This window comes from Lemur catta, chromosome 20, assembly GCF_020740605.2.
Source record: "Lemur catta isolate mLemCat1 chromosome 20, mLemCat1.pri, whole genome shotgun sequence".
NCBI lineage: Eukaryota > Metazoa > Chordata > Mammalia > Primates > Lemuridae > Lemur > Lemur catta.
Window position 1 is genome coordinate 32,566,717 of NC_059147.1, and position 71,772 is coordinate 32,638,488.

A 71,772-nucleotide genomic window follows, 5' to 3' on the forward strand; every position below is an offset into this window, starting at 1 on the left:
GGCTTCTCCCCTCTCAGCAAGGCCAACTGGCAAACCAGCTCCACCCAGGACGGGGAGGCCACCGTCCGTTCTCTGCCGTGCCCAAACTCGTGGTTCCTCCCCGGGGCTTGGGAAGAGTCCACAGCCATCACCCTGACGACACGGTGGCCGCGAGGTCGGCATTTTGTCTCCTGTTCCCAGATGCTGCCCCGGGCAGTTTGGCAGGGAGCTCGGCCACTGAGACCAGGCCTAGACCCCCGTCTCCTGACCCACAAATGAGAATTTTTCCACAACCCACTCTTGCCTCCTGGCAGGATGAATCTCCACATGTGATCTTTTAATTTAAAAAATGTGACGTGCCATAATCCAACATGTGTACGTTCTTCCTACATTTTCCCTTATAGACATTTCAGTTCACAATGCGCAGATTTCAAAACAAATGTGTTTATTTCGATTGCAAAATAAGTATCATGTTTATTATGAAACAAAACGTTCATGGAAAGTTTATTACAAACCGGATATGTTTAAGAAATAATTTATTAATCAACTATAACCCTGGCATCCCTGGATTAACTGTTTTATGTATTTTGCTCTAATGTATTTGTCTCTTTCTCTCTTTTACGTGTTTTAAACACAGTTTGAATTATTATATATATAATTTTAGATTCTGTTTTTCCCATAACTATTTTATCACAAAATGTTTCCATTTCTTTAAACATTATTTGAGAAAAATACATATTTTAAAATTCAGATCCTGTTGTGGAGAACAAGGGAGGCAAAGTCTAGAGAAGATTTTCTGCCAGCGAGCAGAAAACCCAGGACAGAGAGCCGTTCACTTCATGTTTATTGAAGCCATCCCCTATCACTGGGCACGTAGGTTGTTCCTGAATATTCACCTTTGTAAACAATTATGCAAATGTAAATCCTTACATATAAATCAGTGTGAACCTGCTTGTTTATTTCCTTTGATACATCCCAAATCGAGGAGTTACACATGGAAAGGGGGTGAAGGCTTCCAAGCTCCTGGCATGTACTTCCAGATCACCCTGTGGAAAGGTTGTAAATTCATTTACCCATCGATACGAAATGTAAGCATCCACTCACCTCTCTATGCATTTGCCATCATGGAGAATTATGAGTTTTAACTATTTTTTCCAACTTAGGAGCAAGGATTTCTAGTCACCGATTTGCTTTTGAAACATCTTACTTCACTAACACCTTCCTCTTGAGCCTGGCCCCCAAAGGGAGCTCTAGATTCATTAACAATACAGCGGGGGGGCAACTACTAGGTTTTATAAAAATGAGGAAACTGGTCCGTTTCTGGAAAAGCATCTAATTCCCTTTAGAGAGTTCCGGCATGGGGGCCGGCACCACCTCTCTGGGCGGTTATCAATCTTTGCTGTCCACTGGGAATTTGCTGGAGAGGCCCAATGAGGGAACTTGGAGACTTGCGAGTGGGGAAAGTGGCTTGCAAGCTCTCCGGCTGCGGTTGCAGGAAACTCGAGATAAGGAGACCTCCTTTCTGCGGCAGTGAAGACCCTTCGGGACCTGGGGAATTGCCTCAGTGCTGAGCTAGTCCGAGGCGGGCCGAGGAGCCCTGGGCTTCAGCAGTTGGGCGCTTGTGAGGCTGTGGTGTTTTGCCCCACAGCAGGGCCTCCGTGTGTGACCACCCTGCCTGTAGTCAAGAGTGTCCTCTGCCCCATCGGGAGGAAGAGACGGGCCCTGCCCTGCAGAAAACAAAAGGCAGCGCAAGTGTCCGGCAAGCGGAGCTGAGCCCTCCTGCCCCATGTCACTTTGCAAACCTGCAGCCTCAGGCTCACTTAACCCACAGCACCGGGAGCCTGGCTTTCTGCGGCCCCAGGCTTATTTCTGATTTTTTTCAATTAACGTGAAATTAACGTACCATAAAATTAACCATTTTAAAGTGACGATTCAGTGGCATTTAGTACCTTCACACTGTTGTGCAGCCAGCACACGAGGCGTTTTTGTCACTCCTAGAGGAAACGCTAGACCCATTCGTTGCCGTTCCTTATCCTCCCATGTCCCCCCAGCGCCTGGCAACCACTAATCTACCTTCTGTCTCTATGGATTTGCCTTTTCGAGACATTTCATATGAATGGAATCATACAATTTGTAATCTTTTTGTGTCTGGCTTCTTTCACTTCCCATAATCTTTTAACAGTTCATTCATGTTGCATCAGGGATCAGAATTCCCTTCCTTTCACTGCTGAGTGATACTCCGTTGTATGGATAGACCACGTTTTGTTTATTCATCATCCACTGATGGATACTTGCATTGTTTCCACTTTGTGGCTACTGTGGTGAGGCTGCTGTTAATATGCATGGACACCTTTTTGCTTGAGTACCTGTTTTCAATTCTTTGGGGCACAAGGTAGAATTGCTGAGCCATGGGGCCACCCCAGGTTTAACTGAGGAACAGCCGGACTGTTTTCTGCAGTGGTTGCACCATGCAGCATGCAAGGGTTCCAATCCCTCCAGCCTAGACTTACTGTGACAGCACCTCTCAGGAGGCCAGCCCTGCCTTCCTGATTGACGTGACAACCGGTGTGCTGGACAGTGGACCACACCGGGGCCTCCTATATGGTTATGTAACCCGCGCTCTACAGAGGACTCGCTGGACCACAGCCCCTATCAAGCTCTGATGCCACCGTGCCTGGATGTCACCCCATCTCCCCTCCTCTCAGTCTCCTTGTGTGGGAAACGGGGCTACCAAATCCCAGTCAAGGGGCTATCCTGAGCACAGCGCCAGGCTCATGGGGGGCACTCTGTAAAAAATGGCTGTTAGCGCCCACCCCGCAAGCGTGTGGGGGCTGTGCGAGGCATCTGACTTGGGGGCCTTCTAGACTTGCACTGTCTTTAGCACACGATGTTGTCATAGCCCAGTTCAAATGTACTGTTGAAGCCATGTCTAACTAAGACTGAAAAGAATAACAAAATATGCTTTTAATGCTTAAGGAGATGCCAAACGATAGGAGATTTGGACCCGGTTGGCTCTGGTGCTGCCTCTGGTAGACAGCAGTGCCTCTGGGGACAGCCCTACCCAAACGGACAGCCATCCAGGAGGGGGTTCCTCCCTCCAAAGCCAGGCGGATTCTGTATACAACCCTTCAAGGGCTAAATAAATTCAGTAATTTACTGAGCAAAGGTCTTTCAGGGCTACCTCGGGTACCAAGGTCTTAGGACTTATAGGACAAAACCAGCATCCATCTTCTGATGTGACATGTTCCTGTCAACAGTTGCCCTAATGGAAACAGAGCTGTACAGGAGCAGTGTGGCAGCCTCCTCCTTCCCACGGGGTCCTGCTCTCCTGGGGCAGTGAAGGGCTCAGGGCAGGAGGGCCACAGGGCAGAGAGGGCAGCTGCCTTCCTTCCCAATCCCTCCTCCCCCCGTTGCTTTGCAGCTCCCTCAGGCTTATAGGATCAGAGTCAGACGTCCCCCTGGAAGCACAGATCCATAAGGACCCTAAAGCTGGGTGCCATTTAAAGCCTTGGAAGGCCCAGGTTTGCAATGCAAGGAGCCCTCGACAGGGAGACACATCCTGACTGCAGCCAGAGGTCTGGTCCTACACTCACCGGTTCCCAGTGAGCTGTGGTCTGGGGCCAGTCTCCCATCCCTCCAAGAGGCCCATTTTTATCCATAAAATGGAGACGAGAAAATTCTAACCATACGAGTTGTTGTGAGATCAAAGGAAGCAAGGCAGGCAAACGCTCCCTGGAAAGTGTAAATCATTATGCATATGTAAAAAAGGGAGCTATTTAGGCCAGTTGCTCAACAGAAATATAATTCAAGACACATGTAATTTAAAATTTTCTAGCAACCATGTTAAAAAAGAAGTATAAAGGAATAGGTTGAATTAATTTTTTTAAATATTTTAACCCAATCTATCCAAAATACATCATCTCAACCTGAAATGACCATAAAAATTATTGATATACTTAAATTATTTTAAAAATTAGTATTCAATAGTTATTCAGATCTACTTATTCAAAACAGGTCAGATATTTTACACTTACAGCACATCTCAGTTCAAACCAGGCACATTTTCAGTGCTCAGTAGCCCCTCCTGGCTGGGAGCTGCCATGTTGGACAGCACAGGTCTCAACCTCAGGGGGCTGGACTTCCTGTGGGCGGGACTTCCCATGGGCGGGACTTCCTGTTTTGTTGTGCGGCCTTCACCAGCTTGTTTTGGTTGGGTTCTGTGCGGTGTGACTCCCTAGTGCACCCCAGGCAAAGGCTTCCTGGGGTGAGACAGCTTTCAAAGGTGGAGATCGCTTAGTCCTTGACTCAATCTCTGCTATTCCCATATCTTTAAAGTTTTATACATTTGGGGAGGGACTCATTTAAAAACCTATTTGTGCATAGATAAGATGTGTGACAAGTTTCTGCAATAAGGATGCTCCCTGCAGTGTTATTTAGAAAGCAGACGAATTTGAACCTACCTGAATGCCCTGTAGTAAGGTCCTGGACAGAGGCATGAGATGTCGGGTGGCTGAGAAACCAGCTTTGTGCCAGGCGGTTTTATAAGCACCGAACTAACATAGGAACTAGGCTCACACTCGTAGCAAATGATCAGGTTTTAAACCCAAATAGTGCAGCTTTAGATGAATTGCTCCTGCTTTTATACCACGTAGACCACCGATTCCTTTCTCTGTACCGTATAGACCACAGGCTCCTCCTCTACACCTGTGGACCTTCCTCTATACAGCATAGATCATGGGCTCCTTCCTCTCCACGGAGAACATGGCTCCTTCCTCTATGTCACGTGACTACCTCCTTGCAGGGTGAACACCATCCATACCTTTCACTTCCGTGCCCTTTGTGGATCCCAGCGTGGCGGACACTTAGGAAATATTTGCATGGGCGCTCCCTGTTGGACCGCCCTCCCTTCCACCCCCTGACCTACCGCAGGAAGACCAGGTGTGTGTCTTCAGTGCTGCTCTTTGAGCTCAGAACAAAATCAGACAAGCCTTTAGGATCAGAGTGGGAGGGACCATAAAAGGAGAAGTGTGAACGGCAAAGAAAATAAACACACATGTGCAGGGGCTGTGCGAGTGAGTGTGTATTTGCATGGGGATCGGGGTGGGAGATAGGCTGTTTAATTTAGGCAGAGGCTCAAGCTTATCGCTGCTCCCCAAATGGGGAGCCAGGAAGGAACCCAAGGATGCAGCCGGCCTCTGATGTCTACCCTTCATTCTTGAATCCATTCATTCATAAGCGCTTGCAGAACCCTACGGGGTGCAGGTGCCGTGTTAGCAGAGGAATGCCCAGTTAATACACATAATGTTTAGCACAGCTAACACAGGGCTCACCAGGCACCGGGCAGCCTTTGAAGAACTTTCACCTACGTTAACTCCCAACTGCCCTGTCAGCTCCCAACCCTTCTTCTCCCCAGTTTGCAGGTGAGGACGAGAGAAACAGTAGTGCTTGGGCTGAGCTCCATGGCCGGCTCACACAGGAGTGGCCTGTGAACATTTCCCCAACATGCCAGCTCAGTGACTCCTTGCTAAGGAGAGGCGGCTCTCTGTGGGAGCAAGTGCCTTCCACATGAAGGGAAAGACCTGGTGGTTGTCCCCAGGGTGCATGGCAGAGTCACCTGGACAGCTTTAGAACATGCCTACATCTGGTCGCCATCCAGACATTCTGATTTCATTGGTCTGGCTGGGTCCTGGGCATCGGAGTTGTTATTTCTTCTGTTTTTCTGTTTTTGTATCATCTCCGGTGATTCTAGTGAGCGATCTGGGTTGAAAAGCTCTGCCCTAACCTTTTTCCCCTGGAAGTGAGGTCCCCACACCAGAAGCACGTGTGTCCCTGGGAGCCTGTTGGACATGCAGAGTCTCAGGCCCTGCCCAGACCTGCTGAGCCAAAATCTGCGCTGTGATAAGCACCCCGGGTAATCCTGTGTGTCTGGCCACTAGAGGATCCAGCTCAAGGCTTCCGACTGTAATCTTGGGCAAGTTTCTTAGCCAATCTGTGTGTAACCTCAGTTTCCTCATCTGCAAAATGGGATGATGATGGTACCTATCATCTAGTGCTGTCAGGGAACCAGTGAGGCAGTTCATGTAAAGTTCCTAGAGTTGTGCTGGCCTGGAGCAGGTGCCTGGTAGGTATGACCTGTTCTTCTTATGTTATTCCTGGCATTAATATACCCCTTCTAGCCTGTCCTGGTTGTTCACTGCAAGGGCTGAGGAGAAGAGCCGACTGTAGTCTTCCTAAGACTCTGCCTGCCCTGGGGCTGGTCCAGCGCCCTGACCCCACTGGGGACAGAGAGCCTGGTCCTAATTACTCTCTGCCGTGTAGAGATCTCATCCGAACTTCCTTGCTTCTAATTTGGGAGCAGAATTTGGACCTTTCCAAGTTTCAGTTCTGTCCAGAGCTGGCAGGATCAGCTTCCTGGTTCAAAGGAAAAATAGCTCATTAGGCTTTTTGGGTTTCAAATGACTCCAACTGAAGAACGTTTTGATGAATTACGTGTAAATGAGTCAGGAACAGATGGACTGGATTTCCTTTCCATGTGGATTTGAGAGGGAAGGGAGGCCGCGCTTGGCACAGTGTGTGGGGGCATTTTGCTTAGTGAGCCACCTCTGGCTCCACGGATCTGAAGGAGACGGGAAATCTTGGTCAAGTGCGAATAGCGCTGGCTTGGGAGACAAGTGGTCCTGGGTTCGAATTTCTCCCTTGTCCCTCACGGCCTGGGCTGCCTCAGGCAGCTGCTCGGCCTCTCCAAGGCTGTGTCCTCAGCTGCAAAGCTGCAGTGTGGCCCCTGTGTCCTGGAAGGTTGGATAATGGAAGGAGATGACATCTAAGGCCTGGCCCAGCCTGGCCCTGCTAGGTGATCAGTAGTCCAATAACCAAGAGCTAATTCGGGTTAAGTGAAATTAAGAAGCCTTCTTCTGGGAGGGTGTATTAGTTTTCTATGGCTGCCGTAACAAATGACCACATATTTAATAGCTTGAAACAATACAAATTTATTCTCTTACAGTTCTGACATGGGTCTTGCTGGGCCCAAATCAAGGTGTCGGCAGGGCTGTGCGCACTCAGGGTGCTCTTGGGCGGGTCCATTTCCTTGCCCTTTCCAGCTTCTAGAGGCTGCCCGCATGCCTGGGCTCACGGCCCCTCCCCCGCCTCCAAGGCCAGGGGCACAGCATCCCTCTGAACGGCTGCTGTTGCCGCAGCTCTGCCTCTGCTTCCCGGACCCACCTGGGTCACTCATGATCCTCTCCCCATCCGAGATCCCTGACTGGCCCCACTTACACAGTCCCTTCCGACAAGGCAGGCAACGTGCACAGGTTCTGCGGGTCAGGACGTGGATGTCTTTGGCGGGTGGGAGGTTGCTGAGTGAACACAGCCTTTGAGTGAAGTCCCTGCGTCACCCCCTCGTGGTTCAACCTCTCCAGAGGGAGGACCAGTAGGTGACCCAGCCATGGTTGTAAATGCCCACAGTGCAGTGACATTTAGGCTTCACTGCAACCCTGGTGGTGGGCACATTCACATTTTGCAGCCAGAGAAACTGAGGCTCAGAGAGAGTCAATAACTCACCACAGATCGTCCAGCTCACACCATCATGCGCTTACCCGCCATGCTGGCATCCTCCCAAGGAGAGGCAAAGAGGCTGGGCAGAGGAGACTCAGCCGTCCCTCTGCCACACTCCCAAGCCGGCCACGGCCAGGCCCCTGCTTGTGCCTGCAGACCAGCACCAGCGTGGTCATGGGACTCGGCCCACGGCTGCGGCTCAGGTTTCCCTTGCAGAGACACCATCTTACTTCCGCCAACCCCACAACTCTCACCAAAACAGATGCCTTTTGACTGAGCCTGGCACACCCAGCAAGCACCTTCGGGGAGGGTGAGGCGGCCCATCCATGTGGCATGGATCTGCCTGCCTGTCCATGGCCTGAGTGCAGGACCAACTCTCAGACATGCGATCCTGCAGTCACTGAGGACCTGTGCCGGGTTCAGTGCCTGCTGCCACCCTCTTGAAATCAGTAATTGTGGACAAAGGGCCCCGTGTGTTCGGTTAGCCTGGGCCCCAGGTTAGGTAACGCGCCCTGCCTAGGAGTGCTCTCCCTCCTGCAGGCCCGGGCTGCTGACTGTGGTACCTGAAGCCCACGGGGGCTTTCTGGATGTTGCAAAATACAGATTGCTGCCTGGAGCCACTCCGGTTATACCACAGGAGATAATCCTCCCCGACGCGTAAACACTGGGCAAAGGATCAGACCAGTGCAGCGTGAAACCAAGCAGGCGGCGACACTGTCTCTTAGGAAATGAGCCCAGGGGCAAGGCTGGACTCTGGGGGTCTCAGGAGTTTCACCTCGGGGCTTAGTCATAATCCTTGTCATCATTGTTTTCTGAAGACTAACTGCACACCAGCTGCTGCCTTTGAGGCCCTCCCTGGTCACCTCTTCTCAGCCCCCCACACTCTTCTTCTCCGTCAGGCTCTGAACCATCTGGAACCCTCTGCAGGGGGTGGACAGTTCCCCCCCCCCAAGACATGTCCACGTCCCAACCTCTGGAACCTGTGACTGTGACTTTATTTGGAAAAACGCCTTTGTAGATGTAATTAGTTTAAGGATCTTGAGATGAGGTCATCCTGGATTAGGGTGACCCTAAATCCAATGACAAATGCCCTTATGAGAAACAGCAGAGGAGGAAACAGGCACAGAGAGACACAGAGAAGGCAGCCACGTGGAGACAGAGGCAGAGATCAGAGCGATGTGGCCACAAGCCTAGGACCGCCTGGAGCCCCCAGAAGCTGGAAGAGGCAGAGAGGATCCTCCCCAGGAGCCACCAGAGAGAGTGTGGCCCTGCTGACACCCTCATTTCATACTCCTGGCCTCCAGACCTGTGAGAGAATAAATTTCTATTGTTTTAAGCTGCTTGGTTTAGGGTACTTGTCACCTTTCTGTCCCTTTGTCCCTTCAGCGCCCCCAGTGCCTGTCCGTGGCATTGCGCCATCCTGGTTGGCCACCGCCCAGGTGCCAGATGCCTAAGGTGAAGCTGGGGGCTTCCCATGCGCCCCTCACTTCTTAGAGTCTGGTGCAAGTTCCTCTCCAGAAAAGGAGCTCCAGGAGGGCAGGGCTTGTGATGTGTTTATTTGCTTTGTTTTAACTAAGATTTGTACTGGGACCATTGTAGATTCCCAGGCAGTTCTAAGAAACAATACAGGAAGATACAATGTATCCTTCCTCCAGTTTGCAAATGATAACATTTTTGTAGAATAATATTATACAATGTTGCAACACGATACTGACATTGACTCAATCCACCTAGCTCATTTGATTGCCCCAGTTTTACCTGTAATCTTGTCTGTGCGCTCACATGTGTGTGGTGTGGGGGGTGTATGTGCCGTTACGTGCATGTGTGTGTGGTTCTTTGCAACTTACTACATGTGTGTATTCCTGCATCCACCACCAGTCATGGAATAGAACATGTTCATCACCATAAGGATTTTGTGAAGTCTGATTTCTTCAAGAATATTTTAAGCATCAATTTCTTCACCACTTTATTGCCACGTCCCTAACCACGCCATGGCACATAGCAGAAGCTCAGAGCGTGCTTGCTGGATGGCTGCTGGGTGCATTTCACCCTCCCCGCTACCACCCTGCCACACACGCACACACGCACACACACACACACACACAGACACACACACAGACACACACACACAGGTGAGGACGCCCAGCGTGAGTGCAGGTGCAGATTCCTTCCTGGCTCTGCTTGACTGCAGTCTGGGCTCTTTCTGCTCTTTTTATGGGCTGGAATTTTCGGAATCTAAATGCGGGAGATTCGTTCATCCTTGTGAAATTTCATCCCGAGCCCGTGCCTATCAGCTGCAGCCTGAACATCCTTTCCATGCGGACTTGGCGGCCCTGCGCCTCGGGTCCCCCACAGCTGTGTTCGGCCAGCGTCCTCTGGGCCCGTCCCCACGGCTGATAAAAGCTCTGGGCAGGACGCGCGGAGCCTGGACGGCCCGATAACTGGCTCTGCTTTGATGTTTTCCAAGTTCAGAACAGGCCAGGCCTCCTCGGCTGGCGTTACACGCTTGTTTATTTTTGTCGTGGTGCAGGCTTTTGTGATTTCCCCTTCCCAAGTGGGACAGCTGTCATTATTGCTGTCATTACCCTATTGGAAATGTTGCTAAACGTACTCTCCCGCTCCATCCGATCTCTCCCTCTCGAGGGCCTGGCTAAGACCACCCACGATGGGAAGACCTTCCTTCATTTAATTTTAGTCTCAGGATGTGAGTTTGCAATCTCACCACAATAAAAAAAAAAAAAAAAAAAGAAATCGAAAACAAGGCTGGCCCCTTCTCCCCAGACCCGTGTCCCGGCTCGTCCTGACGAAGTGGGTGAAGGAGTTGCTTAAATGTCCCCAAGAACTGTGCAGCTTCCAAGGGGCGGAGGACTTTGGGACCATTTCACAAGAATGCACACAGTACTGTCCTTAATTACGTTCCAAATGAGTTAGAGCAGAACAGGCCCAGCTAAGCTGTGTTCTTCTCGTAAATACCAGCAAATTACTTGGAGGGCACAGGCGGAACCACGGGAGCTCCCCTCGGAGAACACAGACGCAGACCAATGTGGGCGTTCTGCGCAGCCGCAGAGTCCCCACGTTATTGCAGAATCTTATGTGGCTTCCACGTACAGAATGTTCAAGACTTTTATTTCTTTTTCTTTCTTATTGTTTTTCCTCTGAAGTTTATAAGTCCAAGTCTAAAATCCACACGTAGCCATGCACACGTGTGCACACACACTCGGGCACATGCCCCAGGGATATTTTCCTTCCTTCACTCCAGCCTTTCCCTTTCTTTGTCTTTTGGGAAATGTTGCAACAGGGTTTGGCCGTAATGAGGTTCAAGTGGGCACCTGGCCCAGGAGTCCCTGCTGGTTCCTACAACCCAAACTCAGTTTTGCCTGCCTTCTTCTTGCTCCCACATGCTCCAGTTTCAGTAGTTTTTTTCTTTATCCTTTAGGGAAGTAAACTTTTCTTTTTAAGGAATGTAATTTCCTAATTTACCCTCAGTGAGAGCCTTACGTTCGAGGAATAAACCTGTGCATCTAACCCTTATGTCCATAATTTGGGGGGACAAATGGTCTAGTTGAAGGAACAGCAGTAGAAATGAATTTGAACGTCAAAAAAAAAAGATATTCTGTCCCATCTATATTGAAGAAAATATAAATACCAACCACAAGGTGACTTTACCGATATCTCAGGGCTGCTACGCGTAACCACGCACAGAGCTCACCACACCGCCCTGGGGTGCGTGTGCCCGCACTGGATGGACGGAGACCAGCGGGGCAGGCATCGGGATCGGCGCTCCCACACACAGGCACGGCTCCTTTGCAGAGATGCTTGGCAGTTACTAACAAAAGTAAAAATGCATTTGCTCTTGGACTCGGCAATTCCACTTTTGGGAATTCATCTCCTAGCTTCAGTGTGCAGACGCACGCCGAGGCTTACTCATTACAGCATTGTTTAGGGCAGTAAACCAGATGCTTGCTCATAGGAGATGCATCAGATAAATTAGGACCTATCCACTAAATGGAAAGCATTGTAGCCATTAAAAGTAAAAAGGCAGACCCAAAATATGCAAATGGCACAACCTGTGTGACATAGTGCTAAGTGGGGACTTTTGAGTTGTGGAAGAGCATGTGAGCCATTGACTCACCACAGATGAGTCGAGTGAAGTTGGGAAAGTTACTTAACTGCTCCCTCTGGGCCTCACTTTCCCCATCTGTAAAATGGGGAAATAACAACATCCACCCTGTAGGGCTATTGAAGAGATTTCATGAATCAATATATGCTAAATATTTAGGACAGTGGCTGGCATGTACCAAGTGCTGTATAATCATTAGTTTTCCTCGTTGTCACCGAAAACAAAGTACACGTGTTGAAATAAGCATATCCTTGGAAGGATAGCCCAGAACCATAGGCACCAGGGACGGCTTTCGCCTGAGAATCTGAAAGACCGAAGGCCAGGAGGAAGACTTACTTTTAGCTTGCGTCTTTTGAATTTCTGTTAAGTGTCTGCACTCTACATTTTTTAAACCTTTTTAATGAAAATTTGCAACCATGCAGAAATTTTGCAGAATCGTGCAGCGGACACCCACACATCCGGCATCCAGTTTCTGTGATCACTGTGGTGCTGAACTTGGTTTATCCATGTCTGTCCCTGCACCCACCCATCTTTCTGTCTGTCCATCAACACCTCGTACTTTTTTGGATACATTTCAAAGAATCAGTACACATCCTCGTAAACACTTCTGTGTGTGTATCCCGAGCTAAGGTTCAGTATTTGATTAGGAGTTTTCTTTTATAGATAAAATGTACATAGAGTCAAATGCACAGATCTCAAGAGTATCATTTGTTGGTTTTGATAATGCATTGTAAATTAACGACAAACAAAATGTGGACACCTTCATAGATGGGGAGGAGAGAGAGAGAGAAAGAAAGCATGTGAGACCAGGAGAGACAGAAACTGAGATCAAAATAGTGTTTTGAACCCACAAGGAAAAATCTTCATGATGTCAACGTGATAATCGATCAAGTGGAGAGGGATTGACGAAGGATAAGGATTTTTACAGATGGGTCTCAGTTATGGGCTGTTTCTACTCCCAGATAGGGTGACTCCCTTTGGAACCTTCACAGATTCTAGGACAGGAAGCACAGTGGTTAGAGTCAAAGCAGCTGGCCTTAGCTCGATGGAATTCAAATCCCTCCCTCTGCGCACAAGCTGCACCGTCTCGGACAAGTTACTCAGCCTTTCTCGACTCAGCTTCCTGGGTTTGTGGAGAGGATTCTGTGAGCAAAACTACACAGCAAGTTTAGAAGAACACCTGGCATCTAGAAGGTACTCCTTAAGTGTTGTTTTTTGCTATTAATCACATATCTTCCTATCTTTTTTTTTTAAAATTGAATTGGAAAGAACCAAGCATGCAAGGTTAAGAGCTTTTCAACCTTAAGGGAAAAACATCATCTGTCCTACAGCTTCTCTGCCCTCCCCACTCTGCAAAAATCCAGGGAAGTGAATCAGCCTGCAGCCTCTTGCTCTTTCTAATTCTTTGATTACTACATGATTGCAGCATCCACTCCGTCTGGGGCTAAAAAATCGAAAGAAAACAAAAATTCTTGAGTCATTTCCAGATACTGAATCTGACACCACTGTTCCTCTCTCAGCTTTGGCAAAACCTACAAAATGAGTGACCAAGAAGGGTAAACAAGTTTAGGTAAACACTCTATAGACTGATTCATGATTTAAGTACATCAGTTAACATTTAGCTTCATTTACCATCGTGTTTTAATGTCATTAAGAATGTAACTTCTTAGGAAAACTAAGAGAGTCTGTTTTTAGCCCAGACATGCAATTAAGGGAATTAGTAATGTGATACATCATCCTCAGGAACTCCGATATAGTAAGAAATCTCATGCAACCCTTTATAAAGACGTTCTTACAACCCACACCAGAGTTCACCAAGCTTCAATCTGAGGGCAGCAGGGAGGAAGGGGGGGGGAAAAAAAAAAAAAGAAAGAACGAAAAAGTAGGAAATCACTGCCCTGTGCTGAAGAGCAGTAAAAAAAGATTCACGACTGTGCACAGATATCACACAGTGTAAGATCAGGGCCCATGCTGGGGAACTGAGTCACTTTCCCATCTGGGACTCGATCACTTTCAAGCCTCCCTGACTCCAGCTTTGCAGGGGTCGTGCGCATAACACAGAGTATGTTCTCTGGGGCTGGAGTGTGAAAAATGAGGAAAGGATTTTTTTTCCTTTCCATTTAGGGTCTTGACGGAGAATTCCGTTTCTGACCAGCTTTGAGGGGTTAGTCTCAGTTTCCGGGAGCTTGGGACCTGCTAGTCAGGGCTTCTCCACCTCGGCACTGTTGCCATCTGGGGCTGGATCATTTTTTGCTGTGGGGCTGAGCTGGGCACCGTGGGGTGCTGAGAAGCAGCCTGGGCCTCACAAGGTGCCGGTGGCACCCGCCCAGTGGGGATGACTAAACACGTCTCTGGACACCGCTGAGTGTCCCTGGAGCACAGTCACCTCTGCGTGAGAACTGCAGCTCTCAGTGAATCCACTGGTTTTGCAGATGGGGAAACTGAGGCCCAGAGAAGGTAAGCTAGAGTCAGACCCAGGAGCACAGGCTACCAGGCGAGGAGGTGGCGTGTGGCCGTGGCATATCCAGCTGCAGGGACAGAAGCTCAGCCCTGCCACCTAGTTCCTGGGCCATCAGGGTGGGGCTTCTCTGGAGCGTCCCACAGGGACATCAGCTCCTGCCCTGGGTCAGTGAAAAGGATTCAGTGACTTGCTACCTGTCGACATTTCCAGCACTCTGCACATTGTGAGCACACCCGAGGGTGATCCATCCGAGAGAGAGCTCCAAACAGAAAACCACGGGAGGGGCAGGCCAGGGCCCTGGCTTCAGAGTCTGGCGTCTGCACTCGAGTCCTGGCTCGGGTCTTGCCAAGGGAGACTGGGTATACTTTCTCCTCCCCTCCCCTCCCCTCCCCTCCTCCTCTTCTTTCTTTTTGAGGCAGGGTCTCGCTCTGTTGCCCAGGCTGGCGGGCAGTGGTGTAACCACAGCTCACTGCAGCCTCCACCTCCTGGGGTCCAGTGATCCTCCTCCCTCAGCCTCCCCGTAGCTGGGACTGCAGGCGTGCGCCACCACACCCAGCGCTGGCTCTGGGCACACTTTTCAAGTGTTCTGCGCCTCAGTTCCTCACTTATAGAATGGGGGTGCCACAGCAGTGCCTCTCTCATGGTTCTCCCTCAGGAGAATCAAAGTAATGTACTTAAAACTCTCAGCTCAGTGCCCTGCACTTGGTCAGGGTCCAATCTATTCAGCAATTATTACCGTGGTTGGTGTTGGTGCTGCTGGGGTGGCGTTACCGGCGCTGTGGGTGTCAGTGGGGAGGGCAAGGGGGAGGGGAGAGAATGTGGCCCCGATCCCAGTGGCCAGTTGCGTCTGAGGGTGGCTTAGCCTCTGGCCTGACCAAAGGTCACTGCCTTCCACCCTCTCCGACCTGCAGAGCGCACAGGACCCCACCCCATTTCCACCGCCTGCCCGGCTCTGTCCCCCTCAAAGTCTTCCCTGGTTCTCGCAGCCCTCACTGCCCTCGTCCCTCCGAGCACCCGAGTGGTCAGGGCCTGCCGCACCGTTGCACGCCATGTTCTTTCCTTCCTTACCCGTTCCTGTTGGCAATGGCACCGCAGAGCCGGCCAGAGCAGACACGGGGCCTCAAGGCAGCTGACAGGGCCACCTTCATTAACTCTTAATTAACCGAGTCCCATAGCATTTCTGCATCTCAGCTTCCTCAGCTGTGTAGGGGAGTGATGAAGCGACCTTCTCCTTACTCCCGGAGCAGGGCCTGTCGCCTTGTGTCCTCGTAACCCCAACTCCCAGGACCCAGCGCAGGGCTGAGCGCGTGGCAGGTGCCCAGTGCACGCTGGACCTGCAGGCAGGTGGGGCCCTCTGGGGAGAGGGATCCGACCCAGACAGAAACCGTGTCCACCTGACGATATCGGGGACACTGACAGAGCCTTGCAGAGGTCCAGCCCCACGTTGGCTCACTCACTCCCTAAACCCCACGGTGCCGTAGCCCTGAGCACTTGGACAGCGCGCCCACAGCCGTGGGGCAGGGCAGAGCCCAGACCTTCCTGGGCACGGCGGGAAGCCCGGCGCACTCCACGAGGAGGAAGCTCAGCTCCTAACGTCATTGGGCATGAGGAGGGGTGGAAGGACTTGTTAGGTCCACTCCCATTCTCTGTCCTCTTTTTCTTTTGCTTTTTTATCCCTTTCATTTCCCCATTATCAACCCCAGCATGGAAGATCACTTCCAATCCCATTTTGCAGTATGGAATTTTTTTCTTGTTGTTTCTTAGCAAAGACCAATTTTGGATGAATAACTTGTGACCGCAGAAACACGACACCGAAGCAACAGAGCTGGGTGGCAAATTTCTCCGTTACCACAAATATCCTTTCTCCTGGAGGACCAGATTGGACGCATTTGGGACTGTTTGTCCCGTCCTCAGCCGGAGGGGGCCGGCAACATGCCCTTTCTGTTCCCCAGGGCTGTCCTCCTGCCACCAGATGCGCATTTTCCTCTTTGTAGGCTCTTGCCGAAGCCTGACAGATCCTTCAGTCCTGGGGTGTGAGATTCTCCCCCTCTGTGGTGGCAGAGGCATCTGCAAACATGCCCTGTCCCTCTGAGCACCACTGGCTGGAGCAGGGAGGAGAGCGATCCCACACAGCGTCCCTGTCCTCCAGCCTCCGTTGCCAGCGCCTGCAGAGACTTTGGTGCCACCTGTCAAGATTTGGATGCACTTTGGAAGAAAAAGAGACCCAGTGTCAGGGGCCACCCTGTACAACTCCAGGGGTGCCGTGTCCTGCCAGTTGCACCACAGGGATGAAGCTTTCAAGTGTAGTGATCAGCTGTCCCTCCACAGGAAGATGTGCTCACCTGAGGACAAACTTGGCTTTGGTGAGACTTGTGCTTGGGCCTCCCATCCTTTTTCTCCTCCTGACATTGTGTTATAAACAGTTTCAAACACGCAGAAAAGTTACATAGTGACTACACATATGTCCACCCCCAAGATTCTGCTCAGTCTTCCCTCCTTCCTTCTTTCCTTCCTCATTCTACCCATCTTATTCTTTTTAACAGACCACTTTTTAGAACACGTTTAGATTTACAGGAAAACCGAGAAAACAGCACGGAGTTCCCATATACCCTACACTCAGTCCCCTGTTACCACTAACATCTGACACTAGTGTTAATGAACCAACTGTACTTACTGTAATTAATAACCAATATTGACATGTTGTCATTACCTTCCTATGAAAGTCCATACTTGATTCAGATTTCCTCTGTTTTTACATAACATTCCCATCCTGGGCCAGGGTGCCCCCCAGAATCCCACGTGACACTTAGTTGTCACACGTCCTCCAGCCACCCCAGGCCGAGACAGTCTCTTGGACTCTCCGTGTTTCTTAGGCCCGCGGGAGGTTGGAGGAGGACTGCTCAGGTGTGTAGAGCGCCCCTCAGCCGGGCCTGGGCTGCTGTCTGCCCCCAGTTAGACAGGGGTCCCTGTCACTGTCTGATGAATTTCTCTGTCGGTCTATGCACCTCTTCTATCCAGGGGAAAATGGAGAAAATGGCCCCCACGTCCGTGTCTCGGGAATGTCGTGAGAGGATAGTGAGGGTGTGGGTTCAGGGTCACCTGCCCGGACTCACATCCCAGCTCCAGTGCTCACTGATGGCAGCTGTGGTCGAGACACTTGGTTTCCTTAGGCCTCAGTTTCCTCCTCTACAAAACGGGCATAAAACTGTCCCTCATTTAGAAGAGGCTGTGGGGGTTAACGCAACTCTGAGGATAGCGAGCCCTCAGCTATGACTGCCTGTTTTTCTTGGCGTCAGGAATGTCAAGCGTAGATAATAATCGCCATAAAACCTCTGGAGGTTTTTTGTGACCTTTGACAGCGGGGCACGGAGAGGATGTGACCCTTCTCCGACCCCGCCCACCCTGGCTTCCTAACAGGAGGCAGCTCCCCCTCAGGCCAACGTTTTCCTAATGACTAAGGGAGTGACATAGTCAATCCGTGGACCTATTTTATTATTGCTGCAAATATTTCTTTTTTATGGGCATGACAGGAGATAAGCCAGGACAGTGGAAGAGCCGCGGCTGCCACTAGCAAGCGCCCCCGGGAACCCCCGGCGTGCAGTACGGCGTCTCCCGAAGGCATGAAGCAGCCTCCAGCCAAGGCTCCGAGGAGTGTTCGGCCAAAGGTTGATTGCCATAAAACCAGAGTCACGTGGCCCAAGACCACGCAGGGCTGTCCAGCAGTTTCTGGCCTGGAGCAGATGTCCTTCTGGAAACTTCTCTGCACGCAGAAGGCCTGAGACGCCGTCGCCGGACACATGTGACATCTCATTTGCAAGCTGACTTTGGTTTCCAGAGAGCCCAAGAGCCAAAACCACGTCTCTCCGAAGGAAACCTGACCTTGACACGGAGGAGCAGGCCGGCTCGCGTCACTCAATCCGAAGTTCAGGGTGGAATTTTTCGTAGATAATAGATCCTGGAATGTCAGAGCTGGAAGGAGGCTTGGAGGCCACCTCCCCACAGCTGCTGGCATTTACGGCATTCTTTCTGCGGGGCAGGCTCTGAGCCGAGCGCCTTGTCGCCGGAGCTCCCACCCTCCCCCCGAGCTTCATCATCCTCACTTCGCAGACGAGGGGGCTGGGACCCAAACTCCGAGGCTCTCGCCAAGGCCCTGTGGCCAAGAAGTGCCGGGGCCAGGACTCAGCCCGGGGCTGTCAGGCTCTGAACCTGCCCCTTCACGCGGACACCCCACAGCCACCCTGCTCAGGGCTGCTTCCTGGGGTCGAGAGCGCATCCCTGGGTGAGCTTCAGGGAGGTCCATACACCCCCAGAATGTGTACCCCAAATTTTGTCCCTTTGTGCATTTTTCTGGATGAGGATACAGAGAGTTTCAAAGGGGTCCAAGGGGCACCTTCTGCACCCCTCATTTTTCAGAGGCCTATGGGTTGCCATGGTTACCCAGCAAGCTAGGTATAGGCCTGACTTTGGGCCCCCAGCGTCAATCCACCCCTTTCTCTACTGCCATCTGGCCTGTGAACGTATTTTTGGATCATTTTTATTAGATTTGTTATTCTATGTAAACCACAAGCAGAAAAGTGCTCAGATCTTATGAGCAGAGTGCAGTGCTTTATCAAAGTGAATACACCTGTGTCACCCCCTAACCCAGAAGTAAAATGGTAGGGGTCCTCAGAAGCCCCCGGGCCCTCCCTATCCCGACCCTCACTTCCCCAAAGCAGCTGCTCCCTGGCTCCTGACAGCCTGGTTTGGAGGGTTGGTGAGTGGGGTGCACAGGGCAGCCCTGCAGCTCCGCCGCACGTGAGCACCATCATGCTGTTGCACGGGTCCTTCTTCACTGCCGTATAGTATTCCGCCACGTAAATAAACCAATGCTCATGCGCCCATTCCCCTGCCGAGGCTTCCAGCTTGGGGCTGCGTGAACAGAGCATGTGTGCACATTCTGGGGTGCACACGTGTTGGTCTTCCTGTTGTGTGTGGATCTGGGAGCAGAACCCCCGTGCCGGCCAGCAGGCGCCGTGTCCAGCATTAGAAGATGCGGCCAAATCTTTTTCCAAAAGGGAAGTTCACACTCCCACGAGCAGCGGCTCACATCCTTGCCAATGTTTAATTTTAGCTGTGCTGGTGGGCGAAGCCATCGTACGTATTTAAAAATTTTAAACAACAACTTTCTAGCTCTTTCATTTTTCCCTTCCTTGAAGGCGTTTGTCTTAGTCACCCTCGACCCCCAGCCCATGACACACACTCACAAAGCCGGAGGCTGGACGTAGGCTGATGCAGCAGGCCCAGGCCACAGTGGGGATGGGGGGGTGGACTGAGAGCTGTGGTCCTACTGGGGGTGGCCAAGGAGGGGGCATCTGGACCAGCCCCGATGCCGTCAGCCCATGCCTGGCTGAGACGGAGCCCAGGGACCCGCCTCCCTCCCTCCCCTTCCTCCTGGGCTGTGTGGGGTGGGCCGTGGGGGCGACCCTGTGCTGATTTTGATCATAAAACTTGTGTGGGAGGCAGCCTGTTTAAATGAGCCTGCCCAGGCCTTCTTGGCAACTGGGTTTTGGTGAGGCCTTTGGTGGCAGTCCCCAGCAGTTCTAAGGCAACCCCCCGGGTGTAGCTTTCACACTCTGCACTCAGAGGTACGTACGTACGTGGATGAGCTCCACAATGCTGGGCACAGGCTGCCCTGGACCTGGAGCCCCTGGGAGCAAGTGCAAGCTTGGCCCTACCTGTCCCACCCGGGGAATGTGATCAGAACGCGACCTTACACACGATCCCTCCAGCCTCTCGTCCATTAAGAACAGAAGCATGTATGGAGGGGCAGCCCTCTCCTTGGGTGGGCCAGGAATCCTGGTGTGCAGACCCCCCAGGCCACCCACATCTGGGGGAGGTGTGGCCACAGGGATGCAGCAGGCTGAGCCCTGGAGTTTGGGGGTCCTGGCCACAGTCCTCAGAGACAGCAGGGAGGGGCCCCTCATCTCTAGCCCCTGGCCCCTGCGGGCCCCAGGCACTGGGCTGTCTCCATTCCCTGCCGGCCAGGTGACAGTAAAAATGTCCCTGGGCCAAACCAGAGGCTCTCTGTCATCCCCAACCCCTAAACAAGACCCTCATTCCACACGTGAGGCCCTAATCTACTAGTCCTCTATGTTTCCCCTACTCAGGGCTTAACTCAGAGAATGTGCTGTTCTTACTTGCTCAGAGATGCCCAGTCTCACGTGTAGAATCTAAAAAAGCTGAACGCAGAGAAGCAGAGAGCAGGAAGGTGGTTGCAGGGGGCCGAGGGGAGGGGGTCCTGCAGGGGTGTCTGTCAAAGAGTTTCAGTTCTTTAGGATGAATGAGTTCTGGAGTTCTAAGGCGCAGCCCTGTGACCAGAGCTAACAATTCTGTACTATGTGCCTGAAAAGCAAATAGTGACTAGGTGAGGTGATGGATACGCAGTTAGCTTGGTTGTGTAATTATTTCAGAATGTGTTAATACATGTATATCAAAACATCAAGTTGCAGACCTTAAATATAAATAATTTTTATTTGTCAATTATTCCTTAATAAAGCTAGGAGGAAAAAAAGATGTTTCTTAACTTCCTCCTTTACCCTCCCTTTGGGACTTGCCCAGAAGTGGGGTGAAGAGAGAGACTTTTTCCCGCTTTGCTGCAAATTAAGCACTTTCAGCTATTTAAAGCTCTAACGGTTTAGGCTTCTCTGGCATTGTGTCCCTTCCTGCTTTTCTTTCTCTCTGCACCACCCCCAGTTTGTGCTGCCCCAACTCGGTATCCCACCTCTCCTAAGGCCCCTGCATGCACACACACGCACACACACACGCACACGTCGTAGAGCCAATTGCAACATGTGCACAGGGCACCTGGGCTTGCAGAGGGGTTGCACTGCCTGTGTCCTGGTGTTGCTTGGAACTTCCTGCAAATAGATAGTGGCGCGCGTGTGTGTGTGTGTGTGTGTGTAGCGGGGCGGGCAGGGCTTCAGGGAGTCCCGGGGTTTGTTTCATGTGTCCAGGACTAGGAACGAATACACACATGGATAGAGCCCCTCGCACATACTGCTTGCCACGTGGTAACAAGGGAACGTGTATTCATGGCCATTTAATTTATCATCTATGTCTGCCCACTTTTGAGAGTGACAGGTGCCGTGAACGCTGGTGTCAGGGCCCAGGTGTGACCGGGCCTGTCCCACCCTGAGTGGGGAAGGCAGTAGGGTGTGGGGGGCACAGCCCAGCTCTGCTTCTCCTGTGCGGGGGCCTGGAGCAAGTGCCCCCCGTGCCTTTGAGGAAGGCTCAGGAATGGCTGCCCCACTTCTCACCGGCTCGTGGGAGGGAGAAATAATGCGATTAGGGATGAGGTCATTTAAAATTATAAATATTTCTTGACAAAATGCAGACATTTCGGATTGCATCTGTGATACCAGCTATCCAGATTAAAGGCATAAAAAGCAAGTCAGTCACAAGGCACATTTTCTGCCTAATGTGGATTTTTAAAATTCTGATGCGGAGACATTGGAAGAGCCCGCTGAATTTCCCCTTCTTGCCAAAGGTGCTGGCTTTACCCCACGGAGGGACAAGGCGCTTCCCGGGTGCAAACTGCAGGGCGCTGGGCCGCCTGCCTCCTGCTGGCGGGAAGGCTGCTGGAGGCGCTTTCTTCCTTGGCGGGACGTTACTCCATCCCTGGCTGCTGGGGCAGCGGCAGCCGCCATGGGAAGGCAGCCTGCAGGCCGCCGTTCGCTCTGGGGTTGTGGACGCGGCTGCTGGTCTGTGGGGGAGTGAAAGTGCTTCCTGTGATCTGTTCGTGCCCCCCTCCCCATTTGTCATCCCTTTCCAGTGACATGAAGAGCTGCATATTTTGTGTGTTTTTCTTGAATGAACCCGTTCCCCCACTGCCAAGATTAAGGATATTTTATTCATAAGACCCTGAATGAAGACATATTAACTCTATTAAAATTAGTTGTGAAGTTTGAGCTATTATAACAATTCTTTTAGTTTGTATTGATATTATGTCTCAGTCTGAGCTACTAAGAAAACACTTCCAGCAGTTGGATTTGTGCTGCGTCTGTATTCACAGTGAATCTAATAACGTGTGTCAGTATCAGCATGATCTACTGCAAAGACGGGGTGTCTAAGATGACAGCACATTGCATATACGTAAATATATAGAGGAAATGCTTTTTGAGTGACATGGACATTAAAATCATTGAAATCATGGAAAGCGAAGTTCCTGCAGGAGAGATGTTTAGAAGAGGGTGGAAGGAGACAGACAGGCTCCTAGGTGCCGCAGACTCGGCAGGCAGCAGAGCGGCAAGAGAGCAAACGGCCGCCTGCGTGCAAGCCGAGAGCGCCCACTCTCTCCCCCCCCACACACAAAACCAGCGCCGGCTTGGGAGAAATGGATGATTTTGTGTTATTAACAGGGAAAAGTTCTTGACTTCTTTCTAAATCTTTTAAGAGAGATTGGGCATGAAGGTGAAAATACTTGTTAGTGCTAAAATTTACTCTATTTATGGAAGAAACAACACACAGCTTTATAAAGCGTATTTGACATTCTATCTAAAGACAAACGCTTGCTTCTTACCTCGGCAAAATGAGCTTCAGTTGTGTCTGAGAACTGTGAATTCTTTGGAAACTTTGAGGAGCTAACTTTCATTTTCCCCTGAAGCTTTCCTTTTAATCTCATTCAGCTATTTCTTCAGGGGGAGAGAGGGAAAGAGAGAGAGAGATTTAAAAACTTGAGAAATGAAGGTGGTAAAAATACCAGATGAATTATCCCAATTTTTGCAGCCTCTGTGTCCTCCAGAATGCCCCACAAGATACTTCCTTCCCTTTTGCAAGACGTAGGGGTTCTCTTCAGCTTCCCCGCTAATCCTGAAATTCCTCTGTTTAAAACAAAACAAAACTTGTGGCTTTTCTCAAAATGACAAACCAAACATGCAGAATCTAGAAATCCCCCAAACACAACACTGACTATAAACCTTTCTAACTCAACAAGCAGATTTTATGGAGACCCCAGTAAAACCCCAAGGGCGGCAATAAATAAATCGCCAACTGCATCTCCGGGACCTCCAGCCCTGAAGGCAGAGGGAGACCCCTCGCCCTGGTGTTGGGGATCCGCAGACAAACCATCGGCCTGGCAGAGCCACCCAGATTCCTTCTGAACAGTCCGGGTGAGATGAGGCTGGAGGTACAGGGAGTGAACGTTCATCCCGGTTTCCAAACTTTTGCCTCAAGCAGGGATACAAATATTTGGACTAAACAAGGGAAGAAATAATACAATGAATCAACTAGCGAAAGTGGTAGCTACAGTAGCAACATCAGAAAGAAGAGAGGGCAAAAAGCAGAGGGAGATGAGCTTAATTTTTTAGAGCTGCACAACCCGCTGATGTGCACCTAACACTTTAAAGGGAAAATGCAGTTTCACTCCCACTGCTCTGTCTCAGCTGGGATCTCACCCCAACTCTCACAGCCAGTAACTGTCACAAAGGGACAAGTCATTTTAAATTCTACATCGACTATGAGGATGATTCCCCGCTTCTAGCCCGCTCTCTGGGAATTATTGTGAGCATGAGAGGAGAAAAAAACAGGAAAGAGAAAAGGCATTTTGTATAATATTTAAGTTAAAGAGTTTTATGATATCTCAGAATGTAAAAGGAAAACTGATGCCGTCCTTGTCACAGGTCACTGGCAGCATAGCCTCACTTTGCCGTTGGAGTACCTGGGCACCCTGCGGTGAGGGACAGCCGCTGTTCCTGCCAGATCCCTCCCAACCTTGCTGGGCGGGGGGAGGTTGTTTTCTTCCCTCTGGCAGGAAGGAGCTTCCTTCTGCAAGTGTCCTGACATTGTTCTTGGTATTCCAGAAATTCCTTGGCTAGCTGATGGCATGTCCAGAAGGGAGAGTCCCAGGCCACAGAAGCACATTGAGCAAATCTGTGTTTAAAACCTCTCACACGCACGCTTGTGCATGCACACACAACGTGTGCACACACATGCACACTCAAATGCTTGCGTGCACTCTCACGTACATGCTTGCACTCTCATACACACTCAGATACGCACTCTCGTGCACACCTTCAGATACTCACACTTGCCCACACTCTGGCACCCATGCTCGCATGCACACTCGCACACACACACACACACACACCCCTCTGTATCTTGCATGATCAGCAAACCACCTGGGCACTCCCATGTGATTTGGGGCCATTGCCAGCCACCCTCGCCAGCAGCCCCTGAGCAGAAGGAAGCTGGTGAGTTGAGGAGCCCTGGCTGCTTGCACACAGCCCTGCCCCCATCTCAGCCCACAATGAGGCACCTCAAAGCAGAAGACCCGACACCACCAGGTTCCAAATGTGGTGTCAAGTCTCCAGTGGGGTCCTGGACAACACCTCCCTTTACACCAGGCGTCCAGGCCCGTGTGGTCTGGAGCTCCTCAGCCCCCCACCGGGCCTGGTGCCTGGGGACAGGCCATCCTTTCCTCAAACCCCAGAGTGCCGCTGTTGGGAGAATCACCCGGGGGGACCAATCCCAGAGGCCACGTGGGTTTTCCATCCTGGCAGCAGCCTGTGCCAAGCATCTCAGTGTACTCAGTGTCCTTCCTGTCACCCTTTGGCGAGCCCCAGCAGGTCCCATATCTGGGTGGGTGTGGGGGCTCAGATCGGGAAACAGTGGGTTTAGGGTCTCTTCCTGTCCCCTATCCCCCAGCTGAAGCTCACTTAGCTGGGCCTCAGACCCCCCAGTCACAAAACAAGGATTAACATCACACCCTGCAAGCCGACTTTCCTTGCTAGTGCCTGCCCTGGAGGTGGGGGTTGGGGTCTTCGGTCTGTGCGATTATTCCACCCCCACCCCCTCCCTCTCCCGACTCCAAGCCCAGCTTCCTGAGCAGGGCACGGGGCCCGCTGAGCCCCAAGCCAGGCATCCATCGCGGGTGCTGCCCTGGCACGTGGACTGTGGGGTCCCTCCCGTGTCTGAATCCGGGGCGCCGTGGGAGTTAAAGAAGGAAAATGCGCAAGCTGCAGTTGTTGTTTTTATTATTACTGTTCTTGTTGTTACTAATCATGGTGTCTGCTTCCCTCGGGGAGACACATGCGTGGGCTCGGCGCCCTGCCGTGCGATGGTGTGACAGGCACTTCCCGGGGAGGAGAGCTGGGAGCTGGATTTCTCCCTGCAAAGCTCCTTGCTGTGAGTTCCACACCCCGGTTTTGTTATTCAAATGCCAGCGACACCTGAACCCTGTGCCTCAGACATTTCCCACCTCTCCTGGTCCGGGAGGAGCCCGGGCTCCTGGGAGGCCAGTGCTCCTGGTACCAGTAAGAGTGTGTGTGACCGTGACAGCTCCGCAGAACCAAACCTCCTGACGCCTCAGCCCCACAGGCGGCCAGTGGCAGGCAGATGCCTGGTGCTCCCGTGGCATTTGGGGATTCTCGTCTTAGTGACTGTACCAGTGCCATTACCCCACAAGGGGTCCCCCCTGCAGTGCGAGCAGCTTCCGCCCACCTGGACCCCGGTGCCAGTAACCAGCGGGCTGTGCCGCTAAGTGCCCTGGGAGCCCTTTTTCTGATGCTCTAACTGCTGCCGGCCGGCGGCTCTCTGCCCGGCGGCTGGCACCAGCCTTTGCAGGACATGGGTCTGTCCATCACCCGAGGCTCCAGGCAGCTAGCCTGGAGGAAAACAACAGGAGCCAGAGCCACGAGCTCGGTGACAATTATCTTGTCACTGCCGGAGCCGCAGCCTTATGAATGGCCCCTTTCCTGGAGCAGGGCTGACTGCTGAGAGGTCCAGAGGCAGCCTCTGGTGCGAGGTTTGCAGCCCGGCCACAAGATAAATCACTCCCTTACCAGCCTCCCCAGAGCTGAAACTCTCCACATAGGCGGCCTCATGTGTTTATTTGTTAAAATAAAAATGCCCCGAGCACCCGTCCTTGGAGTCTCCTTCCCCACTGGGGAAGGAGGGAGGCAGCTCTCGGGGCATCACCGGGTGGGACTCGTGATGATGTCACCACCCCCAGCTCACTGGGGGACTTCAGAACAGTCCACAGATAAGATTTGAGCACCCACGACATGCCAAGGAGTGTCCCAACCCTCGGGGTGACAATGGCAAACAGGCCAAAGCCCCTTAGCTCAGGAAGCTCCTATTCTAGCTGGGGCTGGGGGAGGGAAAATAAACCAATCTATGAGCAAGGCAGTGTCAGGTCCTGGTCAGAGCCCAGATGAAAATGAGAGAGGGAGGTGAGGGGTGGTAGGAAGGGCTTCCCTGAGGACAGGGGACCAGCTGTGTTTAGACGTGGGGGAAGAACATTCCAGAACATTCCAGAAAGATGGACTGGTTAGTGCCAAGTAGAAGTGAGCTTGAGGTGCTTGGGGAGTGGCCGACAGGAGTGGCCTGAGGGAGGGAGGAAGCAGGAGGCGGTGAGAGGGGTGGGCAGAGGTAGGTGGCAAGGGGCTTGTGGCCAAGGGAAATGGCCTACATTTCCTTGGGGCCACCCTGGTGACAGGTGGAGAACATGCTAGGGGGCCAGAGGTGGGTGGACGTGGGGAGGCCGGGGGGAGGGCTTATACAGCTGCCACGCGTGACGTGGCGGTGACACGGTCTACGGTGGAACGTGGTGCGTGAGGCTTACAGCAAGGCCTGAATTACCTCTCGGTCTGTGTGGGTCCGAGGTCCAGGCTCGGCTGGGTCCTGTGCAGGCTCCGACCCCCGGGCTGGGGGCTCCTCTGCATGCACTACTGCGGACGGATCCAGTTTCTTGCTCGGGCTTTTGGCAGAATCCCACTCCCAGGGCAGCTGGACAGAACACTGCAGGGTTCTTGGTGGTTTGTTTTGCCGGTCAGCCCTGGGATGGGGGCTGCCCTCAACCACTGCAGGCAGCCGTGGTCCCCTGGCACAGGGGCGCCCAGGCAAGGCCACTGGGTCCCTCACAGCCAGCAAGCGTGCGAGGACTCCAGCCAAGCGAGGGCCCCAGCCTTGGGAGACATCCTCACATACCCATGTACCTGGGACCAGACGCACCTGTTACCTTTGCTATCAGCCAGGGGCAGCCCTGGGCCCAGCCCTCCCACCAGGGTGCGAACACCAGCAGGTGCAGGCGCAGGGCCTTAGGATCCACTTCAGTGGCATCAGTGCCCATGGTGAAAAGTGGACACTTTTGCTAAATATTTTGAATTTCCTACAAGAAACAGCACATTATGATCCCCAGTTAATGCATGAGAAGTAACATTTTGCCCTATTTGTGGCAAATGATGATTAATTTTTCTCCACTAAATCACCAAGTCCTAAGATGAAGGAAGATAGAAGCTCGGTAGACGGGATTTTAAGATAAGTTAAAGGAGACACCAGAAGAGGCTGGATGTCATGTGTTACGAGAGGCAATGTCACCTGTTCCTGACATCTATGGCTAGGTCCCAAACCGCCCCAAGTTTGCTGGCTCAAAACACTGCTGTTCACTTTACCTGCTACTCGGAGCGGCGGCATCCGCTGGGCAGGCCCACAGGCTGGGGCAGGGTCCCCTGGGGGGCTGGGACTCACACACAAGTGGCCGCTGGGGCCGTAGCTGGGGCTGCTGGCCAGAGAACTGACACGTGTCCTCTTGGTGTGGGCTGGTTCCTGCACACGGTGGCTGGGTTCTAGGTGTGGACCCCCAAGATAGACACTTTAATGACCCAGCCTGGAAACCGCTCAGGGTGATTTCTGCTGCATTCACTTAGTTGGAACCAGTCTCTGAGCGGGCCAACGTCCATGGGGGGGGGGCGGGGATTAGAATCCGCCCTTGCATGGGAGGTGGGCGGAAGGATGCCGTGTTTTGAAACCACCACACCATCTGAAAACATACACTGCCTTGAAAACAACGTGCAGGTGGGGACTGCTGAAGTTCAGGTGATTATTTCCAGCCTCGGTGACCCATCGAAGGACACAAGTCGGGCTCCCCCTTGGTGGCCCCCAGGGGCAGGGGACGGGTATCAGCTTCAAAGTTGTCCCCTCGCTCAGCTGCAGGGGCAGGGGATGTCTTGCAGCTTCCTGGGCCTCAGTTAGTTCATCTGTAAAAGGGGACAATAACTTCTTGTTCTACGTTTTTCAAGAGAGGTCTTAGAAAAATGTCAAGTGTCGTGGCTGATTTGAGCCACTGGCTGTCGCAGGTGATGGTGAAGGCAGGTAGTGGTGGCTGGACCCAGATTCCGTCAGCCCCACAGAGACCCAGAGCCCCCTTGGCTGCCCATCGCGCCATGCGCACCTCTCCCGCTGCCGAGAGTCCCCCAGGAGCGAGCGGGCACAGGCGCCCTCCCCACCTCCCCACGGCTATTCCAATGCCCCCATTTTGAGCTAATTCCACCAACAAATCTCACTCCTATCGAGCCTGCGCCTACCCGTGCCAAACGCTGTTCCAGATGTTGACCGCACCGCGCCAAATTCCCTTCCTCTGTGGAGCTCGAGTTCAAGAACCGGAATCTTCTAGCAACCGACGAGCCAGGTGTTTGCGCTTTGGAGTTAAGACCTTTAGGAAACTTGGCAACATTTTTTCACTTTTTGTCTGGATAGTGTCACAATCTGTGGGGAGGCCAAATGATACAAAACATGGTGTCTTTCTGGGCGAGGTAAAAGTTTCAGAGAAAGATAGCGGTTACGGTTGCTTAACACGGTGAATGTAATTAATGTCGCCGACTGGTACGTTAAAAATGGTTACAATTGTAAACTTTATGGTTCATATATTTACCCCAGTTTTTTTAAAGGTTAATATATATTAATAACATATCAAAACTCATTCAATGTCATACTTTAAATGAGTGACTTGTACAGTATCTGAATTTACATCTCAGTACTGGTTTTAAAAATAAATAAATACTTTAAAAGATACCTTTCAAATTTAAAACAATGTATCGTAGCCCAGATGGTAAGATAAAACTCTATCAACCGTCTTGGATATCTCCATAATGAACGTCATGCTCTTTAAGACTAATTCTCGCTCCTCTTAGCCAAGCCTTTGCTCGACAGAAACTCAGACAGGCCAGACGCACGCTCTGGGCCAAGCTCCGCCTCTCGCAGGAGAAACTTCTGGCCAGTTGATTCACAATCAATTTCATCCCCACCGACATGCGAGAGGCTCAGACTCGCTGTGGGAATCAACCGGTCTTGGAAGTAACCCAATATCCCGCGGGCTGCGTCACTCCGCCCTACCTTCTCCCTCCACACCAGTTACTATAACTTGATCTTTCATAATCCTGGAACTTACATGTTCAAGGCAAAAATCCCCACAGCGGAGACACTTAGTCCAGCAGATAAATGACCCAGTTAGCCCGTTACGGGCAAACGTCCACATGGGCTGTTGATTCGACCAACTGCTCAAGGAAGTTGAACCCGGATCCCAACAAAGGCGAATTGTGCACAGATCAAAATGCGGGCTGGTGGGATTGGCTTCGGCACCACGAGGAGGAAGTGGAGATAGGAAGGGAGCCGAGGTCAACCCCCCCCCCCCAAAAGGAGCCGCCCGGTCTCAGTTTGGTTTCAATTAACGTTAGGAATGATTTTTTTTCTTCTGTTGGCCTGTGCAAAGGTAGAATTGCTGTGGCAACTGGCATTTCACGTAATTGGCACTGATGGTCACCGAATCCACAGGGCTGAGACCGACACCCCGAGTGCTGCTGATTTAGGTGAAATTGAACAGCTTGGATGTGACCACAAACCCGGCTGAAATGTGCGTGCCCAGGGACGGGGCGATTTGTAGCCCGAGCAGGACAGAGGCTTCACTGTGCTCCAATCAGGACCCCGTCCAAACCCAGTCTGGGTGTCCTGCTGCCCGCGGGGCTCTAGGATGCAGATTCTTAGGCTGGGGACACTCTGTAGCACCCCCATCTCCAGCCACCACTAGCTGATGGGGCTTCTGGCAGCCACCCAGGCCACTGTGTGTTCCAGGGTTAAGGGCTCTGGGATTGTGCAGAGGGCACGAGGCTGACGGACAGTGTATTTGCTGAAACCAGCAAAATATCTGAAAATTCTCCGTGAGCAGAGTGTGCCTAGCCAATGCCCTCTGTGAGGGACCACCTTGGCCCCAAACCCAGTCGATGCACACCATGCCTGCCCCCTGGGAGACACCATGAGTGTGGATGACCAGGGATAGTGGTGACAATAGCATCACTATTGAAGGACCTGGGACTGCAGATGCTGTTAGTCTGACTGGGTCTCATTTCTCCCTGGCATTTGGGGAAGAGCCTGTCTTGAATGTCTGTGTCCACCCACCAGCCACACACAGCCACTACACAAACTTCATTCATGTGAGATCATGCGTGGGTCATGAGGGAGGGAGGCCGGGTGCATGCTCGGAAGCAGGGGGCCTGATGCAGAGGCAAAGGTCACAGGAGGCTTCCTGGAGGAGGCAATAGCAGAGCAGAATCCTTAAGGAAGCCCAGAAAGCCTCCAAGACCAGAGAAGGGGGTGCAGCCAGAAGGAGCAGGTGTGCAAAGGTGCAAGGAGGGAAACCACCAGGAGCCTGCCGGGAACTCCCAGCCCCCCAGGGTGGCATCCACACAAGGAGGCAGGAGGCCCGAGAGGGCCAAATGGGGAGTTGGGGGCAACCCTGGGGGCCGGGCTTGGAGGTGGGACTTGGTTCTGTAGGCAGCGGGTCCTGGAGGGGCCCCAATGTGTCGGTGCATGCTCAGGGGTGGGCATCAGAAACCTGGGTCCCTTGGGCTCTGGAAGGAGGGTGAGAGAGAGTGTGGCTGGAGGGAGACCAGTGTGGAAGCTGTGGCGGGAAACCAGGCGGGAAACAGGAGGGTGTGAGGCAGACGGTGGCTGTGGGGATGGACGACAGGGACAGACCCAAGGTGGATTTAGGAAGAAATAGAGGACTCTGCTTCCGGCTGAGCTCAGCCACTCATTGATTTACTCTTCTCCCTCCCGGAGGTCCTGCCTGGGAGGTCACCTGTCCCAGTGGCCGCTGCTCCCTGACTCTCCAGCTGAGCCCTGCTCCCCTCTCCTGCCTCGTCCCCAGGGAACCAGGAGTGGTCACAGCTCCAGTGCCACTGGCCTGGCTCCCCGCCCTACCCCTCAGGGCTCTCGTACACCCATCTCCACCTGGGTAACAAACACACCCAGGAAGTCTTTCAACCTGAGTGATCCATCTGCTTCCTGCTGGGACCCTGACCAAGACACACACTTGGAGTCATTTCACAGAAATTTGCTGTGTTCCTAGAAGCATGTGCTGAGGTGCGGTGCAGGGAACAGCCCAGCCAGGGCCTCTGTTCTCACAGGACTCTATGGTCCAGGGCAGGACCTGGGTCCTCGGTGAATATGCAGATTCCTGGGTGCTGTCCCAGGCCCAGTGAGTCAGGACCTCTGGGGAAAGGGCCTGGAGTCTACAAGTCTAACAGGATTCCGGGGGCTCTTGTGCACACCCACAATGAGCCAAGCTCAGAGCCGCCAGTGCAAGCGATTGTTGTTCTTTGTGACACCTTGTATGCAGCAGGACTGGGACCCAACTGGCATGCACAGAAACGACATCGTGGGTGGGGCCTCCTACCTGGTGAGCAGGTGTGAGTGACCAGTGTCCAAGCCATTTACACCTGGGGTTAAAGATTTGGAAAGTCATCCCTGAATTCTTAAGGATCTAGCTGATGTGTTCACTTTTCTCCATTTATAATGTCTTGTGCTGTATCTCCAATCCTCCCACATGGTACCAACAGGATCATAATAATAATTTAAAGACCAGTAATCTGTTACTTATGGCATGGGTCCCTCTCTCCGTCCCTCCTTCTCTCTGTTTCCCATTCTCTCTCTCTTTCTCCCTCTGATATATTACCTGTAGCAAGTCCCACTTTATAAAAATCTATATTAATTTTTTAAAAGCATAAGTTGGTGGCAATTAGTTATTCTATTTGAAAGTCACATTTCATTTCCTTAAGATGCAACTTAGTATATTTGTAGCACAGTTCAATGGACAAGAACACTGTGAGGCAGGCTGTAGAGGATTCATCCGTGCTTTGAAATGAGGCGGAGCCGTGGGCCTCCCCAGGGGATGCGCTGGCCTGGGAGCCCCTCACTCTAACCACAGGCGGGTCCCCGACTCTGTCTCTGGGGTTCCCATCCTCCGAGATTTACTGAGCCCAGTAAAGAGAACCCCGTCTGCTGCCCACGGGGGACTTTAGTCTTACACCTCCTCACAAGTCTGTGCATTTGCCCCCACCCCTAGGGGTTTGAGATATTTAAAAACAAAACAAAAACAAAAACAAAAAATCAGGTCCTTTCTTTATCTTGCTTCTTGAAGGCAGCATTCAATAAATTGCAGTAGGTAAATGTTGCCGCTGCGGACCATGAATTCCATTGCACAATATAAAAGCCCTCATTTGCTTTCCTTTTGGATTGGATTTCCAAATGGGTCAAATGTTTACAGAAATGGCCCAAACTGTACAAATAAACCATAGCTCTAGTGAGGAAGGCAGTTTACATTACTCCGGGTCAGATGCATATGGAAGCCGCAGCCTGTCCTTTGAAAACCACTTCGCACAGCATACGTGTGAGCTCTGTGCCCCGTCTGGGATCCCTCAACCCCACCGCGGAGCCTGGGGAAAGGCACCGCAATCCTATAAACCACGCACCGTCCGTACTCCAGCTGGGCAGCTCTTGTCCCCCACCAGGGCAAACAAACAGGGGCGTGCGGCCGGGAATCCTAGACTGTCCCCACACTGTGGACCTCCTGCACCCGCCTCTACCTGTGCGCTCGGGGTTGCCATTGCTCACTGAAGCACTGCAGGAGCAGGAGCTGGGTCTTGTTCTCTTGTATTTGGCACATGTAACACGGAGCCTTGCACATAGTTGACCTTCACCTGTTTGCTAATCCAACCCCCATTTTACAGATGGGGAAACCGAGGTGCTGACAGGCAGGCAGGCTGTGTGGATGTAGCAGGCAGATCTAGGGTGGAGGTGGATGTTCGGGTCTCCAGGGGGCTCCACTGGCCCAGCCCATCGTAGGTGGAGCAGTGGCTCACACCGCCTCGTCGCAGGATGGCGGGAGTTCAGCTCCCCTCTGGGTACCGCCGGCACCAGCTCACACTGCGTCCCCCTCCCAGCTGGGGGAGTATCCTGCTCCTCGCTGGGCCCCGATACCAGTGGGGGAGGCACAGTGCTGACCAGCCCTGCCTCATTCCTCCTCTCTCAGCCTTATTGACAGGATGGGGACTCAGCCACCAGGGGTGGGGGGATGGGCTGGAGAGGGGACTGGCCCCTCATCAGAGTCACGCCACCTCCCAGACTCACGGACGCTGGGCGGGATTAGACAGCTCAGCTCCCCACTGTGCCCCACTGACATGGCGGGGGTGGGGACAGGCAGTGCTGGCCCCACCTTACGCTGCCACGCTCAGCCTGTTTGCTCAGCCTGTTCGCTTCCGCACTGGGGTGAAGGCCTCTCGCCCCATTCAGCCCACTGGCACCACCCCAGCAGGGGACGGGGAGCTCCGCCTGCTTATACTGGGCAGAGAGGGAAGGTGAGGCCCCTGCTTGGCTCTGGCTGGGAGAATTAATTAGAGTGCTGCTTCCACGAGGCTGGGATGGGGGCGCAGAAGATTGGTCCCCACGCAGCCCCTCTGAAACTGTACAGGGAGAGGGAGCTTTCCCGTCGTGTTTGGCTGGCCGGGGTAGGGTGGATCCGATTATGCAAGTTTTCTGTGCTGTCAATCCAGACCTTCCCTGGTGGGATGAGCAGGGGAAACTGGCTTCTCTAGGGTCATTTTTTTGTCTGGGCTCGTTGGAGCTCTAGGTTTCTCCGGCTTCCTATCTGGGGCAAGCGAGAGACAACGAAGAAACTCAGGGAACTTTCTGCCTAGTGATTCCTTAAGTCCCGAGGTCCATAGCAGTCTGCCTCCTCCATTCCACGTTTTATTCTCTGCATGTCTGTTGGCTGTGTTACACGTGGGGGTTCAGTTGCGAGAGGCAGGCCCTGGTGCTTCTCCATCTTGGCAGGAACCAGATGTCTCCCCAGAGGGGAAATTTGAACCTAAGTCTGTCGACTCAGAGCCCCTGGTTTCCAGCCTTGCTGTTCCACCGAGCTGCCTCATCACATGATAGGTACCATCACCAACACCACCATCAGCACCTCTCAGCGTCAAAGTCACAGCCGCACTTGGGACCTTCCAGAGCAAGACACGCTGACCTCCCCAGCCTCCCGCAGTTAATCACGGCTGGGAAGACCCACTGGGCACCAGCGTGTGTTGGGGACACCCTCCAAGCCCGCTCTCAGGCGAAGGCTCACGCGAAGCGTGGGCTCCGACCACTTCCGCAGGAGGCCCTGGCAGACATCTGACTCAGGGTTTCCTCACGTGACACTTGACGTTCATTTTCCATCATTTAGTTCCCTCCTGGAGACACACTCAGGAGAGAGGCATTTGAATCCCTCTTTAGTCTCTGACTGCCTGGGTGGCCCGAGGGAAAATATGTTAGCACGTGCTAAAAACCCTCAATCTCCGTGAGGATGAGGATGGCAAACACATGGCGGGGAATAGGTCCGGCCCCACCCAGGTCTCCCGAGACGAGGAGGAAGCAGGAGCAGAACCAAGAGCCGAAGGTCAAGGTCCCTGCCCTTGTGGCTTGCTCTCTGGTGGCGAGTTACAGGAAGGGTAACAAGGACAGCGCATCTCTGTCTGCCTGATTTTTTCATGCAAAAGCTATGAGTTCTGCACAGAAGTTTAGTGTTGTATCAACCAAGCAAGCGAGGACTGTAACTGAGGATTAGTAAGCGCTCCCACCCTGCTCCCGTTTGTAACGTGGAGATAACTGCACCCACCTCACCGCACTGCTGTGCTTAGACGGCCCGCGTGTGTGAGTTGGTGAGTAGAGTGTCTGGAACATCAGTGAGCCTCCCGTAACGTGATCATTAATTTTCTTTTCTCCCCCTTTCATTGCACCAGTTTTTCCTTTTGTTGTTTCGCCAAAGCGATTACCACACAAACTTTTTCAAGTAAAAGAAAGAGTCCGTAGGCACCTTCGTTCAGAACTAAATCCCTATGGCTTCAAATTCATTTTCCACATTAAATTTGGGAAAAGGGGCAGAATTTGGAAAGTCCCATAGAAGAGACCAGGAACTGGAAGCTATAAAATCCTGGGCCATGACATCAGGATGCGGCAGCAGATTACACAAGAGGCTGCCTCTTCCAGTAACCCCGGCCTCCCAACCCGGCCAAAGGAGTTAAAGCTGTAGGAGTCTGGAAACCAAGACCTCGCTCTCCCTGAGTCAGGGTCTGCAGTTGGGCTTAGGAGATTGGTGCCGTAAGGCAATATCCCGGGTGGCTGTTAGCTCACCCCCAAGGCAGCTTGGGGCTCTGTCTGGGAACGGGCTGGTGTGAGAAGGGAGGTGGCTTTTAAGCAGCTGAGAATGCCTCAACTCCCTGAACAAGCTGGAAACTTTTATGGACTGAAGCTGTTTCTCCTGGTTCTGCAGCTTCCCCGGCCCCCTCCCAGCGGGGGCTGCCGGCTCCGTCCCTTTCAGCCACTGCACAGAGGAAGGCTCTCCTCCTCGTGCTCCTCTTCCTCATGGCCATTTCCAAACTGCTGTCTCTCCTCTTGACCATCTCTTGGGAGCCTCTCTGCTTCTCTTGGTCACCACTGAGGGCAGATCCCATCTTTCTTCTACCAACTGGAGGGATTTAACCCTAGCCCCACCCTCCTCCTCCTCAGCCCACCTCCAGCACCCACAGGCGAGCCTTCCGATTTGTGGCCTTGCAATGACCTGGTTTCGCTAATTCTGATGCTCTGCACCTAGTGGTTAAGTTTAGGCTGGCGGGGGTGAGGGACAAAACTCTACCTATTGGGTACAGTGTACACTATTTTGGTGACAGGTACACTGAAAGTCCTGACCTCAGCATGCTACAATTCATCCATGTAAGAGAAAACACTTGAACCCCTTACATTTTTTGAAATTAAAAAAAAAAGTACAAGTTGAGTTGCCCATGTCTAGAGAAAGACGTTGACCTTCGTCTGGTGTGAGCCACTGTGAATTGTGGTCTCTGTTATGGAGCTGAATCTTCTTCCTAAATTTTGCAAACAAGAGTTTTGCAAACAGTTAAGAGCCAGAGAGGAACTGGCTGAGTTGACCCAGGTGGGCAAGACAACAGATGCTTCTCAGAATTCCAACATCTCCGAGCTTAGCATGCAAATGGCCACCACACCTGAAGGGCCACATGGACAGCGGGCGGTGGGGGGAGGAGAAGCTTGGTGGCACCTTTATGCTTCAACACCAAGGGCAGGTGTGTCTCTTCTGGTGCTTGGCACGACATGAGCTGCACAGCTCTTAAATATCGCCTGGCCAAGGGGACTAGGGGACCCCGGAATTTACTGCGATTCAGTCAAAGAAGCTCGAATTTGGGGCCAGGTTGAGTTATGAAGAACTAAAGACATATCTCTTGCACAACTAAGATTTGGACTGAGAAGGCAGGACTTGGTGGAAATGTCCTCTGCCCTCTCACCATCTCCCATGGTGACCACAGCTGCCACCTCCATTCAGGTGGGTCCCGCATCACCACCCTTCCTGTGGGATAGCAGAGCTGCAGAACTTGTCACCTCAAAGGGATCTCACTGGACACAGGAAGAACCTGAGGGTCGGGAGGGTGTGGAACTTGAAGACTAGACTGAGTCCCAGGCCCCTGGGCTGCCACCAGAACTGTCACTCCCTCATCACTCGCTCTGTAGCTCCTCGGGGACCAGGGACATTTACACATGAGGCACACCTGACCAAACGTCCCCAGCAGAAACAGGTGGAGCAGGGCACCTTCTGACATGTAGACTGATCAGTTTCAGACAATCTCACGGTGGAAGGCGTTGGCCGAGCATGGCCAGGTTTACAAAGGCCCCAGGACACTGCCCAGGGAGGTGCCCCTGCCCACCCCCATCCATGCTGGAGAGGGCAGTGAAGCGCGGCTTTGGGGACCAGCTACGGAAATGCCCGTCCTCGCTTACTGCGGAGGAAGGTGTAGGGCTGAGCCTCCTGGGGAAAGTTCCAGAATCAGGCCACTGTCCTTCTGGATAAAACCTGCCCTGTCACTGCCCTGGCGTGAAGAAGTGGCACAGTCCCTGGGGTGGGCCCTGACCAGCCACGCTACCCTGGTGCACCTCAGACTCCCTGTGTGGTCTCAGTGTCTCCGTCTCCACAGTGGCGTGGAAACCGTCCCAGCCGGTGGGGCGTCAGGAAGATCCGAGGAGAAACGCTCGGTTGGCGTCCTGGCATGTAGCAGCAGCGTTCTTGGACCGCACTTTCGTACGCTCTTAGAATTTTCTAGGATAACGTTATGTGTGCACTCATGCACACACACTCAATTTCCAATGGGAAATGTGCTAATGTTTTCTAGAATTTTCTAGAATAAAATTATATGTTCTTTCTCTCTCTCTCCACAAACACACACACACCCACACACACCCCATTTCCAGAGGGGAAATTGTTAATATTTCATGAGTTTGTGGTTAAGCCAAGAGCTAAATTCTCAGCCAAGGAAATCAAATTTTAAAACCCCAGGGGAAGTTGTTTCTTAGGCCCTGACAAGACTCTCTCATGGCCTCTCTGAAGCTGCACTCACACTTGCCTTGCGTTAAGTGGTCTTCTCCCAGGTGTGTGAGTCTGTACGCAGCAGGACGCCTACACCCTTAATGGCGTCATGGTCCCCTCCTCGAGCTGGACTCAAGTGGAAACATGTAGAAACCCTGGGAGGGGACAGGGTGGCCTTCTCAGCTTCTGATGCTCCTGCCCAGAGGACACAGCCTTGGGAGGGAAGATGGCTCCAGATGGGGAATTGGAGCCGCAAGGACTGAGAGGGAAGGGTCTTTGCTCCAAAGCTGTTTTGCACTTTGGTTTTGCACAGCCTCAGGGCCGGTCAAAATACAATGGCTGGAACAGCTCTGGCTCACTGTGGGTCACAGTGACCCACAGTTACCTCCACTCTACAGGTGAGGAAACTGAGGTCCTAGAGGTTTTGCCACCTGGCTGGCCCAGGATGACACAGCCAGCTAGAGGCAGGATCAAGACTCTAAGTTAATACCCGAACCCCTCCAGGATGGCCAGCAAAGGGCTCGCTCCCCAGCCTCGGGGGCCAAAAGCAAACAGCTGGGACGAAGCCTGACCGAAGCTTGGAGCAAACAGACACAGCACCCCCCGCCCCCAAGTCCCTGCAGGTCCTGGAGACACTGAGTGGTGAAGTTGTTGTCCACGTGGACAAACACCAATAGCCACTTGAAACAATTCGGCGCTTGATGTTGGATTTGATTGTATACCGTGTTCTCCACACTCACAACCTTTTGGAACAAAACACGAACAAAATTCAAGCTCCCTGTGAAGATCCAGCCCTGCTGGAGCTGAACGTCCTCACTGTCTGAGATTTCCGTTAGACTCCTTCCTGCTCCACGCAGGCGCAGGCGCTGGCCGGGGCAGCCTGTTAGACCCGCTGGAAAGCAGGAGGCTGTGTCTGGCTTCGCACCTTCCCAGGCCTGCAGGAGGTGACTGCCGGGTCCCCTGGGGTGCGGATGTAAACAGCAGCCAGGCTTCTTTGTAAAGCAGCTCACTTAATTACACCAATGAGAACTTGAAAGCAGGCCTGGCCGGAGAATTGGTGATGGCGATTTAATCTAAGTGCAGAAAGGTCTCCACCAGCTGACTAGCGTCCGCCAGCACCCAGCAGTGTGCCCCACACAGATGTGGTGAAGAAAGAGGGCGACTGTGGCAACTGGCTGCCCACAGCATTTTTAAACGTAGCAATTCAAGTGTTAACCAGGGAATGGCAGAATTTATTATAATTTCACATGGTTCTTGCTACCTGGCTCCAGAAGGAGGAAAGAGGTAGGTGCAAGGGCTTTTATTTATTATTATTGTATTTTTAATCCTGTTTATTGTTATTGAGATATACGCAAAAGCTATTGTTTAGGACCTCCAAGGAAATATCTCAAAGGGTTGACTCATCTGAGAGAGTTGCCTTTTGTCTTTCTCTCCTGTCACCACTTTTTTCTTCCTGGAATGTGGATGCAATAGATGGAGTTCCTGAGGCCTTCTTGGGTCATGAAACCTTAAAGAAAGAAGCTTGCCAAGGGGACAGAAAGACCTCTGAAGACCTTCACAGAGCGAATAGCCAGAACTCCCCATTTTTAATTTTATTTTAATGAGAAGAAAGCAATAATATTCCAAAGACAAACTGCTTGAGCTTAAATCCTAACTCTGTTGCCTCTTACTTTGGTTACTGTTAACCTCAGACAAGTTATCTTAAACCCTCCCGGGCCTCAGTTTCCTTGTCTACAATATAGGGATAATATTAGTGACCTCACGGGGTTGTTATGAGAATTAAACACACATATGCAACGAATGTTCTGGCATGAATGAATGAATGAATAAATGAATGAAGCACGTGTGCATCGTGGCTGCACGTCCACCCCGGAGCCCTCTGCAGAGCAAGACAGTGAGAACTCAGAGGGCGGGGACCTTACCTGGGCCATCTCCAGCCTGCCTCGATGAGGAACTGTGCCCGGCACCTGGCACCTGGTGATTCTTGGCAAGTTTTTCCTTAATTGAATTGCCAACTATTTATATTAATATTAAGACCACAGATACCTGAGTCTATATGAGAAACGTCTACATGAAAATCCAAGAACCAGGAATACGGTTTTAAATGATCTGTGAACATCGGCCCATGGTACAGAGGTGAGCCCTGGGTCTGCCACCTCGGGTACGTGACTTCCCCACTCTGGGCCTAGTTTCCTGCCTGTAAAATGGAGATGATGGTAATAATAGTGTCCAACTCATGGGGCTCGTACTAGCCTCATACATGGAAGTAGAAGTAAAGCGTTTCATCTTTAACAGGCAACCAGTGTAAGTTATAATTAATATTGTCATGTATCTCTATTATTAATGAAGTTATAAATATTGTATGTTATGTACATTATAACACATACAGTAATACACACAATAGTATATACATTATGCATAATAATAATGTTAGTTGATTGACAGGAGCTTTCATAAATCCTTAACCTTTGTTGAGTTTTTTCCTATCACCATAATCCCATTTGATCTTTTTGAAGAATTGCAATATTTCTCTCATGTGATGTTCCAACGTGATATTCTCCTTGTATATTAATTAGTTAAACATGATTTTTTTCCCTTTGGAAAGTGTATTTTCTTAATAGTGATTAAACGTGCTACAATTAATTTGGCAAAATATAGAACTGCAGAACCCAGAAGCCGGGAGGGCCCTTGGTGGTTGCCAGGTCAGAAAAAATTTGCAGAGAGCTCGTAGCGGTTGTGGCTGGATAAACCCTTATTTCCAAATGTTTTATTCTTTAAAGAAAAACTTTGTTTCCATCATCTTCTAACTTGGTCTGATTCCCTAATATGTGCATATTTCTTCTACCCACTGGTTCAAATAGCAGCTTGATGCCAGCCAATGAAAGAAATAAAAGAAAACTGCTGATTGGTGAAGCATTTCAACAGAGTTGTGTGGAGAGGCTCACACACCTCCAGGGAGAATAAGGCACTTGGGTTAGTTCATTCCCAAGAGTGTCCCGTGGCCTCCAGGCATTTCCAACAAGGAGAGCTAGAGCCACGGTCAAGTTGCCTTCCAGGGGGGCAGGCAGATGTGTCTGTGTGAAGTGGGAGGCAGGTGAGGATCGTGGATTTAAGAGAGAACCGCCTCCTGCTAATCTGCTCAGAGCAACCTTCAGAGGCAGTTGAATCCCATTGAAATGCAAAAGGAGCCAACTTCACCCTGGCCCTGGCCAGGCAGCAACTCCTGTAAAACACACTTCGCAGCCAGTGGACTGGGCTGCGGGCTGCCCACTGCAGGCTACAGGACATTCTGAGTCCCAGAGAGACCAGCTTATTGATAACAGGGGCTGGGGGCGGACGGGGGGGCAATTGCTTTTCATTCTGTTTTTTTGAAAGCTTTTGTTACTGTTTCGTTCAATGCTCAGATATTGGCTACTCAAATAAGTAAATAAATAAATGGAGAGAGGGTGTTCTCTGCCTCCCCAGCCTGCAGACCCGTCCCCCCACTGCCCTGCGGAGCAGAGGCTGCGTCTCTCGAAGAGGGAGCCCCAGCGGCCACTGAAGGCTCCTCTGCAAATGGGGACTGAGGAGCGAAATGACTGACCCAGGGCCGTGGACTGGAAAATGAAGGGCCGGAGCTCCAGCCTCGCTCTGTGGCTCTACTCTCGCCTTCAGGGTCTCCCTTGGTGGCTGTCTGCAGAAATGACTTCAAACTGAAGTCACTAGATGCAAGAATCTTAGGACAGCCAGCGCAGGAAATGTTCTCGTTGTGGAGCCTCAGTTTCCTCCTGGGGGGCAGGAGCCCCGCTGGGGAGACAGAGCTAGGAGGGGCTTGGTTTAAAGTCACAGAAAACCAGAAATGGAGCCCAAACTCCCCATTAACTTACCTGGATGGCTGGGGGCTACCCCGTCCCCCTCATTTTATTAAAATCCATTTATAATCAGAACCACAGGCCATCAAAGACATTGCGTGTGACACCAGCCAGTTGCAGGCAGACCGTGTAGAGACACTGCCCTTGGTGATGAATCCACTCGTAATTCTGACCTCCTATCTCCCTGGACGCTATCTAGAAAAGATCTAGAAAAGGAGACTCCAGGGTACCGGCAGCGGCCCTCGCTGGGTCAGTGGGGACAGAACCCTCTCCCGACCTCCCTCCTAAGTCATTTCTCCCTGTGACGCCTGAAACCTGGGCCAGGGGCGTTTGTTGTTTTGTAGCAAGAAGGGACAAAAGAGTAACATTGTAAATGGAATTTTTTTCAAGTAAAATAAGGATATGTGCCTGGGGTGGGGGATGGAATTACTCGCAGCCTCAGATGACAGAACCTCTATGCTGTACGGTGGTGGTGACGTGCTTCCTGCCCCAAAGGGTGGCTGGAAATTAACGGAGTTCCTGCAAGAACCGCCTGGCTCAGAGTCAGGGCTGCTCAGGGTTGTTCTGTTGGGATCTTCCCTCTCTGGTCCTCCTGCAGGAAGGAGCTGCAGCGCGGTGCTCTCGCCTCCCCCCGGGGGCTGCGCTTGCTGGCCCTGCTGCAGAGACGAAGAAGCCAGTGCGGGAAGTGCTGCTCCCTCCCCTGGAGGCCGGTCCCCTTGCCTCCGTCTGGGACAATTGACAGTTCCACTCGGAGGGTCCCAGGAGGGACATGGCCTCCCTGGGCTTTGCTGTTAGCTCAACCTCAGTCACCGCATCCGGCGTGGCATCTCTGCAGGACACGAGAGCTTTGAATAAAGAACTGCGTTCACTGCATTGCACAGATTTATGTCAAAGTCATTGAAATGCCTCCGCCTCGCTGTCTCCCCAAAGCCCCAAGCCCCAGACACCTGCAGGATGCCCGTGTTCCCACCCTGCCTTTCCTGGGCAGGCAGAGCTCACGCTGAGGACTCTGAGCTGTGCAGTCCAGGGAAGGGGAAAACTGGGAACAGCTGAGGGCTTTAGAACAGCTTTCCACTCTAAGGCCATAAAGAATTATATTGTAGAAGAATATTGAAGGGTAGGGGGAAGATGTTCAGGCAGTTAAATGAAGAAAGGGATTTGCAAAAGAGCATATGCACAATGCAGTCCTGTTTTCGTAAAGACGAGATAACATAAATAATAGTAATAATTTAATTAATTAAAGCAAGCAAGCTAACAGCCCCTCTGGCCAGGGCTGTCCCAATACTGCAGGTTCGTATCCTCGGCAAAACAGAGTTCCGTCCTGGGGTGCACGTGTGTGTTTGTGAGCAGTGTACAAGTGTCTTGGTTTAGGAAAGTTATCATTTTGTGAAAAGAAAAAAAGGCAAGACTATTCGGTCCACAGCGAAATCAAGTTATAAATGGCTCTTCCCATGAGCCCTATAAACTGTCCCTTCTCCAGATTCTGAGAATCTGGGCTTTGGAAACATTTTGTTTAAAAGATCATACATTAAGCAAAAAGTGGAAAGTGTTTTGTCGTCAGCATTTTGATGAAGTATATACTGAAGTATATATTTCACAACAGAATGCATGACTCTACAACACTCTGCATTCCAGCAGTGTTAATACGTGAGCCTCAAATGGCATCGTTGTTGTACCCGGCATAAAACACCCTGCACTGACAGAAATGCCACCCCCTCAGACATCTAAGGAAGTCTTGTGACACTGTGGCATTGCGGGGACAGGGGGAGAGGCTGAACAAAAAGAATGATCTAGTAGCTTCTGTGTGCCCGCCCGTTGGATGGGGATGGACCTTCCCACAGTCCTCGGTCCCTCACTCCATCTGCTTGATGGAGAAACCCCACGTGCCCGGCAGGTTGAAATCGATGCTGCGGTCTGACCGGCAGCTGCAATTCTGGACCAGCAGTAGCAGGAAAGCTCTGGCAGCTGACAGCCCTGGGTTTGAATCTCAGCTTCACCACTCACACGATGTCCACGTGGCCAGGGCCGGGGGAGGAGAGTGAGGCCCTCGGCTCAGGTACAGCACTGAAGGCGGAGTCCAAAGGCTCAGCCATTGAGACAAATAGTATTTTAATGCAGTGTCTTAAAAAAATCAAAATGAATGCAAAAAGTCCATGATAGGCAAAATATCAACGTTTTGCAAAAGATGGGCTCCCACCCCCCTCCTGCCCAGGCTGCCTCACTTTCATTGTCTCCAGGCAACTTTGAAAAAATGATTGACTTTTAAAAATCTCCATGTGTGGCAGCTTATGTCACTAAAGCAAAATGTAGAGGAGAGTTACAAGGTTCTAAAGAGGGTTTTGGAAATTGGACACGTCCCTCTCTGTAAGGGGATTTCTCTTTTCTTTCTGGTTGATACACATGCACACACACACGCGTGACACACGCCACCTGGCGTCTCCCAACCAGCACCCCAGAGTGATGCCAGCCTTCCTGCTGTCCCCTCATCCCACGTCTCCTGGAACAGCCGTGGAGCCCACAGTGGCACTTGCTGGGCCTAGGTGGCCAGCCCGTGCCTCCTGCCTGTGTCCGCTCGCGGCCGGTCACACGTCTGGCAGCTCCTTCCATCCGTCTTGTCTGCCCTTCACCGGCATCCACAAAGGTGCAACTGAGCAGGTGTGTCTGTGTTTCACTCGGGTCTCGTGCGTGGTTGGCAGCAAGTCCCGAATTCTTCCATAGAATTCCTAAATCCCCCTCAATCCCTCTGGCCTGCGAGCGAGCCTCCTAAATCTGATCCATCCACACAGCCCAGAAAGTCACGCGTTTGAGGGACAGCTCCGCGCTTGCACCCGATTGTCCTTCCCTCCTTCCCTCGGGGACTGGTTAAGCCAACTGTAGGTCCGGGCGAAGCAGCCCTCTGCAGACATTCAAACCGTCAGGGACAGCGGTGTGTGCTGAGGTGAGATACGTGCGTGACATGCATTGCTACGTTTCAAACGTCAGGCTCCAAACCAGGAGTCTGCCCTGACTGTCGGCTTCTGCAGAGCGTGTGCTGTGTGAGTGTTTATACAGAGAGGTATCTGGGGCTGGGGAGGGATGGGGCCACCAAATACTCCTTGTAGTTGCTTTCAGGGGAGGCTTGGAGGGGACAATTTTTAAAATTTCTTTAGATTTTTTGTAGTGGTTGAATTTTCTGTGTGAGTACGCGTTACTTTCATAATAAGAAAAAGCAGAAAACCCAGTTAAGCAATGCAAGCTATTTTCATGGAGCACTTTTGGTGAGTAAGACGGGCCTGACTTCCTAGGTGCCCCAGAGGGACAGAACGCAGGCTGCGGTGCCGGGGACTAGGGCCAGGGGCTGGGGAGAAGGTGCTTGCTGGGGCTGGGGTTTCCTTTCGGGGTGATGAAATGTCTGGAACCAGAGTAGATACGGCTGCTGCGTCTTGTGGTTATACTGAACGTCACACGGACACTAAAGGCCTGTACACTTTAAAACAGTCAGTTTTCTGTTACATAGATTTTACTTCAATAGAAAAGTACCAGATTCTCTAGTAAAAGAGGTCACCTAGTCACCTTATCTGTTTATCTTCAAGTTGCATGTTCCATAATTTACCTGATGTGGAGTGTACCGCGCTGGCCAGAGGACGTGGGACTCAGTTTCTCCGTGACCCAGGGGAACCGGCGGTTAACACACGGGATTGAGCCAAATGACCTCCAAGCTTCCTTTTGGTCCAAAGACATAGGGCATCCCGAAGAAAGAAACCTCTACAAATAACATCTGGTGATTTTTTTATATTCCAAGCAGCTCTTAATTTCTCCTTAACCCAAAGTTCTAGTCCGACAGTCATTGGAACCAGACCTTCTAGAACCTTCTTTTCAGTAAAAAAAAAAAAAAAAAAAAAAGTTTTCTTCTCTCTCCTCTCCATTCCTCTCCAATGCATATATTTGAGATAGTTTATAGGAAATCAATGCTAAAAAGGAGCAAATTGTCAATGAAAAAAATAAAGATTAGGAACAATTCAAATTAGAGTTGACTATCAAGATTTAGAGAGGAAATAACTGGAACAACCCACTGAGGCTCTGAAATCCTGCGGCGCTGCGGGGGGAGGCGTGCACCAGCCCCCCACTATGTTCACACAATATGTTCACCCCAAAGGACGTGCACTCATCTTGCCCCACGGGCTTCCCGGGAGGCGGGGAGAGGCTGCACAGCCCTGGTGGGATGGTGGGCACTGAGGGTCCGCAGCCCCTGCCAACATGTGCCCAGACCCTGTGAACCCACCCGGCGGTTCCTGTGTGCGTCCCGCATATGCACACGTGCACACACGCACACGCAGTCGGGTCCTCACGTACACGCAGACAACACGCGTCCAGACGGGACAGGTATGCGTATTTTTATTTCAATGGTTGGGAATGTGGACGACGTTTCGGCCGGCGTTCGACAGGGGCCATTTATGAACCTGGCCAGTCCGAGCAAACATGTGCCGGGGCCGGGTAGGTGGGCACGAGGCTCAGGGAGGGGGGTTGGAAGGTGCTGGAGAAAGGATGGGTGTGAAATGGCCTACAAACGGCCGGCCGTCTTGATTTATAGGGGACCCGTTTACAGCCTGTCCCTCGTAGCGCTTCGCATGCACATCATTTGCTTTGTTATCTTTTCTTTCTAGAATGCTGTGTCCCTCCCCCTCCCCCCCCCCCCCCCCGTCTTGCTCCCTCCCCCCCTCCCCCTGAGGAGGACCAGCTGGAAGGAGACAGGGCTCCGCTCAGGCAGTGCAGACAGGGCTAAAGTAAACACACTGGTCATCGGGCAGCAGTTAGCAGCCTTTGGACAGATGAGCAGCGCTGGGCTGTGGACGACCACACACACAAGGCCCCTCGGACCACACAGGCGTCGCCTGCCCGCCCTGCCTACGCACACGCACACACGCAGTCACACACGGGCGCCCTCGCCACGCCGGCGCGGTTCCTCTTCACCGCGGGACATTTGGAGAGGTGTCTCTCACACATGTGTCAGGCCCATGGCTGACCTGACACTTCCAGGGGCCCTGCCAGAGCCCCCCCACCTGCCAGGCCCCCTTCAAGCAGCAGAGGGACGGGGGCCTCCAAGTCACACGCTCTGTGGGCGCTGGGGGCACGTCCCTCCACCCCTCGAGGCCTCGTCTCCCCGTCTGTGAGCCGGGTGGCCACGGTGGCTGTGGGGCAGGGTGCACGGATGGCTGCCTCCAGTGCCTGTCGCTCAGCACATGGCTCCAGCTCTGCTGTGACCTCACTCGAGCACGAAGCCGGCCACGCTGTTCAGGGCTGCCGGTGTTCTGTGCAAAGACAGCTCAGGCTCCAGCCTGGACGTGACTTCGTTAGCCCTTTTCCCTTCACACGTCCCTCAAAATCCAACCCCCCCTCTAGGAGGGAGGAAGCTCCTGTCCTGTCTGCCCCGTGCACCCTGAAAGGGTCCCCAAGCTGTGCCGCAGGCTTGCTGACAGGGTACCCTCCCCACGTGTCAGGAGAAGCACCCGCCCCGACAGCCCTGCCCTCCCCTCCGGGCTGGCACAGGTGGGCCGGGAGCCGAGAGAGTTTCTCCCCTCTGTTAAACACCCCCCCAGTCCTACACCCAGCTAGACGTCTCTGAGGGGCTCCCAAATCCCAGACACCTGCCTAATGAGGAGTTAGCCTAATAAAGCCCCTGCCCGCTGGCCAAGGTGGGGCTGCGTGGTTTTGGCTGGAGGCCCACCCTTGGAACAACGCCCACCTCCTCGGACTCACTGCACTTATCAGGGTGATTGTGGGGGGGTGTGCTGAGCGGGCAAACGTCCATCCTGGCGACACCCCAGACCACCACTCTGGGAGGGGCTGTGTGGCCCCCGCCGCCCACGGCACCATCTGCAGGGCTGTGCTGCGCGGCCGGCGGCTGCCCAGGGCCATCTGTCTTCATTACATGGGTTTATTTGGGGAGGTGAGCGCTGGGGGGCTGTCACGGCTGGAGAAGGGTGATCTATTGGCAGACGTGCTTTGAAGCCTCCTCGGGGCCGCAGCCCTGCAGACCGGGGCGAGCCATGGCAGTTCCAGGCGTGATCCCACACGAACGGGGGTTCTCAGCTGTGGGGTCCGGGGAGCCCCCTCCTTGGGGAGCCAGTGGTGGGCTCAGGCCGTGCCCTCTGCTCACCCCAGCTCACACTAGCAGCCAGTCCGTTTGTACCAAGCACCTCCCATGAGGGGTCTGGCCCGGGCACCGAGGCCTGGGGAGCCCCTCGCCTGGGAGGGACAGACAAGGAGGAAAGGAATCTCCGAGGTTCCCAGAGAGTGAGCACACCAGGGACGAGGACACGGGATGGGACAGACAGCACCCGAGGGTGGCTGGGCAGGCTGACTCCAGAGCCAGTGGTCACAGCATCCGTCCTCCGGGGGCTCCATTGCAGTTTGCGCCTCAGAAACTCCTCGAGAAGCAGCATCAGCACCCGGCAAGATCCGCGTCTGTCGCTCTGAGGACGCCTTCAAGGCGCAGCCTCCCTTTCCCCTGAGGCCTCCAGCAGGCACACCAGCCTCGGTTTCCTCATCTGGAAAGTGGGTGTGAGAAAGGCGCCTAACTCCTAGAGATGCTTTGAGGATGGAGGGAGGCCGCACGTGCCAACCCTGGAGAGACGGCAGCTGCGGTTACGGTTATGGGGTGAGCATCCCCACGTTTCGCCATGGGTGGGGACAAACGGCAGGAGAGAAACTGCTGTCTAGGGCAGGGAGGAAAGACATGTTGCATCCCTCCAGGGTCCTTCTCCCACTCGGCCGCGTTACTCGGGATAGAAGTAAATACTAGTAGGTAACTGTAAGCGTAAGAAAGTCTTTCCCTGGGCGAGGGGCCCTGACATCACTTCTTGCTGACACGAGCACTGCCCCTCCCAGGCACCGGGAGCACTAACCGACAGTGGCAGAGGGTGGACGTCGCTGGGAGGTGGAGCACTGCCGCGTGTGCGGAGGAAATTCGCGGTGGTCACTGTCTAATTCCTGGGCCTCCCCCGCTAGGCCTGCAGGGTGGAATGGCGGCTCTGTCTCACGTGAGAGTGAGGTCGAGGCGACTTAGCCTGAACCTCAGTGTACTCATCCGCAAAATGGGCCTCACGGCCCCTTACCAGGGGTCCGAGGATGGACTTAAAGGAGGGGAAGCGGCCAGGCCGGCCGTCGGTCTGCCGTCTGTTTTGTTTCTCCTTTCTCCCTCTCTTCCTTCCTCCCCGCTCTCCGAGGGCTCACCCCTCCTTTCTCCTAGACCACCGAGTGGGTCGCAGGGGCGCTCAGCAACAGCCGCCGGTGCCCAGCGCGGCACTGAGAGCAGCCACTTCGAATCGAGGGTCAGGTCTCGTCCCCTTGTCTGGGGAAGCAGAGTGGGCTAGGACGGGCGTCTGGCATACAAGCTCTGAACGTCGCCTTCTTCTAGCCGGTCTTCCCGGGTCTGCGCCCCACACCTTCCGGCGGCCAGGCCCCCGAGCTGAGCGGGGAGAGGAAGCTTCAGAAAGCAAAGCCCCTCTGTCCTCGGCCCCGAGGGCTTAGGGACACCCGTCATTTGTGGAGCGCCTACTCTGTGCTGGGTACCAGAGCTTCATGTGGCCCCTCCCGTCAGCGGGACTCGGGGACTCTCCGTCTTTCACTGCTGGGGAAACTGAGGCACAGGGAAGCCACGACACCCCGTTCCAAGGGTGGGCCGCCAGACCTGCCAGTCATCCCCGCCCGGAAGACCCAGCAGGGGACGTTTCCATTTCCCACCAGATGTGCGCCGCTGAACCGCGGAGAGAACCGCGCCAGGCGTAAAACACAGCCCAGCCCTGCCGCGCGGGAATGGCCGGCCTGTCAGGGCCCAGCGCAAGCACAACACAGACCTCCGCTCCGCCGCTTCCACTCCCGCTGAGAAACACGGAGGTCGCGACCCGCCGGCCTCCCCGTCTGCCCTTTCCTCACCAGGGGGACATCTGACAACAGGCCTGTTATTTACGCAGCTTAATGCAATCCAGGGGCCACTGGCACACCGCGGAGGGCCGAGAAAGGGAGGGCGTCTGGCCCCGCAGAAACCGGTTTCACTAGCTGCGTGTTGAGCGTGACGTCCCGCGTGCGCTGGGGACAGGGGAAGGTTTTCTGCCACGGGAGCCTCCCGGGTGGCAGTCACTGATGGTGAATTTGAGCAAACCAAGTAGTCATCCCGGGTCTGCTGGTTTCAAGGCGTATTTTCACAGGGGAGCATAGTAGGCATTCAGCAAACATTCCTGGATTAATTCTCTCCGGAAGTTGTGCGGAGACCATGCTGTCTGGTCGTCTCTGGCACACGACAGTGTGTTCCTGTAAGATCTAAGACACTGGCTTCTCCTGGGAGCAAAATTAAGGTGGAGACTTTTTCGTGAAGGCAGGTTTTTTTTCTCCCCATAAATTTATCCTTTCTTATGACTCAAGCAAGACACATATAATCACACTTAATTTTAACACAGAGATGTTATTTTGTTTTTCTATGTTTTGCTGAATGGAGGTGATGAATAAGGAAAGACCCAGCCAGAGCATCATACCTGGGTGTGGCTCCCAGCCTCTCCACGCACCAGGTCGGTGCTTTGAGCAGGTCAGTGGACGTCCCCCTTACTAATAAAATGGGGGTCAGAACAGGACTTAGCTCCACAGAGTGTGGGCTGGTTCGAGCTGCAAATGCAGATAACGCAGCACAGGTCTAGCTCGGAGCAGGTTTAGGCACAGATATGGCTCATCATCTCATTCCCATGCCCAGCGGAAGGCCATCTGGCAAAGCGGTTGGACACACAGATGACAGCTCAGAGGTCTGGGTTCAAATCCCAGCTCTGCTCCTTGCTAGCTGTGTGACTTTGGGTGAGTTACTTAATCTCTCTGTGTGCTTTGGTTAGTTTCCTCATCTGTAATATAGGGATGATGATGGCTTTGAAAATCAAATCAGTTAATAAATGCAAAACACTTAGAAGCGTACCCGGCCTGTAGGTGGTTGGCTACTATTGTCATGACAGAGAGAATTGTGATTCTGAAACCCCGGATTTAAATTGTTTTAAAATATTTATCACAGAAACAATAGTCTGGCAAACACAAATATAATTAAAAAGGAAAAAAAACTAAAAAAAAAAACCCCTCCGTTCTAATAAATCTTATTTGAATTTATTTTTGTAATTTGATGTTTTTGTGACTTCTGACACTGGCTATTATTATTGTCATTTTAGGGAGAATTTCTGATCTGAAACTTTTGATTTAAAGTCACTTAAAAATATTGTACAAACAATAGTAGGTCAAGATAATGATAATTGAAAGGAAAAAAACCTATAAACTTCTTATAAATCTTGTTTGAAGGTATTTTGTCATCTATAGAGATTTTTTTTCATGTCTTTTGAAACAGAATAGCTTCTGGAGCTGCTCATCTTGGAAAAATACCGGCTTAGAAAATGCGTTGCGCGTGGCTTGGGCCGGCTGTCCCCTTTCCCGTGGGACACCCCGTGGGCCTGGGCTACCGCAGGGGTGGGGAGCGGATCTGTGCGAGCCGGTGCCGTGTGGACGGAAACTCCGCACTGCAGAGTCCTCTCCAGGCTTGGTTTTCAGCGTCATGTTCTCCAGCATCCAGGTGTCCCCCTCTCTTGGAAGAGTGACAACCTGTGACAGCCCCATGTTCAGTATTGATCCTTGACCCGGTAACCGGCTGCCGTGAGCTTTGTGCGCCACGTCTTCTATAAACTTATCATTAACAGTCATCGTTTCTCGTGTAATATAAACTCCGTGATGGCAGGATTTGTGTCTTTTGTTCACTGTGAATTTATAATGGATAAAAGAATGAAAAATGAAATAAGCCTTATACACAGGGTACTTTCTGGGAGCGTTTTTTTTTTTTTAAGAGTACTTTTTTTGATAGATAATTTCTCCAAGGTTTTTTTTTTTTGTTTTTTGTTTTTTTTAACTCAAAGTAATCTGGAATTTAGTTTAAGTAGTTCTAGAATACAAGCCTGATATCGTGTATTGGGGCAACATTTTATATTTTTAAGTGATTTTACATCCGGGTTCTCCCTCAATCTTTAAAATCCCACGTGGTAAGTAGAGCAGATAGGATTCAGTTTTCCCAACGTCCAGGCCGAGCCCAGCCAGGTGGGGTGACAAAGTCGCCAGCAGTGACAAACCCCGGCTGAGAGAGTCGAGGTTTGCTCTAAATTGCGGGAAGCTGGTGTGTGTCAGTTGTTGGGCGGCGGCAGTGAGTGCTCCCGGACGGCGTCCCCACATTAAGGGGAGTAACTGGGCGGTTTTAATTCTGATGATTATTTCCTGAAAGAGGATCCTGCAATAAACTGGACCCAACATCCTGCTTCCCCGTCTCTGTCTCTGCGTCTCCCTGTCTGTTTGCCTCTCCCACAGTCCCTCTGTCCCTCCCCCTCCAGGGGGCCCGGGGGCCAGCTCAGGACTCACGCTCTCCCTCCAGCGCCCAGCGTCCGCCTGCAGCCTGTTTCCTGGGAATTTCAGCCCGGGTGGAGCGAGAGGCCGGGTCTCCTGCTCTGGGCCCAGGAGGGCACGTCCTCCACCAGCTCTCAGCGCTGGCTCTGCTTCCTGTTTACTTCTGCGAGGAGCTGGGGATTGCGGGGTCTGCAGCCGGCCCTGTGGTCCGAAGCCAGCCAGGCTCGAGGGGTTATCGTCTTATCAGCCGAGATAGGCTGGCGGGCTCTGCCATCCGTCAACTGTCCTCTGTTGTAATTGAAAGTTCTCTGTCCTGGAATGTCATCTTATTAGGTGGACCAGGCCTGAATGTGATAGCTGGAGAGTTTCTGCAGGGCTCGGCGAAGTTATTTTATTTTTCCAAAATTAAAATGTATAGGGTCTTTTAAAAAACTCTCATAAAAATTCCTTATAAAAGATCCCAAAAATCATCAAAGCATACAGGAAAAAAGCAATCATCACCCCCCAAATTAATAGCATTTTGATAATGTTTCATTAAACATCTGTCTATGCAACTTTATACCCAGAGAGATTCGTGTGCATATTTCATAAGCAGAATCATATCCCACGTGCTGCTGTCTGTCTGCTTTTCTTATCAACTCAACAGGACGGCAAGGGTGTGTCACCATGTCAGCTCGTATAGACTGCGTCATCTGCAGAGAGCTGTGTTGCATTCCACAATCTCCAGCTGTGGCATTTAGACTTTTTCCAGGTTTTGCTACTATCTGTTATAAACAACAGCATAAAGAATATCTGTTGCATATTTGTCCCAAGACCTTCCTTGGGATCAATTCCGAGAGTCGGGACAACTGGTGCATCCCAGCAAACTGCTCACAGGGAAGAGCCGCTTTCCTCCCACAGACCGGCTCCCGGGGCCCGGTTCCCAGCCCTCAGCACACTCGGTGTTGCTCCGTCCTTTCGCTTGGACAATGCAGAAGGTAGAAAGTAGCGTCTCATTGTTGTTCTTTGGTCTTTAAAAAATTACTTTGCACGTATTAATCAGGCATTTATGCACCTGCGGACGGGCCCAGCTATTTGGAATTAGATCCTCCTGCTGCAGAAGTCTTTGGTGGTCAACAGCCGCCAACCCCCACTCCTACACCTCCATCCCTCCCTCCGTGAAATACTTGAGTCTGCTCAGCTGTTCCTCTCCAAAGAGGTGGTCCCACCTGTGGTCTGTCAGAGCCCTTCCCTAGACGGGAGCCCACCCCTGCCTGAGGTTGTCCACTGCGTTTCCAGCTCTGATCTTAAGAGACAGTGTGTGTGGGAGAGCCACCCGGGGCCAGGGACTGTGCTACACCCCTGGCGAGCAGAGCCTCGAGGCTTAACAGTGCTGGAAACACATACTGCGACATCCATCTGGGTTCCAGCCAAGGTCACTGGATGCAGAGAGGTTAAGTAACTTGGCAGGGGTCACACAGCTATAAAGAAGCGTGACAAGTTATTGGAAAGTGTTGTTTCTTAAAAACTTGGAGGAAACTTGGTACCACTTGAAAGCCTCACAGAGGAAACTTTAAGCTGGTTAGAGATCTAAAGAAAATAAAATAATTTCCCAGACTGTAGATTTCTTTAAAGACTTCCTGTCCTTCAGACCCTTTCTTCAGCTGCCCAGGGAAATAGAGCCACCGTCAGACACCCACTGCGTGTGGGCTTTGTGCAGGAGCAGTGCTGGCCTCTGGGGCTTCCAAGAAGCAGAAGGTCTGGCCTGGCCTTAAAGATGTCCCAGTTGACTCAGGGTGTCACCAGTCCATGGCCTTACAGCTCATAGGTTAAGAGGCAAAAAAGTCCAATTTAATTGATATAGACCCCATATTAGTCCAAAGCACTCACCTCTATTTTTTCCCACTGGGAGCCAGTTTCAGAGATTATATTTTCCATGTGCAGAAAGGCCCTTAAAAACACCAGAGGCACCATCTGCAATAACCACATTTGTTCTCCTCGGCCCTGTCACCCTGTTTCCCAGGTATCCACCTAGGCCTCATGTTACCCTTTAAAACCTCACTCCTTGGATGTCCAGTCCACAGGTGTCTCAAGGAAAGGCTGTAGCATCAGTCAGTCACACTTTAGTATGAATTAGCCCAACGATGTAAATAGCTGGACTCTACCAGGAACACATGCATTTTTTTTTAAAGGGGGCCCATTCATCCATGAGATGGATATCTGTAATTTGGACAAGAGACTTCTCCAGCTTCACTGAAGTTAATCCTGAAATCTCATCTCACCCTCCCTTCCTATATGACTTACCTTTCTGGAGCACTTGTGTGTTCTCAGGACATACAGGTTGAAAGTTAAGCTATGGGCTGGCTTCTAATCAGAGGAAGAATTGGACCATAGAAATAAAACCTTTCGTAATGTTTCAAAGCAAACCGAACAAAACTCAGTCAAAAGAAAAAAAAATTAAAACAAAAGGGCATATACATTATGATCCCTTTTAATGTAAAGGGTCTACCCTGTAGTCCAAACCTCTTAAATATTCAGCGCAGTGTGCAAAGGAAGATGGAGGTGTGCAAAAGGCTCCCTCTGGGGCGGAGGACTGTTGGCTGGGAACCACTGTGGCTTGCAAACTAAATTTAAAACTCGCATCCCAAGACCCTTGAGTAAAGGTTACTCAAGGTCTATTCCGGGTTCAGGCGGAAAAAAGCAGCTTTATTTGGCAAGGAAATGCCTTGTGAAGAGGCGCTGCGCGGACAGGGGCATGGAGGAAAGCTGTGAGTCAGTGCGTCTTTCTTTTGGCATTTACAGCCCTGAAAAATGATTGCAGCTTCCTCTGGCCGCGGAGCCAGAGCCTGAAGAAGTGACCTTTACGGGCAGTCTGTTTGCTGCAGCCTCAGGGGAGGGCCTTGCGTGAGCTCCTCCAAGTCTGCGCCCTGCCTCGGCGCTGACCCCGGGGGGATGCAGGCCACACTTGCCACGTTCTGGGGGCCGGCAAGGACCCTGGCTCTGGACACGGAGGGAGGCCGGGCAGCCTCGCGGGGGTGTGGGGTGCGGCTGGGCCCCGCAGGTCTCCCTGGAGCGTCCTGCAAGGCAGGTCTGCGTGACCAGCCTCCCCCCCTCGCACACGCTGGAAACTGTCCTGCAGCCAACTGCAGCCTCCCGTGCTTTGCAGACAAAACAAGAAGCCTGGATGGGGCACTCCTGTCTCTCCGTGGGCGACGCCACAAATTGGATCTGAAATCTCCATCCCTGGACGTTCACACCGAGTTACACAGAGGGGAAAAGGGAACGAAGGTTAAGCTGGAAAACGCGCAGAGCTCTCCGTGTAACCCCGTGAAACACAATCGCCCACGTACTCCACAGCAGACGAGGGAACCATAATCGGATTCCTCCACTTGGATGCTGAAACGCGACATAAGTAAGCACGTGTCATGGTGTCTGCTGGTTTCCACGAGCACGAATAAAACTCGAAGACTTGGATTTGAGCTCGTAAGGATCGTTTTGAAACCTTGCCTACTTAAAACACGATCGCTGCTAATTTTCTCTTTGTACCCTCTTGTAAAGAGACAGTGTGTTGTTATAATCCTTTGGTTTCTGTTACGAACATAATACTCTTTCTTTGGGGAGAACTTAGGAGAGTATAAAAAGGAAAATAAAACTGACATGAAATTTCACCGTTCAGAAGTAACCACGGTTAGCATGGTGGTAAATTTCTTTTCAATCTGTTTTATGTGTATATATATATATTTTTTGTACAATATGTCTTTTATAAAGCTAGCATCAAGAAATTTATATTGTGTGTTCTTACTCATCAGTATATCATAAATGCTTTCCCAAATCATTAAAAGTTCCTCATAGACATCACTTTAATGACTGCCTAATTCACCATCCCATGGATATGGCGTAATTTATTCTAGTATTCCCCTATTATAAAAAATGTTTTAAAGTATGCGAACTTCCGTTCTGGTGGGGAAAAAATGGAATAGCTGGTCTGGAATGGTTCTTTGTGATTTCCTGGAATTAGGTAAAAAAATATAAGACACATTTTGTGAACACAAGTACCTACTTCCTGGCAGATTCCAAATATTGACCCGACGGTGACCAGAGGAAGGGGAGTGCCAAGACCCTTGCCTTGGGAGACGCGGCGGGTCCCTCTGCCCTGCCCCTCGGGAGGAGGGATTGAGCGACTGTCCTTGTGTTTGTGAGTCATGGGAAGCTGTGGAGCCCGACTGGGAGAGGCCGTTCCCAGAGTCCGCACGAAATTGTAGGGGTTCCCCTTAAGCCCTTATAATGTCCCTGTGGGACCCCTGGGTCCCAGGGTTTAATTAATAGGGGTCCTCTGTGACCTAGCTCCAAAACCATCCCTGGATGCCTTCAGCCGGTAACTCCGGGAAGACCATAAAACACTTTTTTTTTTTTTTTTTGGAGCACTGACTGTTGACGTTTAACAGGGAAAACTTTTGTTTTTGCAGAAGTTGAGAAACTATAAAATTCTTCCTGAAACCTAAGACTTTGAGCATATCACAAAAAAGGCAAGCATTACAAAAAAAAAAGTGAAACTTTTAGATAATTTTACGAGCTGTACTAATCTGCCACAAATGTATATTTAGCACACTTAAAAGAGTTACAAAATGAGCATTGTTTTAGTTGGTTGAGAACTAAAATAGTCGCACATGTTTATTGTGTGGTTTTACATATCATAAGCTATTTGATGAAATTGGGAATGACATAGTTCCTTTTTCCCCGCCATAAAAACATGAGTGCACCATGTTCTCTGATACTGATGGTTTGGGGTTGTTACTGTGTTTCTTCTTCCCTTTCTGGTGTGATGCTGCCGTTCAGCACCCAGGCTCCGCGCACGGCATCCTGGCTCTCCACGTACTCCTGGTGGCACTGGAAAATTCGCCAAACTCCCCAGAGCCTCTGTTTCTTCTCCTATGCAACGGGGCACGGTGGCCTCATAGGATTGCTGGGCATATTAAAGGAAATAAGACATTTCAACCACTTAGCCCATGGACTGGCACTCAGGAATATTCAATACATAGATTACGGTTGAGTATTTTGTTAGTTCTCACCAGAAAATCCTGAGATGGAAACAGAGCATTGAAATAAAGCTCGGCAACGCCTGGGACTGTCCAGAAGAACAGGTGACATAAACAAGGACTGAACTTATGTCACTAACAGTTTACAGCTAATTTACACGACAATTTCCTATGATACATTGAATTAATTGTTCAGAAAAGAAAAGGAAAAAAACCCAACAAACCACCCCTGCCCACACATCTGAGACAACTGAAAAATTCGAGGGGATTTAAATGAGCTGGAAGAAACTTTCTCAAGAAGGGTTCCATGAAGCGCTCGTCCCATTAGATGCCCCTTGAGAACATTTCCAAGAGGTTCTCTGGAGAGAGCGTGTTGGGAAACGTCGCTCAGCCTTCCTTCCTCTTGTGCACGTCAGCGCAGCCGAGGCTCTGAGAGGCCTGGCAGCGCAGAGACCAACTGGGCCTCCCTAAATCCAGTTTCTCCCTCTCTTTTGGGAAAAGAATTCCTACTCTGGAAAGGCTGACCTGGAGAATTATCCCAAATACCCCTTCGCATCACTGACGGAGACGAGGTCCAGTGGACACATTCACAAACACCACGGTGCGACCACGTGCAGCCACGCGATCTTTGCTTAACACAGGGCCAGGCGGAGGAAGCCGCAAACCAGGGTCTGGCGAGGCTTTGAGGTTGCATTTTTAAAAACAGCTTTATTGGGAAATAATTCACACACCATAAAACCCACCCCTTCTATAGTGTACAATTTGGGGGTTTTACTACATGCACAAATGCTGTGCAACCATCACCATGATCGATGTTAGAACATTTTATCCCTTCCAAAAGGAACCCTGGCCCCCGTGAGGGTTACCCCCACTCTCCCAACCCTGTCCCAGCCCCGGCAACCGCCAACCTACCTTCCGTCTCTAAGGATTTGCCTATTCTGGACATTTTGTGTAAATGATGTCATACAATATGTGGCCTTTTGTGACGGGTTCCTTTCACTGCGCATTGTATGTTCTGGTTTCACCCGTGTTGTAGCGCGGACCACGCCTCACTCCTCTCTGTGGCGAGTAAGATCCCATCATGGGGTGGAACACGTTTGTTCATCCGTGCGTCGATCGATGGGCATTGGAGTGCTCCTACCTTTTGGCTGTCATGAATGACACCGCTGTGAACGTCTGTGTGCAGGTTTTTGCACGAACACCTGTCTTCATCTCTCTTAGCTACATACACCTACGAGTGGGATTTCTGGGTCACAGAGTGACTCTACGTTTAACATTTTGCATAACCGTCCAGTCGTTTCCCAAAGTGGCTGTACCATTTTCTAACCTCACCAGTAATGTGTAAGGATTCCAGCTTTTGAGATTGTGTTCGATGAAACACCTAGCACGGGATTTGCTGGCCGGCTCGCTGGCTCCGTCTCCAGTGCCCCATGGCCCAGGTCTCCAGTGGCACCGGCCACAGGCTCCCAGTCGGGTGTGACTGTCCCCCAGCTTCTGCTTCAGCTGCCACTTCAGCGTCACTTTCGTCTTAACTTCCTGTTGGATTTTGTGAGTCTGTTACCCTGACGACGAGGCCTCCGGAGCGGAAGTCGGTGGTACGTGCAGGTGAGCCCGCGTGAAGAGACAGGGGAGGACAGCGGCAGCGAAAGGAGAGACAGAGAGACGGTGAGGTGGCTCTCGCAGAAGCCTCAGGCTGTAGCCGCCCAGCTGTGGAGCGATCGATTACACAGGACGAAGTGAGAATGACGGACGTGGGAAAGGTGGTGCTCCAGTGAGAGCGTCAGTTACCGCTAAGCAGCACAGTGGATCGATTACTGAAATAGCAAGTTGTTATTGATTTGATTAGAAGATCGACGTAAGTGTAACATTGCTATTAGCCTCAGAATTAAAACAAAGCGTTTCTGTAACTTATTATCACAGCACGGGGCATTATTACGATTGCTGCACCGCTACACTGTGTTATATCACGTGTGAGCCACGACAGTATTGTCATTGCTGTCACTATCACCGCACCTGCGAGGTGCCTCAGGGATCCGGGTTACGCACAAATCCCACCTCAAGACGTCCTCGGGAAGGTGACTCGTCTGTGACCCAGGGACGCCTGTACTTATCTGAACCAGGACCTCGTTCTTCCAAATGACATCACCAAAACGCACTTCCGCACCTCAGCGATCCTTTCCATGTTCTGAAAAAGAATTTTTTAATAAGAAAAAATTATATTCAAGATTGTTTCCTCTAGTATAAATTTATTACCGTACTGATTTTTAAATAAAGATCTCGATTTTCTACAAAAGAAATACCTGTCACAAAGCACTGTATCTGTTGATTGATTAATAATAGTTCTAAAATTCTCACACTTAAATGCCGATTGCTGCGTGTTGGGGCGTGTACTAGCACTTTGTGTGCAGCAGTTCACTGAGTCCTCACGATGGCCCTCGCATGTGGTGTGTTGTGTCCCCTCCATGCCAGTGGAGGGACAGAGGCTGCGAGAGGCTCAGCAGCTTGTCGGAGGTGACGGGGGTGGGGGAGGGGGGTCGTGAGCAGTAGATCCGGGGTTAAACCCAGCACTTCAACGCCGGGGTCAGTGCTCTTCCCTGCTCTGCTGTATCCTAACACGTCACACCCTTGTCATGACCACGTGTGTGAAAGCCTGTTCTACCTCAGAGTGCCACATGCACGGGGACCACGGTTCCATTTGTATCCCATGAGGACGGGGCAGGGATGGGAAACTCAGACTTGGGTGTTACCCCTGGAGTAACCGGAGACCCCAGCGTGGCGTTTGTCTTGGGGCCATCGGAGAGAGAATGCATTTGCAAACAAGCAGGTTAAAGTTAACGTAAACTTTGGAAACCATGAGGAAATTAAGGATATCACTTTAAATTAACTATCTTAAGTAGACATGTTCCCCAAATGTGATAAGACAGCTATGGTGCATTAAGTCAATGCCGATCGATAATTAGAAGCGGGTTTCTGCAGACTCGGCTGCCCGGGAGGAGAGATGGACGTCTTCCTCCAGGAGCAGACAGTCCTCAGGAAGTGTGGTTTTAATAACCCCGGGCCCTTCACTCGGCAATAATAATAATTTGTTCTTGTAATGAAATAATCCTCATTTGCTGCAAAGGCAGCGTGCACACAAGGCACAATGCTGTCACTGTTGCAAGCCCCGAATGTGACCCAACGTGGTGATGGTTGCGTGGAATTCTAGACTGCCAGAGCTACGAGGGAGGAAGTCACGTCAAGTCCCCCTTCTTCACTTCACAGATTTCTCAGTGGGTTTGTAGAGTGGCTCACACACCCAGAGCCCTCGCTGTGAACCTCTGGGAGATTCCGGGAAGCATGGAGCAGAGGTGTGTCCATGTGATGGTACGCCCGGCTTGTCCTGCCTCTTGCCCTCCCTTCCTCTCCTCCTCCTCCTCCTTCGTCATCCTCCTGCCCCTCTCTCATTCCTCGTCTTCCTTCTCCTTCTCTCTCTGCTCTTCTTCCTCCTCTCCCTCTTCCTCCTCCTCCTCCTGAGCGGCATGTTGGTCCTGCACACGAGGCTGCGTCTGGACACGGGTGGGACCCGGACGGTCCTTGCCTCCACTCTGGCCGACAAACCGCTCACTCACAGGAGAATAAAACATTAAAGGAAAAAGGGATACGCTCCTACGTCTGTGTTAACACGTGACTTTCCTCTGGCAAAATGCTTCTCCTGCTTCAGCCCAGCGATCGCACCGGCAGCCGACGCTCAGATGGTGGGGTTGTCGCTGTGCTTAGTGTGCGAGGAGAAGTCAGCTCAGGGAAATTCCAAGGAAGGAACTAACGTTTCTGGAGACTCATCCCTATGCACAGCTCGAGGGGCTGTGACAGCAGAGGTGCCCCCAGCCCTCGGCTGCGGGTGGCGGAGCCTTTGGGGATCGTGTTAAATACCCAGACTTTGCGCACCCACTCCCATAATATAGTGTTAAAATAAAATTTTAAAAAAGCTGAGCAGGACGCTGTAAACAGTATGCATATAACCCAATTTCTAAGATGGCAAATGCATGGAGGCAGCCCCCCGGAAGGAGGGAAGGATTGTCCCTGGTCACCTGCAGGGGCCTTTGGCACTGTGTATGTTGCTACATTAGGGTTCTCCTGCCGTATCCACGTTATGAACTGCTTACTTTCACGGCACTGGGTACTATTACTAGCATCTCATCTGAAATGAGGAAACCGAGGCAGGGAGAGATTAAATTATTCAGACCCAGCGGTTAACTCTGGGACCTGTGTTCTCTCCGCATCCTGGACCAGGCGTGAGGCGCTGTCTTCGGGGCTGGGAGTACAGGTGGGTTTTTCCCCCTTTTTCTTTTTGCATATGTGGACTCTCATTTGTTTTTACAATGAGCATATATTGACCAAATGACAAACAAGGAAGCACTAAAACTTTCTAAACTCCGGGGACGAGTGGAATCTGCTTGGCCAGCTCTGTCCACACTGGCAAAAATCCTGTGCTCATTCAGCTCCTCCCCCTTGGCCTCACAGGTGTGGACACAGGCCCCGGGGCGGGGGCGGGGGCACTGCCTCCCTGATCCCTCCTTGTCTGGGCTGCTGAAGCCCACCTGGACTTTTTGTGCAGCTCCTGGCCGCAGTCCCGGAGATGTCAGCAAATCCAGCGTTGCTTAGAGCTCTGCGGCGGGAACCGTGGGGGAAGGGGCTGAGCGGATTTGTCAGAAGACTTTACAAGAGCTAAACATGATGGCCTGGAGTAATGACAACTGTCCGCAAGGGTGAGAGGGTGGACACGTTGGCGCGAGGGAGAGGAGGATGGCAGTGCTCGAGGAGAAGGCCCGAGGGCAGCTCCGGGGGACGCACCCAGAGCCTTCCTGGCTCTCGGGCAGGGAAGGGCGCTCAGGGTGGTCTGACTTCGGGGCTGTGGGAAGAACCATCCCCATGGGCCACTGCTGGCGTCACTGGGCATCGCTGGATAACACTGGACTTTGAGTCCCTGGCTGTGCACCCTGGCTGTGCGGGACGGAGGCCTGCCAGGGAGGAAGGAGTCTCGGGTCCTGCTGCTCAGTGAGGAAAGGCGGCAGGAGCAGGAGCAGCCATGGAAACGGCGCTCGCAGAAAGGGGTCGGGGTGGTGGCCCTGGGCAGGCAATGCCTCCAGGTACCTCCCACAGGGACGAGCTGGCGGAGAGGCAGAGGGACTGTCCCCAGCCATGGCATTAGGGCTCTGTGGTGTCAAGGATGACTTCCTGGTACAATTTCACCTGCTAGATGCCTAGTTTCTTGGGCACTGGTGCCCTGAAATGTGACCTGGGGGGACAGCCCCACTCCCAGCCTCCACGAGGATCTCCCCAAGGCCCCACCAAACAGCCTAAGTAAAAACAGCAGAGTCACTCCCCTTCCTAACAAGCTTAATGTCCCCAGCCCCTCTGATACAGACATTCCAGAAGTCCCTTGTCTTGCAAGGAAACCATCCGTCTGTCCTATGTGCCACCTCATATTGGGCCTGACACCTAGGATGTGCCAACAGTCACTTGTCACTTGAATAAATGACAGACCATGACCAGGCCCCTCTCTGTTCAGGCTGTCCTGGCATCAGGATCACGTCACCGTTTTGGGAATGATTTCTGTGACTATTTCCTTCCTTCATTTTACTGCATTTAGCCAACCTGGGTAACTGCATTTAGATGTGAATGGAGACTTTCCTTGTTGCTTTCTTGTTATAGCTCCTTAGGATAGAATGATTAAGGGTTCATGAATGCCATTCTGTTTGTTTTCTAGTGACATAATTCCCCAAGTTAAAGAAAAAATATGCAGAGGAAGCAATACCCACCCATCCATCATCTAGGATGATTTAGACTTAATCTATCAGTTCATTCCATTACTTTGATGGCTCTTTCTTTGCTTTTAAAGATATTTAAGTTTTATACCCTGCCTGTTGCCCAAAATAATTTAGCATATCCTTTAAAACAAAGTGGATTAGGAACAAGGATAATGGAAAATTCTAAGAAAACAAAAGCCAGTGAAAAAGAAGGGAGAAGCAACTGCTAGTGGGCATCCCAGGCACCTGCATTTGTCATCAAACAAAAGCCATTGTGCCTGTGTATTTCCCTTGCTCACAAGAAGCTTGTAATCCAAAGTGGATGGTAGACACATGTCAAAATGGGTCTGTTGTTACAGTAGGAAAGTGCTGGATAGTGTTACCAACTTAATTCCAGGACAGAACAAAAGAAGGAATTCATGGCTTCAGCTACTAATGGTGTTAAACTTTGAGCTTCCTAGCAGCAAAAGGAAAAGACGAAATGGGTTGGGTTGTAGGTTTCTCATTCCCCAAAGTAGATGATTGACTTCAAGAAATTGCATTGATCGGTTGGTTCACTGAATTAATCCAGTACTCTGGTTGCAAAACAATGACTTTCTCATACTGATTTTGAGAGTTATCCATGGTAAATTAATACATGAAAAAAGCAAGTTGAAAAACAACATGTCAAGTGATCCCCTTTTTGTAATGAAAGCACAAAATAAAAGGTTCTGAACATGTACAAAAAAATTCCGAGTGCTACTCCCCAGCTTGTCAACAGCAGTTCTCCCCGCGGGCGTGGGGTCAGTGGAGGAGGATTTGTACTCTCGCACTCAGCTGTGTTGGTTGACTTTGTTCGAACAAGCATCTGTCCCTTTCCAACTAAAGCAGTAAAAACCAGACAGGGAGAATGTGCTTGAATACTGTGTACGAAAAAGGAAGAAAGCCTCCCCGGGAGATTTCTCAAAGCAGAGGTGGGTCAGGCACCTCCCGGGGGCAGTTTCAGACCCCTCACGGCCAAGTGCAAACCGTGGGCTCCTGCTGTGGCCACGACACCCTGCCAAATTCTTTAGAAAGAGGAGGCTCAGGGAGCTCCGCGTCAGCCCTGCCCCCGAGGAGGGCTCGGCGACCCAAGCACGCAGGCCCACTGCAAAGCTGTGTTTCCTTTAAAAAAAAAAAAAAAGAAAGAAACAAAAGCAAACAAAGAGAGGAGTGGAAGAGGCACCAAGTGGTCACTGCAGGTCTGCTCTCACCTCTGTCCGGAGGGTCTGGTCCTTTCTCTGTCCCAGAGCCTGCAGACACAAATCAAGATCTACAGCCGCAGTCACGCGGGGCAGCAGAGGTTTAAGTTAACTGCAATTGAGGAGGTTTTCCTGTGATAAACGCCACAATCTTCACTGAAATCTGCACTCTCTCAGCTTTATGGCCGCTTGTGCTGGAGCGTTGCGTGTCAGAGGTCACCGCGTGCAGAGACGCAGCTCCTGCCCTATCAGACGGGCCAGCAGCCCAGCAGGACGGGAGCTGGTGGGACCCCCTGTGACCTCACGTGCAGAGACGGCAAGTCCCGGCCGGCTGCCTGGCCCCGGTGGGGCGGTGGGCAAATTACTGCCTCCAGCTGCTCATGGATAAAAGGAACAGTCATTTCTACAGGGGGTCAGCGGTGGGCGGCCACCTTGTGAGAAAGCAAGTTAAATTATCAGGAAAAGACACGATGTGCTAAGCAGTGGACAGAATAGTTCAGAGCTTAGATGCTGGTGTCACGCAAATCTGGGTCTAAACCTGAATCTGCCACGATCTGGGTGACTTTATGGTATTCATTCCACCACCTGCTCAGCCTCAGGTCCCTTACCTGTAACACGGGCGGAAATGATAACATCCACGTCGGAGCGCAGGGCAGGTGTTCACGCGTGTTCTCCGAGCATCGTGTCTAAAACTGCACCACTGACTTCTCTCCTGTGTGAGACGCACATGGCCATCCGGCATCGCCCTGCGTGTCTGTTTGTTATCTTCCCCCGGAGAGTAGTAGATGCACAACTAACGTTCGTCCACTAGACCGAAGATCAGCTAGTTTGTTGTTATCCCATTTTATAGTGCATCTGTTAATACTAGATAATTATTAAATCAACTTGCAATAAATAAAATTTGTGTATTTAAGGCATTTTATTTTTAAAATTCTTTGTTTTAAAACCCTCTTTCTTCTTTTCTGAAGGTTTTAAACGTTGGGGTGTCAAGTTCCGATCTAGATGTGGGGGAAGTGGGCAGGGGCGAGGAAAGGCGTGGGACTGTGGTGGCTTCGGTGCTTTCAGAATTGTGACATTCCCAAGTGCAGGGATGTTTATATCCGACTCCCAGCCTGGAGCCCCCCTTCTGCTCCCTCCTGCCCCCAGGCTTTGACAAGCGATCATCATAGGTCTCAGGCCAAATTTTTCTGTGTTCTCAAAGCAAACCGAGCCCTGCAGGTGCACATGTTCGCAATGGGGGCTTGTAGGTGTCAGGAAACCCGGCCCCACGGGGGTCCAGGCTGGGCGTCCCGCCGAGCAGCTGCTGTGCGGCCTTCCTCTGGCGGGACCAAGTGCAATTCTCTGGGGACAATCTGCACAGGGTGGAACCATAAAGAAATCCAGGAGACCTGAGAGGCTGGGGACGACAGTCGCCCAGAACGAGCCCAGTGGGTTGGAAAAGAAATACGCAGCTAGGGTTGGATTCTGGAAATATTCTGATTAATTTGATTCCTTCCTGCCTTCCCAGTTCTAGTGTTCCTTTCGAATAGGGTAAAATACCGCGGGGGAGGGCAGCGGTTTAAGCACGGAATGCCTGGACGGCCCCTCCGTGTCCCACCCGGCGGGTGCGCATCTGGCTCGACTTGGTTGCTTATCTGAACGATCCCAACTGTGACACCATTGCCCCTGTGGTTTCCCTGTTCGTTACGGAATCACGTTTTCCTTTTAAAACACAATAACGGTGGAACCAACCTAATTAGGCACCAAAACCAAAATCTCACAGTAAAGAGAGTTTTCTTCTTTTACCCGCCGGCAGAGAGTGGGAATTAGATTATTCCTAAATCTGATTTGCAACAGGTTAAGAGCGAAGTGCCAGCTTAAGTGTTGTAATTGGTTTTGGTGACCCTGAGCCGGAAACGCAGAAAAAATGATATTAATAGTGGGGAAGAAAACGGTTACGACTCATTGGAGGGGGAGATCGGGAACTGAGAGCCGTAGCACATGGGCTTCAGCGCTCCGCACCCGTCTGCCGCCTCTTGGTGTCCTTGTCCGTGAGACCGGGACAGAAATACCCGATTATTTCCCCCAAATCCCAGAGACTCTGACAGCACAACACTCATGTCACACGCAAGGAACCACATCCACATACGTCGCTTGCCTGGTTGGTATTAACGTCTTTTGACTCAGCCTGGGAGTCTGATTTCCTGACGCTAGGGCGAGCCGACTGCAGGCCGTGCAGAGTCCAGGATGAGGTTGTCCTCTCACGTTGTTAGCTTAAACGTTGGCTTGGTCGCCCAGCCGATTTCATTTTCTCCGCTAATGACCCTCTTTTGCCGGGGGTTACTGCGTTCCTCTGTCACCTGCCGTAATTCCTCCGTTACTCCTGCCCCCCCCACGCCGCACTGGGCGTCTGAGGGTAGCACACACCTGTCCCGCAGGTGGAGGCCCCGTTGACGGGATGCGTGCTGTCAGGTCAAACTGCGTGCACTGGCCTTTTTTTTTTTTTCGTCAAAACTAGCCAGATATTGGCAGTATCATAGAGTTTAAACAAATTTGTACGCCAGGCACAGAAATAAGAGCTTCTGTGTTCCCAGAAGGTGAGTGAGTGCTCGGGTGGTGGTGTGGTTTGGCGCCTGCCTTCAGAACTCACTTTGCAGCCTTCGGCATGTGACCCAGCTGCTCTATGCCTCAGTTTCCTCATCTGTAAAATGGAGGTAACGGTGGTACGGATGTCACGGGGAGGCTGGGACGAGTGCTTAGGAGGCACCAGCGACACAAGAGCCAGCAAACCACCACAATCCCCAGGTGAGGGGACCCCGTGCCCATGGCTGGCCCGACACCCCCCCACCTCCCTGCCGAGTTAGCCATCCCGGTGGGCTTGCCTCTGAGCACTCCTCACCGCAGCCCGCTGCCTCCTGTCCTCCCGATCCGCTGAGCTGGGCCGGAGGGGCTTCCCTTTGCCTTGGCCTCAACATTTGATCAGCCAACACCCAAACACCACGATTCTTTGGCACTTTCAGGAGTGACCTAAGTCCCTGGTTTTATACAAGGATTAAAGCTAATTTGGCTGGAAGCTAATTTGGCTGCCAGTTATAAAAATAATCTTGCATCTTTGCATGACAGAAACACTTACTCAGACAAATTATATGTTTTGCAAGAGTTCAGACTCTCACCGACTCAAGGTGACTCTCAGCAATTGCACGAGTTGAGTTTCGCTTTGTTTTGGGGCAAGATTGTCTTTTTCCCCTTAACCCAGTTTATCCCCAGTGTTTTCATTTTCAAGGGCTGTATATTTTGGTGGCTTTAACACTTGGGCTCTAATTTGCACGATAAAGCAAAAACAACCCATCTAGAGGGACCAGGCTTGTCCCAGGAGCTGCCCGGAGTCACGTGAGCATCCGAGGGTGCACAGTGGCCTCTTGCACAAACAAACAAACAAGGCAGGCTGCTTCCTGCTCTCCCCGCAGCAAAGGCGCGTAGACGGTGCGGCATCCCTGGCCGGGGGCTGTGGTCAACTGCTCCCGCAGCCCCCACCCGTCTGGGTAGGCGGGGTGCCCGGATTCTGGGGGCAGCGCCGAGTGAGCGCTGACAAGCTCTTCCGCCTGTCCCTCACCGATTTTCCTAGCGTCTGTGGGTCCCACACACGCCAAGACAGGATGTCCTGTGTGCTTCGGAGGCTCCTCCCCAAGGGCATCCTAGAGGCAAACACATCCATCGGTCTCCGAGTCCCTGTACCCTCAGTTCACCCCACTGTCGCTTTGCAAAAGTGATGCACCAGGCAGGAATGGGATTGAAGCTTTAAAAACATATATTTTCTAACCATTCTGTTTTGTGAACCTGGAAGTTGTGTTTGTCTAAGAGCGAATTACTGTATCCCCGAGAGGTTCCATCAAGCTCACAGGCAGAATCTGCCAAACTGGGCGGGGCCCAGCTCTGGCCAGCACCCCCTGTCTCCTGGCTGAGATGCCAGGACAGCCTTGCTGCCGTGTTTCCTGAGCGACCCGGCGGAAGAAGCCTTCCCCTTAGGGATGACACCCTCTCCCCCGCCTGCCCCCAGCCGAATTCACCTTTGGTAGCAGGCACTGGGTCAGAAGGAAGGAGGAGAGCTTGTCATAGTTTTAAGGGGCGGGGGTCCCCTGAGGCAAGAAGGACCGATCCTTGTCCTGAGAAGGCTTTGCACAATCATTGAAGGAAAAATGAGAGCCCCCCCTAGCCCAGGTACAGGTGGGCACAGCCTGCCTGTGAGGTCCCAACCCTGGGACAGGAGCTCTGCATTCAATCCCATTTCACAGAGGGGGAGACTGAGACCCAGATCCTGGAGCCCTGCCCACTACCCCACACCCGCACATGTGAGTCTGGCCCCAGAGTCAGGAGCCCCCCGACCCACTGTCTTGGAAGAGGATTTAGGAGCAAATTCATGTTTGCTTGCTTATTCTTAGAAGTGTACGCTATCCAGTCCTCTAAGTTCCTAGCTCTGGGGGAAGTTAGACACTCACGGCCCTGCCTGCCAGGGTCACAGGAACGCACCCCAGCATCGGCCAGCTCCTCTGGTCTCTGACTCGGGTTACCGCCACCCCCCTCTGTGGGGGAGCCGGTGGGCAGAGGTGGGAGGAGAAGAGGGGGCTTGCCGGGCTTGTGAGGGGTGGGGCTGCATCCTTGCCGGCCCGCTGGTGTCCGGCCTGAGACACCAAATTCGGTTTTCAGAGGAACGTTTCCACCTCTCCAAGGTGTTGCTGAGCCCCGCAGCCTTTGAGCTGTCGGCTCCCTGCCCTGCGATCCTACAATCCTACGGGCTCAGGGGAAGGAGGCAGGACACCAAGGACGCCAAGGACAGTCCGGGCTCTGCCTCTGGAAGGCTCCGAGGCAGCGGGGAGGGCAGGGCACTGCCGGGCAGGCTCCCAGGCCAGCCCCAGTCCGCTCCCAGCAGCCGCCAAGCTCCCGCCCCTCCGGCCCTGGGGACCCAGGAACATCCTCCCAGGCGGACAGGCCGAGAGGAACTGGATCATCTGCTTTGGGTTAAACTAAAACAAAATCAGATTTTTAGAAGAAAGAGGTGAGCTGGGGACTCAGCATGAAGGGCGGGGAACCAGCCCATGGTCCACGGATGGCCGGGGCGTGTCCCCTGACCCCGCTGCTGCCCACGACACCAGCAGCAGCCTCCTCGTGGTCACCAGGCTGTAATGGGAGACCGTTGGGCGGCCTTACAGTCTGACCTTTCACCCCCTCTCTGCTAAATAGGCCTAATTATTGCCTGTGTCTGTCACTGGAGCCACAAACAGCCCATTCAGGTCTCGGAGCGGGAGCCCAGCGTGGAGAGCGCTGCTGGCTGCGTCCTTCAGCGAGGTCTGGCGGGCTCCCCGGTCAGGGAGACCCCTCTCCCAGCACCTGTGGGTGGGGGCAGGTGGGTGGCTGTCCCACAGCCAGCCAGGAGGCCACAGGACCCATCTGGCAATGGCAGGGCCCTTCCTCCAGGCCAGGCCTGCAGAGGCCCCGTGTCATGGGCCTGCCTGGCTTTCTCACATGATCCCTGGGTGGAAGGACCCCATGCTCGGGTGGAAGGTACAAGACGGAAGGAGCGGATAACCTGAGCTCCCCACTCCTCCCCTTGACCTGTGTTTTACCACTGGATGAGCACACAGTAACATTTACTTTAATAAGCCTTTGAGATTTGGAGACTGTTTATTTCAGCATTTCGCCTACCCTGAATACTGCACTTAGGAACATTGTCTGGGGAAGTAATGTTTTCAACTAGAAGGCTAATTTGCCAGCCTCCCTTGCAGCTAGGATCGACCAAGGAAGTGTAAGTGAGCATTGTTGGATGGGACTTCTGAGAAACTGTCTTGAGAAAGAACGAGACAAGTAGTAGTGAATTCCCCTTTTGCCTCCTGCTGTCTGGAATGCAAATATGACAGCTGGAGTTCCAGCAGCCACCTTGAGCCACGGATGGTGCAGCAAAAGATAAAAGGAATCTGTGACTGTGGAGCCACTATATTGACCTTGGACTCCCTATTTATGAACTTGTTTTGCAAATGAAAAAAAATAAACACTTATCTATTAAAACCACCATTTTATTTTGGGCTTTCTGTTAAATGTATCAGCACCTACATTCCTTACCTATAGAAATCTAGGAATCTTGCAAGGTTTAACTGAGGTAATAATATATGTAAAGAATACATTACATGCAGGAGCAAAATACAACCCGTGCAATCTGGACAGAGCTCTATCATATTGTTAAATTGGGGTATAATTATTTGTTCACACATTTGTCTTGTTCAATTACATCTTCTTCCTCAGTGACACAATTCTTGTCTTATTTAAATTTTAACCCCGGCCTACTACACAGTGGGATTGTAATAATTGTTTAGATTAATAGGAAACTTTATCTATTTAGCTATCATTTTATCTATCTTACTTGAATACTTATAAAAATATACCATTCACTTGAATATATCTGAAATAAGGACTATGGAAATAAGAACTGAATGATAAAATGAAGCTTGGGAGAAATTTAGAAATAGGAATTCTTAATTTAAAGTTATGTATAATTTCTAACTCTGAGCTTCCTAGTAGCCAAAGCAAAGAGGGAATAAGAGAGCTTTAAAGATTCAGAGGGTGTATGTGTGTGTGTGTGTGTGTGTGTGTGTGTGTGTGTGGAGGGGAACATTTTTAAATACAGAAAACAAAAAGCTGTTGCTTGGCATAAATGCAGTGCATCCTGGACCCTAGTATGAAACCTGAGACAAGTCCCTTCCTGTGATGTGGCACGTGCCACTCTGGATGCGTCCCCAAGACTTCAAAGATCCCACTTGTCCACTTCTGATGGGGTTCCTTGAAATAAACCAAGGATGTGGGGCCAAAGCTCTACTTGGTGGAAACAACCCAAGAGGTCCCAGAGCAATGCCATGACCGAGGACAGAAGAAGGTGCCCAGGGGCTACATGCTTCAGCTCCAGTTCAAATCCTGGTCACTTACTTGCAGTGTGGCCACTTCCAGGAGACTTTGGTCAAGTTGCTTCAGCAGCACTTTTCGTGCCTCAGTTTCTTCTTCCGCAAAATCAAGATTAAAATGCTGACCTGAGACAAGCATGAAACAGTGGGGACACCTCCTTGCCTGGAGTCCAAGCTGCCTCTTCATCTTCCTCCTCTTCCATGCAGTCCTCACCACTTGTCTCTGCCTCTGCATCCCCAGACATTCATAGCATGAGACTGGAGCAACTCTGATTCCCTGAGTCATAGCTGACTGATACCCTGGGCATTAAGTAATCATAGCAGCTCAGAGAGCCAACATCCGTGGAAGAACTCACTGGCAGCAGGGTTCAGATTGGGCCATTCTTTGCACTTTTGCCATTCCCTGAGAGGTACAAAGTGAAGGTGTCGACAAGAGGCCTCTTAACCTAATTGCTCCTTAGCAAGGGTTGAGCCCACCCAAGTGATACCAAGTCATGAAAGCAAGGATTTCAAGGAGCTGACATATGTACAATCTGAACACAGCTGAAGGTTGACATTTAGCCATGCAATTGCCTTTCTGTATTCTTTGTGGGCTGGCAGCAGAACTATTTGTGAAAAGGAATAAGAAACATCCAGGAATCTCTTGGACTCTGGGCTGCTGGGTACAGTTGTACAGGTTGTTCACTATCCAAGGTGCCTAGCCAAGGAGGCAGATGGGGGCTGGAAGCCAGCCCGTACTGCACTCCCCGGGCCTTGCATCTGGCTCAGGGCTATATTTGCCGGGGAGGAAAAGCCCCTTTTTCTGATTTGCACAAAGATACCTTATGGGTCAATGACAGCCAGCTTAGATCATTGGCTGGTAAGCCCCTTGTCTTTGTGTAGTTTCTACCTCTTTTTGTTGATTTAGACTTCCAAATGCAAAGCAAAGCATTGAAAGCATATCGTGGGGATTTGGGGCACTCCCTGGAGATTAAGCATTCTTA